Source organism: Castor canadensis, chromosome 4, assembly GCF_047511655.1.
Source record: "Castor canadensis chromosome 4, mCasCan1.hap1v2, whole genome shotgun sequence".
NCBI classification, from domain to species: Eukaryota; Metazoa; Chordata; class Mammalia; order Rodentia; family Castoridae; genus Castor; species Castor canadensis.
The window spans coordinates 28,524,675-28,596,763 of NC_133389.1; the positions used below are offsets into that span (position 1 = coordinate 28,524,675).

A 72,089-nucleotide genomic window follows, 5' to 3' on the forward strand; every position below is an offset into this window, starting at 1 on the left:
TGATCAACACACAAGCTAGCAAGCAAGCTGAAAAACTCTTCTTGACTTTTTGATTTCTCCCAACTGTTCCAACAGCATAGACATTGGCATTTGCAGACAAAGTTCTTATCGAGGGTTAGTCATTATTGGCTTTGAGACCTTGAATACGTCACTTAGTCATTCTAGCCTCAATTTTCCTATCTGTGAAATGGGAATGATAAGGACATCGCAGAAATGTTGTTTGAATCAACAGCAAATATTAAGTTGGAATTCATTTGTTTTTGTTAATCCCTTTAAAAGAAAAAATGGTAGGGGGCACACATGGTTTGCACACTGGTAATTTCAACTATTCTGGAGGGGGAGATCAGAAGATCATAGCTCAAAGCCAGCCAGGGAAAAAAGTTAGACTGACCCTAGCTCAAAAAACAAGTTGGGTGTAATCCCAGTTACTCAAGAGGTGGAGGTAGGAGGATCTTGTTTCATGCTTGCCCTGGGCAAAAATGTGAGACCTTTTTTGAAAAATAAGCTAAAGCAAAAAAGGGCTGGGTGTGTGTGACTCAAGCAGTAGACTACATGCCTAGCAAGCATGAGGCCCTGAGTTCAAACTCTAGTACTGCCAAAAAGAGAAAAATAGAGAACCCAGGTTCTAGAGAGGAGTATGTGAAATACTAGATCCTCAGGAGCCTCGAAAGTATCTAGCATCTACTGTACTAGAGGTACTTCATTCTAGACCGCCCTCCACTCGGTTCCCGTTAGCTCTCGTCTGTACAATGTCTCCTTCTCTCAAGGACCCGCTCTCTTTCAGGGGATAAGATTGACTAATTGTGAGCTAAGGAAGAAGTGGTGATAAAGTGTAGCCCTGCTAAGTAATCTGCTTCTGTTTAAATGTTGTCTTTCCATAGCTTTGTTTCATTTTGTTTTACTTTTTAATTTTGCTCCTGCCCATAACTTTGGATATTATTCTATTTGCTTGTACTAATTTTCATTTATTTTTGCTTTACATAAGCTAAAATTAACTTTGGGGTGTCCAGTTCTATGAGTTTTTTGCAAGTATCTACAGTTAGGTAACCACAGTTAAGACACAGAACAGGGCTGTCACACCTCCAGACGTCTTGGTCTCCTTTGGAGTCACCGTTTCCCCACTTCCACCCCAGCAACCACTCATCTGTTCTCTGTCTCTATGGTTTTGTTTTCTCCAGAATGTCATATAAATGAAATTACAGAATATATAGGCTTCTGAGTCTGTCCTCCCTCACGTGGTGTATATTGCATTTAAGATTTATCCAAGGTGATTCTTGTATTAATAACATCATCCTTTTTATTACTGAGTGCTGTCCCATTGAAAGGATGCTTTACAATTTATCCATTCACTAATTAAAGACTTGTTTCCAGGTTTGAGGATTATGAACAAAGACATTATAAACATTCACATACAAGTTTTTCTGTAAGCCCAAATTTTCATTTCTCTCGAATAATTAACTGACTGATGGGTCATATGGTAAGTGTGTGACTAACTTTATAAGATAAAACTGCCAAATTATGGAAGTGGATGGGCCAGTTCCATTCCTATCGGCAATGAGCGTGAGTTCCAGGTGCTCCACATCTTCACAAACACTAGCATTGTGTCTTTTGTTCAGCCTATTAGTAGGTCTACAGTGGTACCAATATCCTGGATCTGGTTCAGGAACTTCTTTTGTCCAATATTTTTTCTGTATATATTGAGATGACTGTATGCTTTCTTTTTCCTTTGGTCTGCTAATGCGGGTGGGACCAGTACAGAGAGAGGAAAAAAAAAAAAAAAGAAACAGAATTCTCCCCCACACTGTCCAGCTCGTAAGTACCCTGCTTCTGGTCATCCAGCCAGAAAGATAGTCACACTTTTCCCTAAGTTCTACTGTTTACACTGAAGTGTGGTGGCACTGAGACCACCTTCAGATCAGGGCCAGTTCATGAGAGAGGGAAAATGGTATGTGACCCTTGTTTCGTGTCATTCCTCAACATGGCTCCCTTTTCCTAGCCTCCTGGTCTTGTTTTTTCAGCATCACCAGGTAGCAGTTGCTTTTTGTATTTTGTCTAGTGTCTAGTGCTCTTAGTTGTATTTAGTTGGAGAGGTTGACTACAGTGGATTTCTTCCATCTTGGCCAGGTATGTTCAGAAGTATTCCTGCAGTGTTTTAATTTGAAAGTCTGTCTCCAGTGCTGGAAACACCAGTGTTCCAATAGATGCAAATACTTTCACCCTATTACCTTATATGAAATTTGCTCTACCTGTAGCCTAAGCAGACTCTGGAAATAGCCAGAAAGCCAGATTAAGGCATATTTGCCCACTGTTTTACATGGGGTAAACCTCCTTTGGCATCTCACCTTTCCCATGGCAGTATCATTAGTGGAGACAGAAATTAGATATATGTTATTAGATACATGTTATATGATATATTAGATATATGTTATAATTAGTGGAAATTAGATATATGTTATTCCAGTAAACACCTGTTGGGGGTTGAATTATGTCCCCCCTCCAAAAAAAAAGGACATTGAAGTTGCCTATGAATGTGATCTGATTTGGAAGTAGGGTCAATCCCAGCTTTAATGCATCAAGTTACAATGAGGTCATATTGGATGGCATTGTCCCATGATCGATTATGATTGGTATCCTTACAACCAGAGAGAAGTGAAACAGAGGAACAGAGAACAGAGGAAACACAAAAAATTAGCATATAAAGGTGGAGGCAGAGACTGGAGTGAGACTGCCGTGGCCAGGAATACCTGCAGCAACCAGAAGCTGGAAGAGGCAAGGAAAGAGCCATGTCTAGAGGGTTTGGAGGCACCATGGCCTTGTCAATGCCTTGGCTTCAGACTTCCGGCCCTCAAAACTGTGAGGGAGTAAGTTTCTGATGCTTTAAGCCACTCAGTGTCTGGAACCTGTTGCAATGCCCTAGGAAATTAATCCAACATCCCATCTTGGAACTCTGCATACTGCATGTGAATAACTGTACATAGCAAGTGATGGTGGGGAACCCTAGGGACTGGAAGAGCAGGTTTCATTCTCCACAGTTCAGTGCAGCTGTCTGGTGATTGTTGTACAGTGTTGGCCTGTACCCTCGGCTCGCCCCCTACCATGGCTGAGCTTCTGTTGTTGGAAGAGGCTGCCCAACACCAGAACACACCCCATTGCACCCTGCCTTGCCCTCTGACTGCTACAGTGGAGCTGGCTAAGGGACCACATGCAAGTCACGTCATTTGTTTACGCTTCTAAGGGTCTCTCTCACTCAAAAACCTGTGCAGGCCATCCCCTCCCATGACTTCTGACCCAGCATTCAGGGTCTCTGACACCTGGTCCCACCTTCCTGTCCCATCGACTACAGCTCCCTGTTGCTTCACCTTCGTCTCTGATCATTCAGTGAATGGGAGTTCCGTGGAACTTAAGGATCATGTGAAGGTCCTGAGGACGGAAATTCACCAAACCTAGCTCTCATCTGAGTGTCCTAGGAAAATGTTATAAATAAAGATTCCCACAGCACCATAGGACATCTAATTCTTAAGAGGGAAATAGGAATCTATATTCTAAATAATCTCCCTATTTTATTTACTTCTGCCTCGCTGTGACCAAATATCTGACACAAACAATTTAAAGGGAGGAATTACTTATTTTAGCTTGTTTATTTAGTCCATGGTTGCTTGGCTCCAAGGATATCATGGCAGTCAGAGCATGTGACAGCCCTCATGGTGAACAGGAAGTAGAGGGTGAGATAGGAAAAGGCCAAGACAAGATATACTCTTCAAAGGCACGCCCCCAGTGAGCTATTTCCTACACTTTCCATATTCCACCACCTCCCCAGAGTCTGTTCAAATTACGAATCCATCAATGGATTAAACTGTTCATTAAGTCAGAATGCTCATGCCCTAGTTTTCTCAGGAAATGCCCCAACAGATTCACCCCTGGTATGCTTTACTAACCTAGGTGTTTCTCAATCCAGCCAAATTGACAATTAAAGGTCTGACAGTAATGTGGTAGAATGTCTGCACCGCAAGCATGAAGCCCTGTGTTCAAAACCCAGTGTTGCACAAAAAAAAATTGACATCAAGTTAACCATCACCCATAAATGATTCAGATGCAACCTCCAGCATTTACCTATGAATAGCGTAGAGGGATGGACTGCTTCTGGAGGAAGGGCACAAATAAGGGCTGAGGAAAATGGTTTTGCAGAACAAGAGAGACTCATAGAATCCAAGTAAGCAGCTGCCAAGGGAAAGGAAGGAGTGCAGGTGAGAGGAGGAGATTGATGGTCTACATTTGCAGAATATCAAGGGTGTGAGGAGGCTTGTGGGCAAGGGAGGTGGGACTCGCCTGAATCTGAAGGGGAGGCAGGAAGGGAGGAAAGGATCCAGAGGAAACCCAAGGTGAAGATGGAAAACACCCCTGCTTTGATGGCTTCTGTGTCCATCAGAGCAAGTGGAAGGGGCTTTCTTGGGATAGGAAATAGGAAGCTGAATTGATGACTAGAGGAACACAGAAGAGCCCTAGAGTGAGTGTCAAATGAGACCCATTAAAAGGGAAATGCCAATCAGCCTTGAGGGAGGAACTGAAGCCAGTAGAAGGAAGGACTCTATGGTGTGAGGTTGATGGCCTGGGGCCTCGACTGACACAGGCAATGGATGAGCAGAGGCAGAGTTGGGCTGGCAGGGACTAGGAGGGCCAAAGAGAAAAATGTTCCTGGGGTGGGTGTGCCTGGGCTCCAGTGAAGAAACCTATCACCATCTCTTTTTGGTTTTGAGTTAGACATACAACCCAATAGCCTGGACTCCTTATCCTTTAAATGGGGATGCAGCTTTACAGCTCTCCTATAAGGGTCAGATGGGAAAGTGGGTTAAAAAGGTTTTAAAAAATGGCCTACAGATGCCAAGTTTGTAGCTGCTATTTTTTGTTATTAATATTCCAAGCAATCTTATCTCTTAAGGACTTTGACTATGTCAAATGGGCATTTCACATCTCTATGGCAGGAGCTGTCATGCCTATGACCCATCATTACTGGTGACAATTCAGCACATAGTCTTTTTGAGGTGGGGTTATGCTGTGATGGGGTTTAAAGGCATTTTTCAGCGTTGAACAGACCTTCTTATAGGATCATTTGGGAGAAATATGCTATGGAAACACCAGAGATTACTACCTCTGCATCGGGGGTGGGATTTCAGTAACTGACATGTTTCTGGTTATTGTTTTATAATACCTGGCATGCTTCCCCATTACCATTCCATTTTATGATGATGTTAATATACAGATGTTACTTTAATCTGTTTTTTAATTTATCTCTGCTCTCCCACAAGTACATTTTCAAGTGACTCATTTATTTAGTAGCACCTCATTTATTTTAAAAGTATTTTCTTTTATCACTGTGAAAGTGCTAATGACATTTCTACATGGCTTCTCTTTCATTTCTTGTTTTTTCCCTGAGTCCAGGAATATTTGCTGTTCTCAGGGCCAGAATCATATTTTTCCCATTAGCATCCTGCACTGACCATGAGCTACGGGAGTCTCTCCTTTAAGTCCTCCTTTCTGCCATGAATACCAGAACCAGGTTGGGTTCAACATCAAATGAGATCTACCTCCTTGGCTGCCTCCAGACATTTGCCCAGAGAAATTTTCTCTGTCTGAGTGTCCCATTGTGAAGTTGAATATATACTGCAGTGCAGGCCTGGGTATAGGATCATAGTATTTTGAGATACTATTCCTAAGAGGACTTAGAATTGGTTCTGCAAAGGCAGCACAGCCTCTGTTCTAGCCTGCATAACTTCTGCTCAGATCCTTGTTCAGCTCCAGGTCAACATTTTTAGCAGTAGCTGAACATTGCCCCATAGTTCTCAGCCAGCTCAAACTCAGAATCCAAATATAAAGTCATCACATTTATTCCAGACTGGCTTCCCCTCTAATCCCCCAGCCCTCTTAATATCTGTCTTAGTCTATATTGTACTGCTATTACAGAATACCAAATTTAAATGATCAGAAATTGATTGGCTTGTGACCAGGGAGTCAATATTGAGGGTTTACATCCAGTGAGGGCTTTCATACTGTGTCATTCCGTGGTGGAAGTCAGAAAAGCAAGAAAGAGCTAGATGGGGCTCCGCTGAGGGAAACTCTTTGCTTTTCTCTAGCAACTTCACTGGTCACTACTATCAGCCCCAAAAGAAGAGCATCCACAGGGGATCCACCTGCAGAGGTCCTTTTGGGGGCATCCTTGCCATTAGGCTTCAGACTGCGGGCACAGCAACAATGGGAAAGCTTGATGTTCAGTACTTAGACATCTGGGGGATACGCAGCATACCCGAAGGCCACACACAAGGAGGTCAGGTAGTGGAGAAGGGGAAGAGAGAAGAAAGCCTGGCCTGCTGGCCATACATATCAGGGTCACTTCAAGTTCTCAGGTAAAATCTTGAATGGTCTACTTAAAAGAAGTTACAGAAAAGTGGAAAACCCAGTCAGCTATTCAAGGGCAATGTCTTTAAGTTTTTATCTTTGGCCACTGACTTAAGCCATTTGGGTGTGGTATGGGATTGGAAAGTGCACTAGTGGCCTGCTTGCAGTATGAGAAGTTGTATTCAAAACTTGCATTCAAAAATGAATGCCTAGGCAACATGAAATCACAGGCATTCATTAAAGAGCAGAACCCATTCTTTCATATGATGAGTGTCCCAGAGGAGGGATGGCCTCCCACACATGATAAAGCAGAGCTCTCAGGTGGCAGGGATGCACATCAGTGGAAAAACGTGCTCAGCACAGAGCTTGACAGATTTCAGTGGAATGATTGACATCAGGATTTTCTAGTTCCATTGTTGGCCAATCACAGCAGGGGGCATAATCTTTGCAATGGCAGTTTCCCCACAGCCTAGGTCAATGCCCAGTGAGTGACATAGCCATGAGCCATCAGCAGCTGGAATTCCTGGCAGGTGTACAATAGATACGTTCGTCTTGTAAAGAGCATCTTAAGCACAGAGTGCCTGCTACAAACCTGTAAAACGAATGCAGATGATGACCAGGTAGAGTCTCATTTGCAGGAAATCTGAACATGGCAGGCAGTTCCCACTGTGGTGACCTCTCTCTGGAAGCCTAAAGACCCTGCTGAATGGCCTGCCCTCTCCCGCCACTGATAGCTTGGCACCTTGGTGAAGTGGGGAAAGAACTACCCTACAGAAAGGCTTCCAGAAGGACTCAGAGACTGACACTTCCAACCCACTGATACTCTCTTCCTGGAGAGAGTGCAACTTAAGGCTCATTTCTCAGTATGGAAAGAAAGACAGTGCTCCCTGACAAAGGGATTCTAAGCATCATTAAGCTGGTATATGAGGGCTGTGGAGGGAAGGAGGGATGGAGGGCCCTCCCAGAGCTTCTGAGGTCACGCTGTCTGCATCACCCAAGCAGAAAGCAGGTTCAGCAGACTAGGGTGCAAAGAGACCCAGACTGCACTCAGGGTTTGAGGCTCTGGGTGTATAAAAAATGAAAGTATGCCACAAACAAAGTTATAGAAACTGTTCACATTTAGCAAATCATTGCCTTCAGTGCATACACCTACACAGACAAATACAGTGACTTTGTATATGACTGAATCAGGAAATATTGTGAAAAGCCTAAAACTGAGTTTCTGTGAAATATAAGGTCAAGTTAAGTCCTGTCCATATTCAAGGTTAGTTCAACATAGGACACATAGAAGTCCCGTTTAAATGCAATCGTTTCTAGAATGGCTTTCTTCTTGCTGTATATCAGTCCTACTCTTCCTCTTTCATCTTCTGTCCTCTGCCCACCCACCCAACAAACAAAAGATTAGCCCTGTACATTTCTATCAGGGAGGGCTGAATTCAGGCCTGGTGTCCTAATAAAACAAAGCCAGGGGGCCATTTGGTGCCGCCTTCATCTTGCTGTCTCTGAAGTCTTCCAAATGTATTTGCTATTTGTTCCCATGTCCCTGTGAACCCCCGCTGTTCCCAATTGTCCATTGCCTATTAGGAATGGTTCCAGCCAAGGTATTTTTCCCTATTTATTTGCTTCGCCTTTCCCTGGGAACTTTACTATGCATGAGTAACTGGCCTGTGATGCTGCTTTTGTTTGACATTTTGCATTCGTTAAAAACTAGTCATCTGCATGTTTTATAAAGCTGTGGGGGTCTCTCCCCGTGATCAATGCTGGAAGCACTCATTAACATCTGGGGAAAGTGATGGCCTCAGATAGGGGGGATACACGACCCACCGAGTGTGGGTTTAGGGAATATGTCTTTAAAAAAAAACACACCAAAGCACTTTATATTCATTGCCGTGGTTGTTCACTAATAGAAATGAGCCTGCCTGCCTTTAGTACTTTGTATATTCTCTTTCCCCAGCCTGGAATGCATTTTTCCCTTCCACTCGTTTGTATAAGGAGATTTCTCCTATGGGAAGCCCTTCCTGGTCACTTCAGCTGACTCAGATTCCCTCTTTCTCTGGAAATCATGGGTCAATCAATTTTACCAACTTTGAGTGGACACCTGCTTTGTGCCATGTACAGTGCAAGACACTTCTAGGATTTGTTGTAAATTAGAAAAGTCCTTAACTCTCAGGTGATAATGAGGAAAGCAGACACATATTATTAGGACAAATTATAAGGGCATTTGGAGGACATTGCGCAGAAAGATCAGAAGCAGGAGAGGAGTAAGGACCAATGTCTTCCTTTCTTGGTAGGGAGGGTTTCAAAGAGGAATTGGTTTTACATGGCATGAAAGGACACGTGGTTGTGATCATTCTGATGGGGCTTGAATCTGCCTCTGGGCCACCATTTCTGAAGTGTGTTCCACCTGGATCAACCACACCAGAATCACACGAGATGGTTGTTAAAGTGCAGTTTCCCAGGGCCACCTTGGGCTACTCACTTATGAGGTATGCATTTTCTTCAGGATAAGAGGTAATTTCAGTGTACCCCAAAGTCTGAGAAATGCTGCTATGGCAGACATCTATTGAGGGCTTGATTTGACTTGTCACTGGTCTGTGTTTATTGTCAATATGGACACACACTAAATCTCTTTCAACTTCAGTCCCCCAATCCATCAATCCTCCAGCCTCCTTTTATCCCAGAAGAAACCATAATGACTAATTTCTTGGGTGTCTTGCCAGGTAAGCCTGGTGTCCATTCCTTGGTGTACTTGGTCCTAGATTCCCTCCCTGCCATCCTCTGCTTTTCCCAGACTCCCTTGGTCACTGCCTGTCTGTTAAGTTTGGTCAATAAGAGGTACTAGAAAGCTGCTGGAGGGCAGGAGGAGCAGACCGGTCAAGGAATCAGGTTATCCTGTCCTCCCCTGCACTTAGCAGCACCCCTGGGACTCTGTGGTTCCAGCTTCTGCTGGGCAAACCATTGTTCCAGCTCCAGATAGATGGTTTGGCTACTGAGCTCTGATCATTTCACCTCTTGAAATGATGTTCTTGATCTTTAGATCTCTTCATTGCCCCCTACTTGCTCTTTCACCTCATTCAACACACTCAATCTGAGTTTACTGTGTTAAATGTCTTCTATCAAATTGTTTAGCTTAGAAAGTTTTCCCAGCTGATTTGGCCTCTGTTTCCCCATTCCCATGCACACTTCAAAATAAATCTGATGGACAGGCACTATATTTTCAACCAACCCATCCTTTGAGAATAATCAGAAGAGCCAAACAAAAGTTTTTAAAAAATAACAAAAAACAAAAAGTAAAAATATCTTTGGAGGTATTGGAGTATTGTCAAGTCCCTGAGTAATTCCAAAGCCAAGATTTAGGAGAGGAGGGAAGACCAGAGAGGTACACGCAGTAGGTAAAGTGAGTTTCTCCCTAAGGGTAATGATGCTTTCAAAAGTAGTGATAACTAAGAGACCATGGAAGTTGAACAGAGCACTCACTAGACTCATAGGGCTATGAAGTGAAAAATGGAAGTCCAGAGCCCAAGGAAGAAAAGTCCTGGCTAATGCTCAGGCTTTGGGTTGGCACTCCAAAGAGCTGCATCTTTTTTTTTTTAATTTTTAAAATTTCTTTTGTTCATATGTGCATACAATGTTTGGGTCATTTCTCCCCCCTTCCCCCCGCCCCCTGCTTTTCCCCCTGCCCCCTTTCTCTCCATCCCTACCCCCTCGCTACCCGGCAGAAACTATTTTGCCCTTATCTCTGATTTTGTTGAAGAGAGAGTATAAGCAATAATAGGAAGGAATAAGGGTTTTTGCTGGTTGAGATGAGGATAGCTATACAGGGAGTTGACTCGCATTGCTTTCCTGTACATGTGTGTTACCTTCTAAATTAATTCTTCTGGAACTAATCTTTTCTCTAGTTCCTGGTCCCCTTCTCCTATTGGCCTCTGTCACTTTAAAGTATCTGCATTAGTTCCTTTGCATTGAGGACATCAAATGCTATCTTATGGGTTTTTTTTGTTTTTTTGGGGGGGGTTTCTTGCCTATCCTCATACCTCCCTTGTGTGCTCTCGCTTTTATCATGTGCTCAAAGTCCAATCCCCTTGTTGTGTTTGCCCTTGATCTAAAGTCCACATATGAGGGAGAACATACGATTTTTGGTCTTCCAAGCCTGGCTAACCTCGCTCAGGATGATGTTCTCCAGTTCCAGCCATTTACCAGCAAATAATAAGATTTCATTCTTCTTCATGACTGAGTAGTATTCCATTGTATATAAATACCACATTTTCTTAATCCGTTCATCGACAGTGGGACATCTTGGCTGTTTCCATAACTTGGCTAATGTGAATAGTGAAGAGCTGGATCTTAGAAGTAGTGGTAAAATGAGTAGACCAGTTCTCACAGAAACTGAAGTCCAGCTCTGAGTCATTGCACTTCTTGTATAAGATGATTTACAAATGCTAGTGCTTCTTCCCTAGCTACCCTGACTCAGCAAAAGTAAATTCTTTCTGTAACATTATCTGAAGGATCAAACTGCCACCATACATTTTCATACACAAGTCTGGCACTCATGAAACATAACCAGGTATATAAGATGATAAGACAGGACTGAAAACCAAGATAAACAGCAGACATGAGAAATAGATTCAGGGGGTACAATTATCAGACTTGGATTTTTAAATCATTATGAACAATTTCAAAAAATTAAAGATTGATCATTTTAGTAGAGGGCTAAAGAATCAAACGGAAATTCTAAAACTGAAAAAATACATAAACTGAAATTAAGAACTCAAGGAATTATGCTTATAGAAGACAACAATGATTAAACTGGAAAATAGATTACATGTAAATATCTGCATTGAAGCATAGAGAGAAAAAAATCTTAGGAATATATATATGTATATGTATATATATATTCACAATCAAATTACAGAACTCTAATGTGGCTTGGTTTCTTCATCTGTAGAATGGGAATAATATTATTTTCTATGTTATAGGGTTATTATAGTAATTAATGAGTTAAGTGTATAGAAATATGCTAAAAGCATAAAATCATATGTAAATATATAAAGCTTCTAGATCAATCCCTGACATATAGCAGATGCTATGTAAGACTTTTATTTGTTTGTTTGATTTTGTTTTGTGGTGCTGGGGATTGAACAGAGGATTTTTCACATGCTAGGTAAGCACTCTACCACTGAACAATATCCCCCAACTAAGTAATTCTTCAGTTGTCACTATTTTATCTTGGAGATTGTTCTATCCTAAGCATATAACATTGTCTCATTCTTTTCCCCTTTCAGTCTTTTTAATCGTGCATACCTATATAGCATTCTGTATTCTATTTACATATGAATGATTAAGAAGTTTTCTGTAAGACATTTAAGATATTTTAAGTAACTATTCTTATACATAGCTTTGTGCTTATGTACAAATGTAATATAGCTGAATTTACAGAATAATTTTATAGATACATAATTTCAAAGAATCTAGTCTTTGAATACATTCTTCTAAGAGTACACTAGATATAGTATTGAAATTGATAGACATTTACAGTTCCCAAATGATCGTACATATCCACCAATATATTTGAGACTGCCTGTTTCCCAAAAATTATCAGTTCAGTGTATTATCAAAAAAGACTATGACTTTTTGGCATAGTCAATCTGGTGATACCTAATATTAGAGAAATTGGCATTTTTCTTACTGAGTTAGAGTTCCTTTTCTATATTTCATATTCTGTTCATGTTTCCTTGACAATTTGTGTATTGGATAGTTAGGATTTTCCCTCATTGATTTGTAGACACCATTTATATATTTAGGCTATTAGTGCCTTATTATTTATATTGTAAATATTTTTTCTTATTTTTTTGTTTGTCTTTTGATTTTGTTTATGGCATTTTTACAAGCAGAAAATTTTAATTTTATGTATTCAAATTTATCATTCCTTTCTTTTATGGATTGGTTGTTTTATGTCTTGATTAGTAAGGCCTTCCACACTCCTGGACTTAAAATGCTCTCTTTGTGTTTTACAGAATTGTTTCAAGTTGAGTAGTGCTAAGATCTGATTAAAGTTATAGAGGTCATTCTCTGGCTGTCATTTAAAGAGCAGCTGGGAGGGGAATTAGACTAGGCAGGGGCTGGTTCAGGGGTTTTGTACTAATTCAAATGAAGAATAAGAGCAGCCTGCGCTTAAAAGCAGGAGGGAATGTAGAATCAAAAAGTGCTTAGAAGATAAAAATCAAAAGAATTTAGCAATCCCTAGGTATGAAAGTAAGAGACAAGGAGATATCATATCACACTCAGGTTTCTGATTTGCCAGATTGGCTACTTCTTTGCCACTTAGATTATTACATTTCTCTTGACTTGTATATCCTGGCTTCCCAGAGACAGTCTTGCATACAGGAGCACCTCAGAGATCTCTTTGGTTTCCTACAGAACTAAGCCAGTGAACACATGCAAGGCTTCAGTGAAATGTTTGTTGATGAGTCATACAATGGTGGCCTAGTGAAGAATGCACATGTGGTTTTGCCTGTGATGATATGGTGGGAAATGGTGCATTCTTGCCTGGGTAGGAAGGCTTTCTTAGTATCTACAATGCCTATGTGCAGTGGGCATGACCTGCCTATGAGACCTTTCCACCAATATGTCTCAGTGACATCTGAAACTCTATACAGTGTTATATCCATGACCAATGAGTGTCCATCTCAGTTAAGTGAACCACAATGTATCCAGTCATCTAAGCTAGACACCTCAGCCATCATTGTCCCCTTCCCGTTCCTTATGCTCCACATGCTGGCAATCTTCAAATCCTAGCTTCACACTCATCCCCTTCATTCGTGCCCATGGCATTGCCTTAGTTCAGACTGCCTGCAACTATGTGGAAGGCTCCAGCAATTCCTAACCATCTCTGCACCTCACTTTGCTGGTTTCCATTCCATCCCATTGTGAGTGGTTGTTCAGAGCAAGGTCACATCCTACTTAAAAGGTACAGTGGTATACAAGGACCTGTGTAACCTGGTTCTTCCCATGTTAAACACTTCACAATGAGCTCTGAACCCTCCACTGTCTCCAGGTCCTTGTATTTCTGAACCCTCCACTGTCTCCAGGTCCTTGTATTTCTCTATGCCTTGCTGTGGTAGATAGAATAATAACTCCCCAAAGATATTCACGTTCCCAGAACCTTTGAACCTGTTGCTTTGTATGGTAGCTTCATCTGAAGCTACACTAGGGAGATTATTCTGGATTATGCAGGTGGGCCAATGTAATCACAAGTTACCTAGCATTGGAAGGGGAGGTGGAAGAGGAAGTTAGAGTGATGCAGGCTGAGAAGGATTCAACCCATTATTGCTAAATTTAAAGGTGGAGGAGAGGAGAGCCAAGAAATGTGGGTAGTCTCTGAAATCTGGAAAAATTAAGGGAATGCCTCCACTCCTAGAGCCTTCAATGGAGTACAGCCCTGTGAACACCTTGGTAGTAGCCCAGTGAGATCTTTTCACTTACAGAACTGTTAAATAATAAATTTATCTTTTCTTAAGCCAATGAATTCATAGTGTAGATGCTCCCTGACTTATGTTCCAGTTACTCCATCATAAGTTGAAAATACCATAAAGTAAAAATGCACTTAATATATTACACATCACTAGCCTGGGAAGAGACCAAAATTCAAGATATGGTTTCTATTGAATGTGCATTGCTTTGAACCATCATAAAGTTGAAAAATAGGTTGAACCATCATAAATTGAGGACCCTTTGTTTTCCTGCTGTCCTCTGCCTGGAATGCCCTTTCTTCAATTGCTTTGTCTAATTCAATGTCAATATTTTTGGAAACTCCTTCCTTCCATTTATTTATTGATCAATTGATTGATTTAGTGGTGCTGAGGATTGAAGCCAGGGCCTTATGTATCCTGGACAAGTGCTCTACCACTGAGCTACACCCTAGCTCCCGTTTTGGAAATCTTTAATTCCTTCCAGTAGCTGGAGTAGTTGTGTTGTTCAAGGGTTCCCATATCATATCGTATTAATTTCATGTGCTTTTTTGCTTATCTTGTTTACAGCAGCCAGAATACTAGAATTTATATTATTCTTTATTTATCCCTCACATTAACTAGAAACTTGTTTATTAGGATTGAGATTATCTTTGATTTAATTTTGTTTCCCAAGGAACTAAGACAGGATCTAGCCCTTAATGTGAAAATTGGCTAAGTGAGATTATTACTCGCCCAAGGAGCCACAGTTGTGAGAGGCAGTACTAGGGTTAGACCCAAGGCCAGGCTTTGCCATTAAAGGCCGATTCAGGGAAAACAAGAGGTAGGGGGAGAAATAAACCAAGGCTTGTATGCACATATGAATAATAAAGGAAAAATGAAAAAATAAAAAAAAAAGACGCTTCATAGAGTCAAGAGCTTTGCAGTAAGATCGTCCTGCATTTCTTCTGAATGCTTCCTGGGTCCCAGAGCCCTTTTTCTTTGGGCAACTGGAGAAAAGTCTCACCTCAGTTCCAAATCATTAGTCACTGCCCATCTGTTGCTTAGGTGTTTAGACCCAATAATGAGCTCCAGGATGGTGGATCCATTGGTGTGTATGTATTACCATCAAGCCTCAGCACAACTTTAGTCTCTGAGGGAGACAGCAAGCTAAACTCTTGCCTTTTAGTAATTGTGGCTTCATTCTCCATCTAGACAGACCAGAGGATAGTGTATGTCTGAGGAGGAGATAAATGACATTAGAGGTCAGTCAATAAGACAGAAGTAAGAGTCCAATAAGAATCCCAGCTACAGGGGAGGGCTTCTGAGGGCTGGGACCCTGAGGAACAGGTCTACCTGGAGCAGGTCCTAGTCAGGTTTCTCTGGGGGCTCCTTGGGCACGGCCATTGCTAGAGATAGGGCCCTAGAGATACCATTTACATGGTGGCAGGGAAGATAAGGTGTCTGATTTGGCAACTAAGTGCATTCATTCATTCCATAAATATTTCAAGAACCCCTACTACGTCTAGGAATGGGGGTTCTACCACTCTACCGCTGGCAGAGTGGCTCAAGCGGTAAAATGGGAACACAAAGTTAAAACAAAGCAGAGAGATACTGAGTAGCCAGTCTTGTGGAGCTTACATTATCACCCAATCTGGCTATTAACCAAATCAAATCTTACCCTAGGTGTTTGATAGATAAATGTTTATGGCTGCAAGATCATTACCAATCAGGAAGGATGGAGGGAGGCTTCTTGGAATAAGAGGCCTCCTAATTTGCTCTTGAAGTATAGTGGGGCAAGTGACAGGCAGAGATGGGAGGGGCAACTGAGTTTCTCTGCAGAGTGGGTTGAGAACTCAGCTCTTTCAGGTGCATATATTTTAATGGGGATTTATTTTCTGCATTGTTAAAGCTTAATGGTTCTCTCAAATCATACTGACACAAAGGGAAGGCAGACCAGCTCAACAAACAGCAGATTTTGCCCTGAGCAAAGACACTTCTCCATGCATGGAGTGGTCCCCCACTGTTTCCCATAAGAGCCTGTGCTGGCTTTGCAAATCAAACAGGAGCCTTTAAACAAAGCACTGCCTTCCCAGCAAAGGAGTAACTAAGGCCTGAGTTACCCCAAGACAACACCTGCAGGAATGTTATACTAATGGCAGCTGTTGCCAGCCAGCCAGCGTCTTGGCCCCACTCAGGGTGAGCACCCAAGGCCCAGTTGGGTCTTAATTACCTTTATGTTTGAGGTTGCTTGCTCAATACCCTGTAAGTCAAATGCATGCTTCTTTCTGGTGAGATGGAATGAAGAGATTGACTCAATGGAAAGATGGAAAGAAAGCTGGATGAATACCTTTCTTTCCATGTGTTGTGCTGAGTGATTGACATATTACAGGCTTCTTGGGATGTCCAATTCATCTGCTGATGGAGGCATGGCTGACACAGGCTTCATCATGTGACACATTGATGTGTATGTAGGTCATCAGTTTATGAGTCTCCTGGAGAATACTTAGGAGGCCATGGAAGACTGAGATGCTAGAGTGGTCTGAAGCTTGGGATCCTATGTTCAACTCCTTTAGTTTATGAATGGGAGCACACACATCGGGTATGAGCCCAAGGTGGCATGTGGCCTCTCTCCCAGAGATTTATTTCACAGAGGGGTACTGACTGTCTTCCAGAACCTGTGGTTGTTGACGTGCAACCTCTGCATTGTAAAACAGGGCAGCCTGGCAGTCATCAGTTAATGAGAACTTATAATGAAACAATAATGTATGAACTCTAGAGCTCAAGTATTGTCACTGTCAAATATCACTGGCAAGAGCGTGAGGGTGTAGCAACCCAAGTTCTCCTGGCCTCAGTAGGAACATTCTCTTTCCTAGGCTGCTTGGGTACACCTGGGGAGAGTTAGGGCACAGGGAGAGGCAAAAGGAGGCAGTCTTTATGTTCTGAAGAATCCTCCAGCATTTCCCCACCAGGCAATGAGGTCCTGGCCCTGTTCCAATTTGGGTAATTACATTTTCCCTATGCAAATTGCTCCCCAGTATTTGCATAGGCATAGGGGCCCAGTCTCCTTGGCAGGCTCTGCAGGTTCCCACCAAGCCTGGATGCATTCACCGTCTTGGATCTGTTGCGGAAAGCCTGGCTCCCACCTAGCAGCACCAGCTACCTTGCCCATCAAGGTTGTCCTGCCCACCTGGGAGGTTTTAAGCTGTCTAAGGACCTTTGATCAGGGCTGAGATGGTGCATAGGAAAGATAAGATGTGTCGGCAATGAGGCCTAGACTGCAGTCCTGCATGGAGTGTGCCACCCTGCGGCGGGGCGGGGGGCGGGTTCACTCCCCATTGCTCAACCTGTCTCCTCATCCCTGAAGTGTGGGATCCTCTCAGATCAAAGCTGCTTACACCCTTTCTAGCAGCACTTTCAAATTTCTTCAATAAATGCACTAAGTTTTTAATTTAAAAGGCCAATATTAAACCAGAGTTCTTAAATAGTGGCACCTATGCCCTGTGACAACTACAGATGTGCATGGCTACGTGAGAACTTAGTGAGGCCTTGAAGGCAGACTTCCTGGGTCCAAATCATAGTTCCCCCATTTACCAACTGTGTGGTCTTGGAAAACTCTTTAATCTCTCTCCCTGCTTTCCTATCTGTGAAATGGATATATGATATATGTACCTCAAAAGTTAGGGTGAGGATTGAATGAATTCATACATCTTAAGCACTTAGAACAATAATAAAAGCCAACATTATGTCAAAAAAACCAATAAAAAAGAAATAATACAAATGCAATAATAAACAAAATAATAATAAAAATTATTATTAAAATATATTGTTATCTTACTAACATTTTAATTAAACTAAATTGTTATTTATTATATTATATAATATAATTTATTATTTAAATATATTTTAATTATTATTTATTAAAATAGTAAAATTATATTGTAATAATAAACAATAAAAGCCAACCCCATGCCAGGTGCTATTTTATGTGCTTTAGTTACATTCACTCATTTAAGCCTCACAACAATCCTAATAGGGACAATTGCTGTTCTTAGGGCCAGAGAGGTTAAGACACTTTTAAGTCACACAGCTAACAAGGGGCAGAATGGTGCCAGAACTCAGGATCTTAATTGCAGTGCTGGTCTGTCTGGCCCTCGCCCGTAGAAATCACTCAGGAATTATTATTAGAAGTCCTTTTCAGCATTGCCTTCCTAGAATTCTATACCATTTAAATGTGATTATAAGTGTATAGCTCTCGGAGAGCTGTCACAACTTAGAGGATGAAAGAATTGAAATTGTGTATCCCCTTCCCATCTATGGCTCCTTCCTGCTTGTTTTAGTCTCAGTGTGTGTTCACTTCTGTCAAAGACAATCATACCATACCTTTTTCAAAAATATACATTAATAACTTAAAAGATGTTGTCTCAAGGTATAATTGCCTGGGGGCCATGTTTATCTCTCCTCTCCTCTTGAGAATTTAAAAGGTCACATTATGTCTTTTTTTGTTTTTGGTGGTACTGGGGTTTGAACTCAGGGCCTCTTGCTTGCTAGGCAGGTGCTCTACCACTTGAGCCACTCCACCAGCCCCACATAATGTCTTAATAATTGATCTTTCAGTTTGTCTCCTTCAAAGAACATACTCACCTTGCTAACAGATTAGGTCTCCTCCATCTACATATCCCTGTAGATAGGCACAGGGCTAGCACATAGTAAGTGCTCAATAAATGTTTATGAGTGATTGAAGGAAGGGATATAATTTATTAAGTAGGTGGTTAGTTTTAGGTCTAGTGTAAATAAATTGTGAGAGAGGATTACCGAGACCCTTAAGAATCACCAGAAAGCCAGGCATGGTGGTACAAGTCCCTAATTCCAGCTACTCAGGAGTCAGAGGTAGGAAGATCTTGGTTTGAGGTCATCCTGGGTAAATTTATCATGAGACTCTGTCTGAAAATTGAACTAAAAGCAAAAGTACTGAGACATAGCTCAAAGGATACAGCACTTGCCTAGTAAACACAAAGGCCTGAGTTCAAACCCCAGTACTACAATTTAAAAAAATCATACAGAGGCTCCATCTGGATATGATTACCCAGGGAGCCACGTGGACTCTCTAGAGGAAGGACAGGTGGCCAAAGCTGCACCTGGCTTGGATGACAGAGGTGGAGTTTGAGCCAGGAGCCTTTTGGAAGGTGGTGGGACAGAACTCCAGGCTTTCCAGTCTCTAACCCTGGAAATGTAGGGAGGGGTGGGAGCAGTTCTGAATTAGAGTAAGAGTTGAAATGTGGAAAGGGCAAGAAAGTTCTGCCATGTGCAGTGTATGCCGTTTAAAGAGACAAAAGATGCCCACTGCGGGGTATGCACAGAAGAGGAGCGAGGGGGAACAGAAATATCCTGAGGAGGGGGACACCCCCAGATGTAAGCAGAAAATACTCAGGGTTCGGTCTCAGGACAGCTTCTATTTGTCTCATGTTTAGGTTTAGGGATCTTTGTCATGAGCTTGAGAAGGGATTTGTATCAGGTTTCCAGGCTAGCTTAACACTTCCCACAGCCAGGTGCTCACCTGGCATCCACTGGACTGACAAGCACCAAGCCCCACCTGGCAGGTGCCTGCTGTGGTGTCTGTAAAACCCAAAGTCCACAACTTGGACCAGGTACAGGCTACTGTCTTTCCTGATCAGCAGCTGGCTGTGTGGTGCTCTCTTGTTACCCAGGTATGGGAGCCAAGTGGGCAGGTGACACTTGTCCTCCAGGGTGGGGCTGGCAGCCTCTGCTCCAGTCTCAGTGTCCTCCATGTTTCATGATACTGCTGACCTCGGGGAGACCTCTGTGTCCTGGGTGTGGCCCTCCCCTGTTTTGCACTGCAGTGGCTTGACTCTTGGGACATCGCTTCTTCAATCCAGGCTCTTGGCCCTAACTCCCAGACCCAGTTCTCTCCAACTGCCCCCTCCTCCGCCCCAATCACAAAACTCCCAGGGAGCCAACTGAGGCTATAGGGGATTGGGCAGCACTAGCCCAGGGCCCCACTCCCAGCAGAGTTTGTACCAGTGCTGCCAGGAAGTTCTACGTGTGAAATATTCCTCGTTATCCCGGCTCTCCCCTCAGCCTCACAAATGACCCCTCCACTGATCAGCTGTGGAGGAAAAAGATGGGAAGATGACAGGAGTTCTCCTCACTGAGGCCCTCGTAGGAGGGCTACGGCGGCTGTTGAATGTTCCCATGTGTGGTTTGTGTGCGTGTGATGTGTTGCTGTGCGTGCGTGCGCCTCTGCTTCTGCAGGAGCCCAGCGTTCCGTCTGTTTATTTCCCTTTTACGATCACTTTCTCTCCCCGTATAAAGCACCAGGACAAGCCTGGCATTCCAGGAACTGCTTGCAAGTGGTCCTCCAAGCCTCAGAGCCGGCCTCTGCTGTCCTCATGCAGTGCGAGTAATGGGTCCTCCCAGGGACAATTTGCATAAAGGATAAATAAGAGCAACACAATGTGAAGTTTATTCATTTTTAAATCCTGCAGCGTTTGTGATTGAAGGCCCAAGCTCAGATGTTTGCCGGATGCGTCCCATTAAGACTCGGGGCTTGTCTAATGCCTGCTCTGCTCCTGCAGGGGGGGGTAATGTGCACTCCTCCTCCACACTGGAGGGCCGTTTCCACAGCCTCCTGCGTGACAAGGGACGGGAACAGCGGGCTGTGTTCCCTTCCACCAGGCCCCCTCACTTTAATTTGCTGTAACACAGCCAGCACATTAAATACACAACATATTGATGTTCTTGAGAACCCTGGAGGGTCTTTACCCTTCCTTGTCAGAGGAGCCTGGCATGCCGGGAGGGAGAGGAGATAGGCTTGGCACACATGCAGAGTGGCGCCTCTGGCAGGTCACAACCAATTGTCTGCCAGGAGCTGTGCCCTCCCAAAGGATGGAGGGTGGGCAAAGGGGCAGAGGTGCCTTTGGGCATGCCTCAGAGTGAGAGGGGACATGTAGACAGGAAGAGTACCCTCAGCTCTAGGGGCCTTGTGGACAAAGCAGTGGTTTATGGACTAAAGACAAAGAAGGGGATGGAAGGAAGGAAGGTGGGGAGGGAGGGAGGGAAGTAGGAAGGAAGGAAGAAAGAAGGAAGGAAGGAGAAGGGAAGGAAGAAGGGGAAGGGAAGAAAGGAGGGGAAGGGAAAGGGAGGGAGAGAGGAAGAAAGAATGCCATTCAGCAACAGTACTTGTCTGGGCCTGACCATTGCAGGTCAATGTCAAGCAGCACATTCCCAAGACAGTGCAAGAGTTACAGGAAGCTGAACTTTCTAACTTTTGGCATCTCTCTATTCAAACTGCCCCAGGCTCCAGGAACCTGACAGGGTAGATCTGGCTGTCATATCATGCCTATTTGCTACAACAAGTGATACAAGAGTAGAGGCCTCTCGTACAGCAAATTCCTAGCTTTCCTAACAACATGTCTCCCAGGCCAGAGAGAAGAAACAAGCTATTGTCAAGTCTGTAAGGACAAGACCATCTGAAGAGCAAGATTGCACTAGACGCTAACATTAAACTCTTTTCTCAAGATGGCAAAGCACTCCACATTCTAGGGTAAGGATCACTGAAATCATTAACTATTCAGAGCATTTAATTTCTCTTGACAAATGTGCCCTTCTAATAGTAGTTAGCATGTGTGGTAGCTATCCTGTCCTATCATATATGGATCTCTTCTGTATCTCACAACTCTAGCAGCTGTTGTAATCAACAGTCTGAGACTTGGAGAGTTTAAGTAAATTTCAGAAGATCACAGTGCTAATAACTGCTTGGACTCAAATGTGAACCCCATCCTGGGTCTGGTGGTGGTTATTGTGTTGTTGGTGGCCATAATGAGGGTGGTGGTGATGGTGGTTAGTGGTAATTTTTGTTGCGGTGTTGGTGTTGGTAGTGGCAGTAATTGTGTTGTTGGTGGTGACAGTAATGGTGGTGGTAGTTTTGGTGGTTGTGATGGTGTTGATAGTGGAGGTGATTGGGTTGTTGGTGGCCCTAATAAAGGTGGTGGTAGAGGTGGTAGTTATGATGGTGTTGATAGTCGTTACAGTGGTTATGGTGATGGTGGTGATCATGGTAGTTGTGATGTGGTGATCATGGTAGTTGTGGTAGAGGTGACAGAGGTAGTGGTAGTGGTAGTGGTGGTGATAGTGTTTTGGGGCTGTTACTGACAGTGGTTGTAAAAACTACATGAATCCTCTCAGAGAACACATTACAAGGATTTTGAACTAATTCATTTTAAGTTTACCAGTTGATCCTCCCTTGCACCTGGCCTCTCAAGGGGGAGCAGGGAACTCACCATGAACTGGAAGACAGTCAGGATGTCTGAGCTGGTCTTGGAGACCAAGAGAACTGGGTAGGTAGGACACATGGGATATAATCTTATTCAGTGCCACTAGGGGCTAATAGACCTTTGCGAACAAGGTTTGCCCAAATAGGGAATTTGAGAACGGACAGGAGGGACTGCTACCTCCTGTATCTGACCCATTTATGACTCCAATGTCATCTGTCAACTAATGCTTCCTGGAAATTCCACCACTGGCTTCTCTTTTTAGGTGGTCAAGCATTTCATTTTCCCTGTTTGAAATGTAACTTTCCTACCCTTGTAATTTCTTGAGAAGAATGGATGACACTGGGAGGATCCTAGCAAATGCTCTATTTCTGATCAAAATCTGAGTCATTGCTGGTTAGGAAGGAGGCCTCAGGCTCCTGGCTTTAGAAATCCCAATCCAGAACTCAAGGTAAAGAATACAGATCAAGTCCTGCCCACCTTTACAAGGATGCATTCCTCACTCTCAGTGAGATCAGGGAGATGGGCTGGGGACAGAGAAAGAAAGACAAACTGAAGACAGTACTCAGGGTTGTGGGAGTGGTTCTTAGGGATACATGTCACCTGCTGAGGTGAGCCAAGTAGGAGACTATTGGATCACATGACACATACCTGGATCGTTAGCTTGGTTTCCTTTTCCTATTGCCGTACAGGCCAAGGTCATTGGCATCAAATCTGTGACCAGAAGAGCAGACCACTGCCCTGAAACCAGTGATGTATAATAATAATTTTGTTAAAAATAAAATTCAGCTGCACTCTGCAGTCAACAGCACTTTCATAGCAATACTTTGATTTGATTGGTTACATCTTTACAGGAATCCTAACAATGCGGTGTTATGTTATTTCTATTTTGCAGATTTGAAACTCAAGGCTTGCCCAAGATGAAGCAACTAGTAAGCAATGAAACCAGAATTCGTAATTAAGTCATTTTTATTCATCAAATAATTATTAATCTCCCCTTCTGTCCCAAGCACTATGGTAGGTACTGAATAAACCCTGGTGAGCAAGAAAAATATTGTCTGGGTTCACAGTTTATGGATTCCTCAGGATTTCTATCCTTTTTTTCAGGGCACTATACCTCTTTATAACAGCAAAAGGCAATAGGCAAAAGTCTGACAGTAAGTTAAGGTATAGCATTGTTCAGCCTTATGGACTCAACATAATTTTTTCTGAGCCAGCACACTCATGCATGGTCACATTGGTGATAAGTATAGCAAGAAAGGGTTAAATTGGGCATGACAAATGTTACTTGCAGGACAAAGAAATATGTAATAAATTTTGAAAAGATTTTGATCAATGATTATCAAAAAGTATATTAGAGTCTTTGAGCAAATTTATTTGTGGGGGAGTCACTCTGTCCTTAAAAATACTAATATGTGGGGCATTGCTGTGTGATTAGGATCTCAGCCCTGTGTACAGTCCAGACACTTTTACTTTGGAAAATGACCAGTTGGGCTGGCTGGTGTATACAGGTGACCCACCATTGCCTTTCTGTGATACTATTCTGCCCATCCCTCCAGAGCCAGAGGCTGGAGTCACAAAGGTCACCCAGGGGAGAGGAGTCTGAAGTTTCCTTCCTCCTGTCTCTAAGCCTCCACAGCCTAAGATGACCTGTGTTGGAAATGAAGGAAGAAATCTGATGAAGGATCAAGGGAGACCATTTATTTTCCATTGGTTAAAAGGTATCTTTAACTCCCTATCAAGAGTGACTTATTAATTCTTACATAGGAGGTGAATTTTATTATAAATACAGCTCCAATTGCTTCTGTATGTATGCTTTTCTGAGTGAGAACAGGACTTATTGGGGCTTTTCCTGCTCAGGGTGATCCTAGGAATGGTCACTCACTAATAGTCCTACTAATTGCTGGTCTACTGTCTTGAGTAAGTTGTTCAACACAGTGTGTGCACTCCACAGGTGGACTTAAAAGTTGACTAAAAGATCAAGAAAATGAGAGAACTTGCTCAAGATAGGTATTGGTATCTTCCTAAGGTGAATTTCAAGTGATTTCTTACTGACTCCCTAAGCTTCCCCAAACTATTTTCCTCTTTGGAGGTTTTAGGGTTTCCTGCAGACAGATAGAGAGGTGCCAGCTCAGAATGTGTGAACTGGAAATCATAGGAAGGTTCTTTCTTTATCTGTTGACTTTTCCAGGCATGAATTTCTCTGGATTCCCTCAAGGAGTATGAGCAGGTATTCAGCCAATGATGCCTTACGCTGCCACATTCTGGGGGTTCTGTATCCTCAAAATTTAGCCCGTGATGACTTAAATTGATACTTCCTGGGGACTTTGCATCTCCATCGAAGTTCCAGGAAAAGGAAACCTGTCAGAGTGGAGATGTAGCATGGGAAAGATTGGTGTAAAACTCACACAAAACCTTTTGTGAGAGACATATTGATGTCTTGGGCAGTGCTTCTCAAATGCTTGCACTGCAATGAGAGCTCCATCACAAAAGGTATCCAGGAAGGTGGAATGCTCAGGGAGATTTCTATGTCAGATGGTTGATTGAATAGATGACCTCCAATATGTGCATGTGTATCTATCAGATAGAAAGGCAGAGACTGGGTCAATAACTAAAGCCCTCTGAACACTCAATAGCTATGATTTAACAACCAGTATTGGCGGCTATCCAATTCTAGATTGCTTTCCGGGAGCCAAGATTCCTGGCTTCTAGTCTTAGTTCTAGCTCTAATTAGCCATTTCTAAACAAATGTCTTCACTCCCTCCCCATCCTTGGTTTTCTCATCTTTAAAATGGGAATAACAATGGTTTCTTTAGTGTTTAAAGGGTTCAGAGTCCTCTCCAGGAGTCTTGGCGACTCAGGTCACTTGCTTCTCCAGCTCTCTGGTGTTGTCCTTCAAAGGTGTAGGAACCACATAGATATTTGAGAGTGAGCTAAAACATGATCATAAACCAGAGTGTGCTCAAGAGAGGACAATGAGCAAAGTTTCTATATGAAGAAGTATCAGTAAGGTGTCTCACAATTGTCTAGATTGAAAAGGCCTAGAGTGAAAGATCTATGATGCTGTCTGTAGGAGAGGGTGGAGGCATTGCACGGCTCAGAGTTCATTGCCACCTGGGCTGTTGCTGAGCAACCTTTGTTGAATCATTGCACTTCTCGGGGCAAGATTCTGGGTTCTGCCTACCTCACAGAATGAATTAAAGAGGCAAATGGAATTGGGTATTTGAAATACCTTGAAAAGTATGTGATATAAATGCAAACATTATCATTCGATCAATGGTCTGAGTTTAATCTCTGGAGTAATTTTTTGGTTGACTGAAAAAGATTTAACAGTTACCAAAGCTCTTTATTCTCAGCTACCTTTGCCCTCCCTGCAAGTTACAGTCTGTATTTGTTAGGTCAGAAGTTCTCAAACCTGAGCATGCCTCAGAATCTAGTGTGCTCTTAGAACAGACTGGTGGTCCTCAGTCTCAGAGTTTCTCAGCTTTTTTTTTTTTTTTGGTGGTGCTGTAGTTTGAACTCAGGGCCTCATGCTTGCTAGACAGGCACTCTATCACTTGAGCCACTCCACCAGCCTCGGAGTTTCTAATGCAGTAGGTCTGTGATGGAGCTGAGAATTTGCATGACTAAGTTCCAGGTGATATTACTTCTACTGGTCCCAAGACTATCCTTTGAGAACTACCGGTCTAATTCCTTGACACATTTAATGTTTATGTAGATTTTTTATAGCTTGATTACTTATAGGATGTCTTTTTTTTTTTAGTACTGGGGTTTGAACTCAAGGCCTACACCTTGAGCCACAGTAGCTCTGTGAGACTGACATAAGACTAGGAAGTATTAGGATGTTTTATAAATATTACAGGCTCCGGCCTAGGAGCAGGAAGTGGTGATTTACTGAGGGCCTCGAAGCCAATCCTGGGCCAAGAAGGAATTAAAGAAGGATTTCCCTAGACCTCCACTTCAGTGTCCTTCCCATTGGGCTGGACTGCCCCCTACTGGTCAGTGAATCATGGCCACTAGCCCCCAGCATTCAGGTGAGTGCAAGCTGCCAAGGCTGCCCTCCTAGTTCAGTGTGGGAGCATCTTCTGGTGGCTGGTGCTTTTAAGGCTTCTGTGTGTTTGGTGGAAAGTCTAGGAATGGCTTCTCCCTATGTCAGATTACTCTGGTAGAAACTCCTCATCCCAGCACTGTATAGGAAAGACCAACTCCCCTCAACCCATGGCTTCCTTAGACCACACTTCAGTTAGGCTCTTCTAAGCCTCCTCCCCTGAACTTGACCTTGGCTTCAGAAGCCAGTTTTAGCTTAGACCCCTGCTAAAGCCAGTTTGTTTTCTCTTCCCACCCTTGATATCCAATCACGTTCCTCCTCCTTCTACCTTGAACACCTAGCCAAGTTTGTCTTGGTGATTTTTCTTCCTCACCTATCCTCCCCCCTAACTATACATCTCCACTGGTTTCTATTGTGCGCGCTTGAGTTCAGTCTCCTTCCTACTGTAGGAGTCTTGAATAAAACCTGTATTGCCACTAACAAGTGTCCAGTGAACTATTTTTCTTTGATAACAGAAATGTACTTGATGTTCCTTCATCTGTGCCCAACCTGGGCACCAAGGGACAGGTTTGTTGGGCTCCTCGAAACTGTCCTTAAAGTGGAATGGCTTGTGGATGCAGCCTGTGAGCCCTTAGTTCTCTGGAGGTAATCATAACCCATACCCTTCTAAAGCTGCTTTTGCCAGCATCCTTTTCTGCAGATCCTGCTGCCCTGGAAAAAGCCAGCAAGACTTTCACCTTTGATCCACTTAACCCCTTCCCTCCATGTAGGGAGGTCCCCCCAACTCTTTCCCATCTACTGAGACTGAGGTCCAGGGGTCTTGTAGGTCCTGGATGAGGCCAGATCTGGTCCTAGAGAGGGACTCTGGCAGTGCTGAGGCCCTGAAGGAGGTGAGGGAGAAGATGTCCAACCCTTCTAAGCTGCTCATCAAGAAGGGTAGGAGGTGTCAGGAACGAAAACCAACGAGCGAGGTAGAAAACCCAGCTACAAGCACTTTGTTTTCTCTGCAAAGCCACAGAAAAGGGCTCGTGCTCTGCTCTCTCCCTGCATTGTGTGCTCCGTCTTCCCCTGTCCAGGTCCACAGCCGTCTTCTTGGTGCTGGAGCAGGTTTGTCTGCTGTGGTTATGATGGCGGCGGCTGCTCTTGGATGTCTGCGTATGCATGGTGTGTGTGTGCGCGCGTGTGTATGAGAGCGTGTGTGCGTGTTCTCTCCAGAGTGACTGGTTTGTGCTGTCATCAGCCGTTGTTTTGGTAAATGGCGAGTTAAACAGATATATCCAAGCGTAAAATCTAAAAAATGTTCCCTCTGGGCGCCCGGGGGGTGTTGTTTGAAATCAACTACATATCAATTGAGCGGCGGCGAGCGGATCCGATGATAAATTCCAGTCCACAGACGCCTTATAAATTACATTTTTTTGTTCGCGATCTAGCCTCATCTCAGCTCCCCAGAGGCCCTTAGACTGAGAACTATGATTGTGTTGGAGGAACGTTTGCTCAGCTTGAGCGAGGCCATTAGCATCGCATGTGCCGGTCCGTCCCCCACCTCCCCCGTCGCCCCCCCACCCGCCCCTTTAACAAAATACAATATGTGCCTGGTAATTTTTCTGTTCATTATCTCATTGTTTTCTGTAAGTACAAGGTTAGATTGAATTACTGCGGGCTCCGCTGTCTATTTGTAATTCTCCTTCCATGCCGAGCTGCTAATGAATGGGCAATTTAGTCAATTCTTTGTAACGGCTTCTTCTGTGCGCCAGTCACTTAATTACTCTGAACCTTTCTCACTGCTGCTTTATTGCACGGAAAGTCGGGACTGCTTGGAGGGCTTGGCACAGGATCTCCAGCCTCCAAAAAGGAAAAAAAAAAAAAAAAAGGAAATATTGTCAGAGGCAACCAGGATTCTGCGTCCTCTTTCTGTTCTTTCTGCAGCGGCTGGAAAAACGGCTCTGTGGCCTCCTTCTGCACACAGGGGTTTCTCTCTCTCCGTTGCTGACAGTTTGCCTTAATCCTGGCTGTGGCAGTCACTGTCAGGATGGCAGGAGGGTGTGGGTTCCTGCTCAGAGCACAGTCTTCTAGGGGGTAGTCCAGGAGTTTTAGAACATTATTTTCTTAGCCTGATTAGTTTGCTACTTTTCCTGTTTCAGTATCTCCAAGCCCTAGCCATTGGTCCTCTTTCTTTGCCTGTGTTCAGAGCAGCTTGCCCTTGTAGCATAGTGGCTGGGGGACCCGATTATGATCCTCATTCAGCAGAGGGAAACGCCAAGTCTAGGCACATGAAGGGACTTGCCTGGGGTCAATGGGCCAGGTATGGCAGAACCACAACTAGCACCCAGATCACCCAAGACCACTATCTTCTTCCCATTTCACCCTGTGCCCAAGGGGGCACTTCCAAATATTGTTTCCTACTGAGCTGAAGTGTTCCAAGGCGGAAATAAGAGAAGGCTGCCTTTAAATGACCAGAATAAGTGGGAAAGGAATGATTTTCTGGCAGTTACAAGGAGGCTGAAAGACCTCAAGGATGAGGAACTCATTAAACAGAGCATCAGTCTATCAAGTGACACATTTGGATAGATCTGCCATGCTACCAAGATAGTTCTTTGCACACCAGTGTTAAAATGCAAGTATAATTTCTTGTCCAAACTAGGACACCATTCAAAGGGGGCACGTGGGGCTTCATTCTGGGATCATGGGAGTAAACTGGGGCTGTCTGGAGAAAACTATGTCGTATGGACACCCACGACATAGTAGGTAGGAATGCTGTGCCCAGGACATGTCTTTGGTGTCACCCACCTTGATGGCATTACTGACAGAGGCATCTCACCAGCCCTACCCACCCCTATACTTACAAATATTCCCCATTGCAGCCCCTTGCTGCAATTCCCATCTCTGCCCGCGTCGGAAAGTGATGGATTCAACCAACGCTGAGTGAGCACTGGCTGGATAATAGAGACATAAGGATGGGAGACAAGATTTTCTGGTATTTCAATCTGACTTCTCTAGCAGAAGGGAGGTAAATGGTTTTGGAATGTTGCTACTTTTCCAAAACAGGCTCCTGAAAGTGCCACATCCTTGTGTAGAAAGCTCTGCCCTCCTTTGGGGTCTGGCTTACTTCTACTCTTTCTTTGGATGTCAGTTTAAATGTTGCCTTCCCTGATCACTGAAATTATATTAGAGTTCCTTAGAGCTTCTTAGTCTATTTCATGACATTCTTTATTTTTCTTCTTTATTACTTAGCACAGTTATAATTAAATTATTTGTGTAGCTATGTGTTCAATGTTTCTCTCCCCCTTCTCCTACCCAGCCCTAACCCTCTGTATGTGGCCCTCAATAAATACTTGTTCAATACCAGATCACATTTTCATAGCACTATGGGCACTTCTCATAAGTTTACTTATGAAACCTCATTACTGTGATGGGGGAGGCAGGATTTGAATCCATGCAGTCTGGAAAGAGCATAGACTTTTGAGCCAGGAGATGTACCCTTCAGGTCTGGCTCAGTTTCATATCAGCAGTGTGCCTTTAGCAAAGTCACTGGACCCCCAGGCTCTGTTTTATTTACCTATTCAATAGATGTACAATAAACTCACATCTCACCATTTTGTCAGGAATGGCAAATGAAATGGTGTTATGTGCAAGTGTTTAAAATTCCTCAGGTCTGTGCAAATGACAGGTGTGATTGTTGGAAGCAGCCTTACCACTCACCTTCCTTTCAGCCCTGCTGGCATCTCCACAGTCCCCAGAGACACTGCATCATTCCTGGCTCCACACTTGCACTCACAAGCCTCGGGATGCAGTGCCCACCCTCTTAACCCTCTGTTGGTACCCCAGAGCCAGGCATGAAGCCTGGCACATGGAGATCTAGGAAAGCTCATTAAACAGCAGAACCAGCCGCCCTCCTGGGTCTAGCTTTAGCTCTAGCTCAGCTCTGCCAGTGTCTTCCTGGGTTGCTCCAGCGTTTCTGATCCCTCTCTCCTCTGTGCTCTGCACAGCTCACACTATCTGCAACGCATCGCATAGCACTTGATTCCACCCTGGCTGCACCTGTTTTCTGTCAAACTGCAGGGTTGTGAAATCAATTTAGTGATCTTCAAGGAGGAGGAGAAGGAGGAGGAGGAGCACACAGTAGAAAATCCTGGGATACACCACGCTTAGAAAGGTGAGGCATGTATCAGGATGCTTGAGTTGCACACAAACACATGCACACATAGACACATGTGTTCAGTCACAGCTATGAGACCTGTGTCTTCATCTGAACCCAAAAAGGTTTGCCAATCCTGCTTTCATGTCCCACTTGTGCAAGCTTGTCAGGGCCAGCCTGTCTTAAAACAGCGATCACTCACCTCTACCAGCGGTTTCTGACCTCCACCAGCAGGTTTGGGTTGAGCAAGGTGTTGTCTCTAGCCCACCTGCCTGTGTCTCTGGAGGGATGGAGGGCTTCAAGGGCCATTGCTCCCCAGGGATGACTCTGGTTGCTTACTTCTCCAGTGCTTGCTCATGCCAGGGCTGCCAGGGAGGGTGCTGCTGCCACACGCTCTCCTGTGGGTGTCTTGGGTGGCTGTGGGATCTCTGCTGCATCTCTGCTGTAGGTTCTCTTCCAGCAATGTTGTCACCTCTCTCTTGGGTCCTGGGTGTCCTGCTGAGAGCACAGCTTCTTGCAGGGCAGGACAAGCCCTTTCTCTTTTCTCTCCTCTCCCACCCGCCACATGGGAGCATGGCCCCATGTTTTAAGGCTTGCTATGTTTTGCCACCCTGAGCTCAGTTCCCTCACCTTCCTAGGATCTTGGAGAAAATTCAATGACAGAAAACATATGTGACAAGCCTGGCACAAAGAAAGCACTCAGGGAGCCCTCCATTTCTCCTTTCCAGCCATAGTTGGGATGGGGCAGGGAGCTGAATGGAAAATCCAGGAAGTTGGCTGTGTGGAAACAGTCAACTTCCACATGTGCCCAGACCCCTCCTAGAGATGGGTCCAGGTGCTCTGCACGCTACTGTAGTAGCAACCTGCAGGATGGGTGTGACTTGGATGCCCCAGGAAGCAGCTCTAAGTATTCTCCAAAGCCAGGGGTAGATGTGGCCTGTCATTGAGCTGTTTGTCATCTAAGCAGACTCCAGGGCCATGGAGGAGGGAGGGGCAGAAACCCTTGTCTTTTTGGAGCTCTCCTATGGCAGGGCTTCATTCTGAGCACTTTTTGTAAATTAACTCATTCCATCTTCCTGATGACTCTGTAAGATAGATACTATTTAATCCCCATTTTATAAATGAGGAAAACTGATCAAGTTCGGAGCTCCTATAACTTTCTCAAGGCCACCTAGGTAATCATCAGGGGCATTCACATTCAAACCTGGGTACTCTGGCTCTAGCCCAGAGCCCAAAGGGAAGGCCTGGCCACCTTTAATCAGCTTTCAGACAGAAATGCAACAAGCTTTGTGAAACACTCCAGCAAAAAAAGCATATATTGTGGCTTTTAAAAACTTCATTCCTTTTGACATGCTTTTGGGACTCAAAGAAGCAATTCCAAACAAAAATCACAGATGATGAAGATTTTCTTCACAGTGTCATTTCAATAAAAGGAGAAAGAGAAAATTTACCTGCCAGCAAAAAGATGTCAATGTGTGATCTTGAACACCTATCAGCCTTAGATGGTACTTCTCATAGATGCCCCACCCCCCACCCCACCACTGCCTTGTGTACAGTTCCTTTGTGACAGTGAGTACCAGCGGCTGTTTGTCTGTCTGTCTCTCCACTAGACACTGATACTGAGGACAGGGACTCTATTTTATCTACTTTTAGACCTCTACATTAAACAAAGGACAAATATCTGACTGAGTCTAGATAGTGGATATGTGTTGTCTGCATAATTCTTTTACTTTTGCTGTGTGTTTGAAAATTTCATAGTAAAGTGTTGGAGGGGAAAAAAGAGTAGGTAAAGGAAAGGTATAAACAGATTATAATAATAAGGGAAATCTTTACGCACATGAAAAAAGTCAGGAAGCAAACTAAGATTACACCTATACACAGGTATATGGAAAAATTTACAGAAAGAAATACATAAAATGTTAGCAGAGTTTGGAGACAGTGACACTACGCATGATTTAAACTTTTCTTTTTTTCCATATATTTTCCATATCCTTTGCAATTGACAGGTTTTAGTTTTCTAATGAAATAAAATTCTTTTTCTTTGCTATGAGTCCTCAGCCCAGGTTTCTATAAGAGAAACAATGGTTCCCATCTTTAGGAAAGACAGTGAATAAAAACAAAGGCAAACTTTGATTCCATGAAAGAAGTCTTTGCTTTACAAAAGGATTTTCAGAAGTTCCGCTTTCAAAGGTCAGCCCCCTTCAGACATGACAGAGAGAAGAAATACTCTGATTTCAGGGGGTATTGGAGCCCCCTCCTTGGCTTAGAAGGAGCTGGTCTTCTCAAAATGAGTCACCCTTCCCTGCTTATCCCTCCCCCTGCAGGTTTGGATCTTGGCCTAGGTACAATCTCTTGCTGTCTCTCAGGCAAGAGCAGAGGGAGTGACCTGAGCCAGTGGGTGATGGATGGTCCATCTCATGCTCCATAAAGCTTGGCCCTCGTAGCCCCTCGGAGTGGGGGGTGGATGACATGAGACCCGTCCACACTAATCCAGCACATGAAACACCCCTGACCCACATCCAAGACACCGTCTGGCCACCCTGATCTTCCCAGCCTGGCCATAGTGATGGGGACTGCTACTTACTGAAATCCCCAGAGAAGTGATTTCCTATAATGCAATTCTTGTGGCCACCAGTCCCCAAGCACCCTGCCTCCCAGCCTCTTCTCACTGACTGTGTTCCCAGTGTTTGACTGCCTACCACGGGCATGTGCCCTGGATGAGGCCAATGCTGATGTCCTGCAAGCACAGGGCTTTGCAGTTCTACCAGAAAGTGCTGAGCTCCTGGTTCTGACCTGATTCTCCCCGAGGCAATGCTCTTGAGCAAGTCCTGAAGTCACCATAGCTGGCTGGCAAGTTCCATCTTTCAGAGCAACCAACATCTATTAAGCATCTATAATGAGTCCAAGGCTATGCTTGGGCCCTGTTAATTTTCACCTGATATTTTAGGGTCTAATGATAATCCTTATTTTCCCAGTGAGGTAACAGGCTCAGGAAGGTTAAATAACTTGAATAAGACTAAAACTCCTAAGTGACTAACCTCAGATTTGAGCAAAACTTCTGAAGTGTAACTGTCAAGCAAATGAAAAGGATTATGGATGTTTATGGGTGTTTTTGCCTCGAGGCACTCTTTGATAACACAAGTACAATTGGAAAAGTGGTTGTTAGTCATTCACAACTTCCTGGGAATTGATCAGCAAGATTTCTTCCCTAATAGCTTCCCAGGACCCAGGAAACTAGAGAAGGAGATTTGACTTAATGAGGGGGTGACTGGGTTCATTGGGTTAATGGGAAGAATAATTTGGGGAGGGGGGTAATCAAGTGAGGAAGGTAGGCCCTCAGGTCCTGAGGGTGGAGAGGATGATGAATTGAAACAAAACTCACTTCTGCCACCTCCTATTGATGGTTAAAGAGTGATCTCAAGCCACGTGTGGTGGTTCATGCCTGTAATCTCAGCTACTCAGAAAGTGGAGACAGGGAGGATCGTGGTTTGAGGCTAACCAGAGCAGTAAGGCAGGTATGGTGGCACACCCCTGTGGTTCCAGCCATGTGGGAGGCCTCAGATAGGAGAATCACTATCTAAGGCTGGCCCTGGGCAAAAAAACCCAAGCTCTTAGAAAATAGCTAAAGCAAAAAAGGGCTTAGGTGTGACTGAAGAGGTAGAGCACCTGCCTAGCAAGCCTAAGGCTCTGAGTTCAAACTCCAGTTCCACACAAAAAGAAAAAAAGAAAAGGAAGAGTGAGTTCAGATCATTAGGAGAATCAGGAGCACTGGCTTCCTACCCAGTGGAACTGGGACAGGGAATTCGCCTGGAATCTAGCTTTGAAATCCAGTGGGGAACACAGAGAGCAGCTATGGCTCATTGCCTAAGAGCCCTGGGCTGTGATCTGGGACAGGTCTTTCCCCATCCCTCAACTTCAGGGTCCTCTCAAATGCACCCTGGGGAGCCTCCAGGGCTGGCACTGGGCTCACTTCCGAGACTGGGACCTCCACCAGAATTTCAGATACTGTGCAGATGGTATTGGGGGCAGATGGGTGGATCTCCTCCTCACCCTACACTTAGGAAGGACCCTGAAGGAGAGACTGGGAGGTACTGTCTCACTTGGCCTTGATCTTGAGTAGAGTCTACCTCCAGCTCTGAAATCAGCTCTCCTGACTGTTCCATGTGAGACCTCAAGTAGAGACTGCATGTTGTCACCTCTAGATCCTTAGCGCCATCCATTGTGCCTGGTACTGTGGTAAGTAGTTGCTCATGGCAACGTGTTGTATAAATGAACAAAAGATTAGAATTTGCACCTATTAGAATTCAGATCATAAAGCTTAAGAATGAGGAGATACTGTTCTGAGAGTGCAAAGACTTGAAACTTACATCTAACCCAAGTTCTCATTGCCTATCCTTCCTCTTCAACTATTCACAAGAGACATCTCTCACTTAACAGATGGAAAAACTGGGACCCAGAGAAGAGATATAACTTAAAAGCTTACATATGCGAAGACTTCTCACAAATGAGGAAACTGAGGCTAAGGAGTGAGGATGATGTCATATGGCCCTACAGCTCAGCAGTAGTGGGGTGGAGACAAAAATCCATCTTCCAAACCATAGTCCAGTGCAGCTTAACAATCACAGAGCTCAAGCAGCTCTGGTAACCAGCCCCAGGTTCCCATGGCAACTGTGGAACAAACCATCTTCTTTGGGTAGCATTGACTCATTCTTCATGTTGTTTTTCTTTTTCTTTTAGGGGAAATACATTCTTTACCCTCCCAAAATGGATTCATTCATGAAAGGAAGAAACTAGGACACCTTTCAGAAAACAGGTATCCAGGAAGAAAATGAAGACCCTGGCCGATGAAGGCTTAGAGCGGCATCTGGATTGAAATGTGTAGCTAAATAGAATTCATGATGTGGAGAAACCCAATCAAGGACCTCAGTTTGGGATTCCTTGGCTTACCTTTGCTGTCCTTTTCTGCATATTTCTTCCTAAGTTATAATAGCCTTTAAATGGGTATCAAAAACGTTACCTGTACCCTGCAGCTCATGGTTCCTAAAGGTTTCTACCATGTTTATTTCACTTAATCTTATGGAGTAGACAGAGCAGACATTACCATTTTACAGATGGGGAAACTGAGGCCCAAGGAGATGGAGGTCACAGGGCTAGTGAGGAAGTCCTCAGCAGGTGGAATTCTCCTTCTCTGAAGAGATCAAGGATGGACACCTGGTATGTGTTGGACACTTGCTAGACACTAGGAAACCTCAGTGAGGGCTCAGCACCCAGGGTTAGAGCCAGCAAACAAGGAGCTAGATGGAAACTGAAATTCATCCATGTGCCATGGAGGGACCCCTCCAGAATGACCAGGGATGTATTGCTAAGGGACTGGCATTTAACTTGAGAGCCAAATGGTGGAGAAGAGCCAGAACAGGAAGGGCAGGAAGAATAGCCACTTGGAGGGAACAGCCTGTGTGGCTGCAGCTGTGCTATGCAGTATGAATGGGACATGAGGGGGAAGGTGAGGCTGGGAGCAGAGTCTTGGGCTGGATGATTTCAGCCCTACAGGCCATGTAAGAGGTGTGTCAGCCATCAAAAGCACCTTCATTCCTGTATACCCAACATGTGGGCATTTGCACCCACAGTCATGCATGTGCGCACACACAGGCACACATGTGCACTGACATGTATACACATGGACATGAGCCTACACACAAAACAGTTCTCTTACAACACATTGTCATCTGCATTCAATTGCGTACCTGTGCACACGCAAATGCACACTTACTCCCATTTAACCAAACATTTGGTATACACACAAACATCCATGCATTTGCATGCCCTCACTTGAACACAGGAGCTTGACATATCCACGTGCACTGATGCATCTATGTAAACACACATGGACATGCATATATACACAAAAACACAGATGCACAGTTCTCTTCACACCACATTGTCATCAGCAGCTGAATATACTTGCATGCCTATGGATGCACAAGTGCACACTTACATCCACCCACGTGCCCGTTCATAACTGCACAAAAGCACTCTTGTGCACATGCATGCTATATCTCACAAATGCATGCATGCATAAATGTGTATGTAGGTACTGACATGTGCACTGACATAGGTTCTCACAGGTGCTTGTGAACAGCCTACACCAAGCCCTGCTCAGATGAGCTCCAGCCTCAGATAAACTTCTCTGCTGGTTGGTTATAATCTTTCATTGGAACTGACACGTTGATAGCCCCAGTTTTTCTAGGAAGTGACCTTCATGCCGGCTATTGATTTCTAGTGGCTATCAGGCACCTGCCACTGGAGTGACAGGCCTGGTCGGAGGTCAGCCCTTAAATAAAGCTTCTGGATTACTAAGCACCAGCCACTACAGTGAAAATGGAAATTGGCAGCCCTGTGTCTTTTATGGGGTGGACTCTGCTGATGGGTTTCAGCCCTGAGTGACCCTCTTGTGTGTATACCACAGACCCCAGGTGTTGTAGGTGCCCACAGGTGTCTGTCTTGCAGGGAAGCTGGCTGAAGGCTGTGGGCGGTGGCAGAGCTTCCAGGGCCTGAAGTCCCCTACATGCTGCTTTCCAGCAGAGCCCAGCATTCAGGTAACAGACAATTGCACAGGACCCAAGACCCACAGGTGACTCACTTGATGGTCTTGGGCAGGTAGGTGGTGTCACTTTTCTGAGCTTTGGTTACTTCCCCTCATCCTGTCACCTCTACACCACCACCACACTCTCTATATCCCATCCTGTCTCAGGAGGCTGTGAACACATGGACATAAGTCGAGGAGCAGACGACATTGGACATGCATGAGTTGTGTACAGCCTGGATGACGGGGCTGCTGGAACCCGTGTTCTAAAACAGTACCACTACTAACCACAGGCTGCACTTACTGACCAAATGCTGATTTGATGGCCCACCAGCCCCTCAGGCTGGAGTTACAGGGCAAGGCGTGGGAGTTGGTGAGGGGCAGAAGGAACTTTCTGGACCTCAAAAGCTTTGCCTTTGCCACTCTTGACAGGTGGAATTCACACTGGTTTTCAGGGCCCGTGCAGCAGATTTTGAACTTCCAGCTAGACAGCAATCAAATCTAACAACCCAACACCATCCGAAAAGGCTTCTGCCCTGCCCTGAAATGCACCTCTGTTCCCACCATCTGGGTAAATGCCATCCCCATCCTGAGGGCTGTCCAGATCCCCCAGCCCACAGGAGCCAGGGAGCACTGAACACTCCTTTCCGTTCAGCCTTTGAAGATGCATTCAGCTTTCCTTCTGAACATGGGTGTGAGTCATTTCCACCTCAAATCTGAATTTACAACAACAAAACTTGGAAATCATCTGGCTTGGAAAAAGTCAAAATGGCCTCCATTTCCCAGGTTCTAGTACCTGTTAGTACATCTGCCCTTCCTTGGCTCAACCTGTGTGTCTGATGACCTTTCTATCCTGTGTGTTGCTCTAGTACAGGGGTGTTGATTGAGGTTTGTATGTCCTGAAGGGAGGATGAGCAGAAATTAGAAAGAGCTACAAGTTAATTATTTGGCAAAGAAAGTAACACATTTAACAAAATGAGAGAAGCAAGAGTGACTGGTATACCCAGAAACTCAGATAAGCCCCTCGTGTTGAAAGGAAGACACTCAACCCATCTGGGTGGGATCATAATCCAGGCCTTTAGCCACAACTTGCAGATGGAGCAGGCCCACCTGCTAGACAGCATGTGGCCACAGGGTTCAGGAAGACTCAGGGTCACACGATTTCTGTGTGTGGTTGGGCTGTTTTATTTGGTTTATGTATATATAACCTAATACTTACTCCTTAATCTGCAAAATGCATTGTAAAGTAGACACTCCAGGAACCAGCTTGTTTTACAAACAAGCACAAAAGATGTGCAGAAAATTGCCATTTTTTTTTCCACAGAGGGCCTGGGATGACTTATAATTAAAACCTATGTGCAATTGTTAAAACAGCAATAATAAACATTGGACAACATCTCATGGTTTTTTAAAAATGTTTTTTTGAGGCAGGGTTTTGCTATGCAGCCAAAGCTGGCTTAAGAACTTGCTGTGTAGCCCAGGCTGGCTTCAAACTTTCAATCCTCCTGCGTCAGCCTCCCAAGTGCTGGGATTACAGGCATGAGTTACCATGCCTGGCTCTATTTTTTAAAATTTAAATATTTAACTTTTACAGAGACTAAATCTCCTAGCTGATGTCGGCTAAGAAATACTGCACTCACAAAGTTCTATACCAACCTGATAAAGTGACTGAAATGTCACAGAGTGGCACCTAGGGATCTTTTTATAATGTAAGCATCACTAGCAGAGGCACTGGAGTTCCACCCACCACCCTGGGGCCAGGGCGTCAGATACTGCCTGGTGAAGGGGTTGCTATGGTGCAAACAGGCTGCTGAGATAGAGGCCAGCAGGTGTGGAGCTCTGCAAACAATGGAAAACATATAAACATCTCTTGACCCAGGTCAAGTATGCAATCAGAAAATATTCAGGAGCCAACAAGCATGGCTGACCAAGTCCTTATCTTGGGAGCCAGAGCACAAAACCACAGCAAGACCCAACACCAGAGTTCAGGAAAATTGAATTTCATACCCAGCTCTGTCACTTGCCAGCTGAGCACCCTGGAGCAAACCATCTCTCTCCTTTAGACTGCAGTCTCCTCACCTGCAAACTGGGGCCGGGAGTTTCAACCATTCAATAAATGGTTGCAATGGTTGAGCAACACATAAGCGGGTTCGTAACATGCCTGCCATCTATTTATGCTGCTCAGTAAATGGCTAGTGTTAGGGAAGTGTAGGTCAGTCATGGTCATAGCTTATGGTACCCACTGCCCAATTTTTCTCACAATTAGAGCTAGCCAGTGGTTCACAAAGGGGTGATTTTTGTTCCTCTCCCCAGAGAACAATTCAGCAATGTCTGGAATAATGTTTGGTTGCCATATCTGGGACAAGGGTGGCACAGGAAGCTGGGATGGTAAACATCCTACCATGCACAGGACAGCACAAGACAAAGGACCATCTGGCCCCAAACAGCAAGAGTACTGAGGATGAGAAACCCCAAGCTAGGCCTCTCTCTCTAAGACATTAGCTTTTGGTTCTGCTTTGCCCTCCGTGGCTTAGCACAACAGCTCTGAAACCCTTCTATTTCCCCAACACTGCAGACTTGGGGCTGCAGAAGATGCTGCTGCCTGCCTCCCCTTACCCCGAGGCCACTCAGCCAGATGGCAGAGGGGTCAGTGGCAACCAAACATCTAATGACGTGTGACAAGTATGGCCAGACAGCAGGCCCAGGCTGGGCCCCTTCGAGGCCACTCATTGGGCAAGGGGGACTCATAAATAACAGCACAGTGACAGCCCAAGTCTTGCTCAGTGGGAGGAATGGAGCTCCACCCGCCTCCCAACCCCTGGGGCAGGACTTTATGGACAGGGTTCCAGCAGGAGGGCCGGGACTAGGGACAGAGATAGGACTGAGGACCCCATGTGCAGAGAATGTGCTGGTGAGACATCATCGAAGAGCCTGTCTCTGTAACATCTGGCCAACAGCGACTGGCTTTGCTGCATTAGCTTTCTCCTGGACGTTGAATTTTTCCTAATATCTGACCCAGTGCAATGTGGGCCTCTAAAGCAGTCACCCAGCCAACACTTGCCTTGGGAGGCAGAGTGATGTGGTGGCAAGCTTGCTGATCACGTGACTGAGTGCCAAGCCCCCCCAATTTGTTCTATGCTCTTGGGCCTCCATCTCCTCATCTGTTAAATGGGGATATTTGAGGAGCAAATATGCTAATTCTTGGGAAATTATGTACCAAGCAACAGATTAATGGATGGGATGATGGTGGTGATAATGGTTATGATTATGATCACTCGACCACTTGGGAGAGAAAAATTTATATACCTTCTAATGCTCTAAAAATATTAGTTTTTAGGCAGTTTCAAATAGGCTCTTTGCAATAATAATAGTAATAATGATTCCTATATTAAATAGCATTTTTATTTTCACGTTAATTTTTCTCAAGCCTCTTGTGGCTTAAAATGGAACCTGTTTCAAATGATGCGTATTTTTCTAAAATAAAAGTGAGGGGGAAAAATAAGCAGTTGCATGCAGACCAACTTTGCTTTGTTGTTCAAATGGTGAGCTAGGGCCACAGAACTGAGGCTGGCACCTCGAAGCCCAGCACTTGGGTCTCAGTTTTGTCATTTACAAGATGGGGACAATAATTTCTTTCCAAGTATCTCAAGGCTTCTGTGTCAGAGGGACCACACACCTGGAAGTTGAAAGATAAGGTTGAAGCATCATCCCACAGGGGACTCTTAGCATCACAATCATTATCTTCATCATCATTATTAATTATTATTCATAATGATATTTGTAAGACTGAGTTACTCCAAAGCACTGTTTCCGTGAATGGGTTTTGCAGACTTTCACAAAAGTCTCTGCATGCATCTGATGAAGAGCCTGACCTTCTAGAATCTAGGCTGGTGCTTTAAGATTCTAAACCAGTCTCTCTCCCCAACACACCTTTTATTTCAGGCTGAAAAGCTGGACTCAAGATGGAGAGCGCCCCCGCCCCCCCGGACCCGGCCTTGCACGTTTTCTGCAGAAATGGCTCTCTTGGTTCAAGACCTCAGAGGCCAGTTTTCAGCCAGGAGCACATTTTTGCAGGGAGGGTTATAAATCAAATCCTGGGTCCTAATGAAACCACTGACACGACGCTAACTGTAACAGAGCGCACCCAGGCGCCACTTGGGAGAAATGAGAGGCACAAGTGAGAGTTTGTGGTGCCAGGGCACCAAAGGGGCGACCTCAGCCCTCCCCTTCTTCATCTCCTTCTGTCTTTCCTCTGCCTCCCACCCTAGCCTTTTTTTTCCTTCATCATTTTGTAGGATCTCTCACTACTACCTCCCTTTGCAGCTCCTCTGGGAACCAGCCCCATGGTAGAAATACAGACTCTGCCTGGTGACTCCCAAGGCAGACCCTTCCCTGGCTCTGCCTAGGTCTGCTGGGGTGGTGGGGGTGAGGAGGAGAGACAATGTGGCAAGGACCTGCACTGCTGCAGGCAGCAGAGAATGGTGACTGCAAAGCCCTGGATTCAGACAGAACATTGTCCCTGTCCTGATTTGCCATTTCCACTTTCTGACTATCTTGGACAAGATATGCAACCTCCCAAAGCCTCAGTGCTTAGCTTGTGAAAAGGGAACAGCAGCTCCTCCCCTGAAAGGCTGTTGAGAAGATTCAATGAGGTGGATAATGCCAGGATAGCTGTGCTATTCCGGGGAGGGGATAGGAATAGGACAGCTGTGGCCTGAGCTGCTGAGAACCTTGCTAGCCACAGCCAGTGCTTATCCAGGCTTATCCAATTGGATTTCAGAGAGGTACAAAAGGGCACATCTCTCCCAAATATCTTCATCACTGATGTCATCAAACCAGCCTTAGCAAGTTGTCTACATGGAAGTTCTCCCAGGCCTGACATGAGAGCCGAGGTTCCCAGTAGGCCTGGACTTCCACAGCTGGGTGAAGTTTCTGAGACTTTGGATAAGTGTCACACTGAATGTGTGAGTTAATCCCCAGCCACTGGCCAGGTGGGAGCAATCCCCACTTTCTCTAAGGCTTTCCCCAAGACACCTGGCTCAACCTCACTTCCTCTTCTGAGTTCCTGCAGTTTTGCTATTTATTTGGCACTGGACAGAGAGCACTCTCTTCGTCAAGGCTATAAACCTCCTAAGGGTGTTTAACACACACAACATTTCTCCAGATTTCCTTGTTTTGTCACTTCAGCCCAGTTCTGATGATCTGGGTGTCTTCTGATAATTAGGATGACTTGCTGGCTTATGTTAGATGTCCACAGAAGGACAGCTGTTGTCTTCTTCCATGCCCCTTCTGCTGGCATTTCACTGGCCAGAGTAGGTCACATGGTCTCCAGGGCAGGGTAATATATTCCTCTTCCCTAAGGCAGATTCACAGGGCAAGGGGCTGTGTTTGCAGAACAGGGATGCTCAGGTGCCCATCACCCCCGTCTCTCCTCCCTGGCAGAGGAAAAAAACACAGTCTGCACATGATCAAAAGGGGTCATCAACACCTCTCAGAGACTTTCCCCATTCAAGTTTGCATCTCATTTTCTTGCAAACTTTTTTCTTCCTTTTTCCATTTGTGCTTTCGTTGTTATAACCTATTTTCTTGCTGCCTTTCAAAGCCTTTATTCCACAAATGGAAGGAAGGAACTTTTTGTGTCACACAAGGTCCTTTGCCAGGCTGGTTGTCTTTCCAAATCAGCCAGGGTCTGGGGCAGTCAGGGAGGGGAGGAGGCTGGGCAGAGGCGGGTGAGTCAATAGCAAGGAGAAAGAGCAAGTGCAACTGATGAAGGTCCCCGAAGTGATTTGCAAATCTGCTGAAATCCTGAGCAAGCTTTGATTTAACCCAAGCTTGAAATGGCTTTTATTTACTGTCTATTGTGGAATAAATGACATCTCATAAACAGGCTTTATCCATTACCCAGAATGGAGAGCTCCGTGTTAGGGACATTTTATCCTCTTGATATCAAAGGAGATATGCCGGGGTGTGTTATTACAAATAGAAAAATCAATGCTGAGACACACACATCTAAAATTTCATTTTCATCCAGCCACATTTTCAAAGGTGGCAGTGGGCAGGGTGGGGGGGAGGCAATTGCTAATAAAAATGACTCCAGAACCAGAGGATTTACCAAGGCTGAGCAAAGGACCAGCTGGGACCAAGCCGGACAGTGAATAAATCTGGCTCTGCCTTGCAGACCACCCAGTCCCGCCCAGGGGTAACCTCCTAGGTCCCCGCCCAGTCCTGCCCAGATGCTTCCCATGCACCCAGAAGCTACCTCTCTTGCTGTTTCCAGTTCCTCCACTCCAACCTCGGGACACACTTAGCCAAAGACCAGTAAGAAAATACCAGAAATATCCAGAGACCTTTACTACCTTTGGGGCAGAGTATCTGAAGTGAAAGTAAAGAGTTGGCATGGACCCGAGAAGGAAGTTTGTTCAGACTCCAAGGAAAGGCCAACTGCTTCTCCTTGACCTTGGAGCCCTTTTCTCCTGCCATCTCTCCTCTTTCAGATGTAGGGGATAAAGAATTGTGGCTCTTTACAGAAATTTTTTAAAGTCACCAGCCTGGTGTTTCATTACCCTGTGTAACCTTGTATTGTGGTGATTCCCTGGGTTAAGGGTCTTCTCTCCTCATGAGGTCTTCTGACACAATGGAGCCTAAGATCAGGCTGTATATTTCCAGGCTGAGCCAGTGCTTGGTGCAAAATAGCTGTTCTATAAACACTGGCTGACAACGTACTGTGAGACATGCAGGCCTGCAGTGAGATGGAGAATGACTGTTTGACAACATGGTTGGGCTCAAAACCAACCCCAGCTGACTGGAAAGAAATACTGCACTTCTGATCAGCAGCTTCCACCTTGCAGTCTAAGCTAGATGGAATTGTGGGTTTCAAATATTCACGTTTATTTCATGAACAGCTAAGTCCATCAAGCCGAAGAAAACAAGTCTGTATATTTTGCTTGTTTTTAAGGTCTCATATGCAAAATCTTTACCTGCCTTTTGAAAAAAAAAAATCCAAAAACCTGAAACTCCCCAAAAAACAAACACTAGTCAGACTGTGAGCAAGAATGGACAGCCAGCCAGACACACACCCATGCCCACGCCCAGGGAAAGAACATAGAATCTCTGTTTTGGAACTGCCAGGGTGTCAAGGACTATTTAATCTAACATTGTCTCTAATAACTATGGAGAAACAGACTCAGGAAGGAGTGCTAATTTATCCCAAGTCCCATAGAATATTGTGACCAAGTGTGGACCAGCATTTGAAACCCTTGATCCCATTCCTAAGCCCTTTGCTATGCCTGAAAAGAATCCTGGGATAGAAGATAGCAATGAAGAAGGACCAAGTCTGACCATCATTACCAAGGTGATCACAATGCCAGCCACTTCTACTGAGGTAGCTGTCTTGGAGCCAATGAGTAAGGATGGAGGCTCAGAGAGCATCAGTCATACCATACAAATGACATTTCTGCTGTCTTAAAGCACAGCTCGTTTTCTCTGCAGACTTGACTTGGTTGAAGGCCACTAATCAGAACTGGGAAAGACTGACTCCTGATGCATTTGGGGGAGAGAAATTCCTGTGAGATGTGCCCCTTGCTCCCACACAGACACAGGCTAGCTATTTCTTTCCTGAGTGTTTCATAAAGGCTTGAGAGAGCAGCCTAAGCCAGCCAATACAACAGTGATGTTGCCTAAAACAGGCTGCAGTATTTAAATAAGCTTCAATAGGAAGACAGAGTCTCTTTGGACTTGGTCTGTGATGTAGTTATCAGGAGGAGAAATTTTCAGAATCCATTACCTACCGCTCCTTCCCCCAGGAAATCCCTAGTTTGTGGAATGTGAATCTCTCTGGCTTTGGCTGGCTTTTTCTCTCTGGATTGTCCTGGGTAAACATCTGCCTCACGCTGTGTGTTTATAAGAAGAGGCATTTGTGCCATTGATTGTTCTGAGGTTTTGCAGATCACGTGGGCTTTTTCTGCTGTACCTTCCCCCTTACATGCTGCCTGCTCCTCCTGAGCAAGCAGCCCCTAGCTTGCTGTTTTTGGTCCTTTTGTCATTATAGTGCATCACTCTGTCTAGAACAGAGAAGATATATACTGCAACCCACCTGTGCTGCTTTGGGATGGAGAGGTTTTTTGTAACAAGGGCAGTATATCTTAATTGTATTGTTGTCATTGTTATTTATTTCACAAAAAAATTTCAAACACCTTCTGCTTACAGAATGCTGAATTAGATACAGTTAACTATAAAAGAGGCATAAGTACTATTTCCAGGAGCCTATGGACTTAGTGAAGAGACAGATCTTGCAATTTTCAGACCTAGGGCCTCAGACTTAGCAGGGAAGAATTAGTCACCAGCCTGATTACTTAGCCAAATGGCCCTCATCTTGAGCTCTCACCTAGTTTAACCCACTCATGGACCAAGTCTGTCAGTTTTCTGCCCCCGGAAAAAAATGTAGTATCCTGTTTCTTTGTACTGCCACATGTTTCTTTATAAGGTCTCCTTGCATCACAGCTACTGGTAAGGATCATCACAGTGTGCCCATTATTACTTACCAGAACTCAACAAAATTCCTGGTAGGCAGAAAAAAATTTGTATCATTCCAAGTTAGATCAGAAACACAAAAGGAATGTCATCAAATGGCAAGAATTACAAAGAAGAATAAAGATAAAATTCTTTTTTAAGTTCTAATTTTTCACTGTGTGTAGCAAATTGTATTAAGGGGTTTCATCATGACATTTCCATATAATTACTTTGATTATATTCACCTTCTATTTTGGGGCCTTTGTCTCCTTTACCTCCAGCTACAGCTTGGACTGTGAGCACACACACCTGTCTTCTGAGAAAGGACCAGAAGGCCCTTTGACAGGCAAGAATCGTTGAGTGATCCGAAGCAGTAGGGAATTCCAGTCAGGAGAAGTGGATCTTGGTATTTAAGAAATGTTTCTCACCAAATGGATAGAGCCTCACTTTCTGCTTTATTTCCAGCTCCTAGGAAGCCAGCCGGGCTCTACTGCCCATCCTGGGTGGTCTAGTGTGAAAAAGGTCATGACTCAGATGATCCTCCAGGTGACAGCAAAACCTGTCCTGAATTCAGTACTGGAGGGAAGATCCATGTGCCAGTCTAGGCTAGTGACCTTGGATTCTCTCACTCAGCCTCTCTGGCTTCCATCGGGACTGATTTCTCATGGCATTTTCATGGCAAAGACTCCATGCAACAATTAGGTTATGCTTTTATGATCTGTAATTTCTTCCTTGAATGTGAGAATGACCTGTGAGAATCTCTGCAGAGTGCACTGCACCCAGTGCCAGTTGAGTGGCTGGTCTTACTGTTGTCACTTGAGGTTACACTAAAGCCTCACTGCAGAAATACAGCCCGACACCTGGGAGAGAAGTGAGCTTGTCCACAGCGGGGGGGAAAAACGAAACCCAGCTCCAGCTTAATCTGTAATGTCTTTTCTATTTTATTTAGGGGGAAGGAAATAATATGACTTGTTACCAATGATCAGTGCCTGGGTGGTCATATAGAAGTGTTTATTAGATGATTACAGCACTTTCTAAAAAAATAATGAATCAAAATGAAAATAATAGTTTGATAAGATCAGTGCAAATTCACATGGCAATAGTTTCTTTCTGATCAGGGCCAGAGAGAGGTGTGGTCAGAAAGCGAAACACTGTTCCTTCAAATAGGATGGATATTTTTACTAGATGGTAGAAGGTAATCGTTTCACTTCTTTTTAAACTACATGATCTATTACATATACTTTTTGCATGTATGTATATGTATTTCATTGTAAACACTATTTTGAAATGACAAGGTAACGATATTGTTGTTAGCTTGCTAAGTGTTCCTCCTGAATAATGAAAAGGCCATATGATATTGTGGTGTCTGATAGAAATATAATTTGAGCTGCATGTCTAATTTTAAATTTTCTGACAGTCACATATTAAAAGATAAAATAGGTGCAATTTATGTAAATCTTGAATGTTATTTAACCCAAAATATCCAACTTATTATTATTTTAATATGTAATCAACATAAAAAATTATTAATGTCTTACTTTTTTTGCACTAAATCTTGGAAATCCAATGCATATTTTATATCTGCTACACATCTCAATTCTGACTAGCTGGTGAGCCAGAGCAAGCAAGCCCCAGGCTCCAAGGTCCCCTTCCTGGCAGGCCCCATAGGCTGAGAATGCTAGCTTCTCCCATTGGACAAGCCTGCAAGATGTCCCCTGAAAAATGCCACACCACCCCCTCTGGCTTCTTCTTCCTACTCTGGAATACAGACTATCACTCATAGGGAAGGGTCACCCACCCCAAAGAGACTCAGGAAAAATGACATGGGACTGCCTTTCCCCCCAAATTCCAGGCAGTGCAGTACTTTCTGCAGGGAGAGAAGTGGCCTTTGCTCACAGGCTCCTTTGCCCTGCCTACTACAGAAAGAAAACCTGAAGCCAGTTTGCTATTAAGGGGATGAGGTGTCAATGGTTTTGTAGAAAATGACAAGCAATAAGACACAGCGCTTGTGGTGTGAAAAGGCCAGCTTCATAAAGCCCCTCACTGGCTGTTTGGTTCTGAGATGCCTCATAAAACACTCACAGACAGGTGATGGATGTCCTGAGGGCTTCTGGCCCAAGGTAACCCTGGGCAGCATGATGGAGCCCTGGCCTGGGAGCAGAAGGTGGAACCCAAATCCCACCTGGAAAGTGCTTACTCCCTTGTCACATGCTGACCAAGCCATACCCCTGCTAGTGAAATCAAGTCCCCTGGGTTATTCTGGGTATTATAACCCCAGAAAAAATAATCCTAATCAGATTTGAAATATGACATCGCTCCTGGAGAAGGACTGGGAATCTGCAGACCCTGGGGAGGCCCAAGCCTGGGTGCAGGGAGCAGAATCTGAGAAGCACCCCTCCCTGCCCCAGAGCCCACCCCACTCCAGCTGTTTATGAGGGCTGATGTGTGCGCAGGGTACCTGTGCCTTAAACCAAAAGACCAGTAAAACCAGGATCAGAGATGCACCTCAAGGCTTATAGATAGACACTTTTCCTTTTTCCGTGTATACAATATGAAACAGGACATGCAGGATATGAGTAGGATAGATATCTCTTAGAAAAAGAGGCTGGGCTACATTTGCAACCAGCAGAGTTTCTCCTCCACATAAGCATGAAGCCCTGCTTGTAGGCTGGTGGGAGACATGCAATTTACCTTCAGCTGGGAAGGCTGGGATTCCCATTTAAAAGTCTAAGCTCGATTATGTATTGATGCCTTTTCTCCATAGCTATCTGACTCTTACTGGTTGGAAGAAGCTCCTGTGTGCCTAAAGGAATTTTTGAATTAAGTTCTTTTCAGTCATTTTCCTCTCAAGTGTTAACCAATGAGATTGTACTTTGACAAAAGTCAGCTTTCCCCACCTCTACCTTCCCCTTCATTTTATGTCATGAAATAAAATTAAGTGCCAGGAGAGGCCATCAAACAACTGGGTCTGACATGGTTATTTGGCATTTATTTTTTATTTACAGAAAAAGTGAGAATAATGCATTAGAGCCACTCATATTTTACAGTGAATATTCCTCCAAATCCTATTGGGACACGAATGTGGGCAGTTTAAAGAATAAACAGGACTCACTCTCAGTGACTCTGGTCAGTGCTCTTGCTGCCAGCCCAGAAGTGGCCCCTGCAACTGCACATTTTCTTCAATTGCCAGAAGTGGGGATGGTTCGGCCTCCTTACTACGTCAGTTGCCTCATCCCTCACTCGCCACAGGGGAGGGGAGTGAGGTCCCCTCCCAGTTGTAATGCTCTTACTTCCATGGGCTGGAATCTTCTTTTCCTACATTGTTTCCTTTTTTCGTCCTACAATGTTTGCCTGAGGAGCCAAGTTGGCTCCTTGTTTTGGCAAGAATTCCTCCACCCTCACACCTGTCCTTACCTCCAGTCACCCTATCTCACTCCATTATCTAAGGGGAAAGAACAGCTAAACGAATCTTCTGGAAGTGATGGGTTGATGAATGGAGAATGCATGCTGAAGCTAGTGGAGAAGTGGGAACCAGTGAGAATTGGCATGGGGTGAACTGAAGATTGGCATGGGGGACCCTGCCGAACAGCACTGTGGGGAACCCAAAACTGTGTAGCCAACCCAGGTGATCTGTTCCAGATGAATATCCCCAGGCAAGTTTGCACAGGACTTGCTTCAGTATGGAGAAAGGATTTAGGGTAACTGGAGAATTGTGTGTTGTTAGAAAGCACAACTTGGTGACATGTCCTCACCCAGCTATGTTAGGGCCTTAGGGAGGCTTTTACATTTGACACAACTGTTCAAGATCCAGCACCTTGGGGAGCTACTTAATCCCTCTGAGCCTCAGTTTCCTCATTTGAAAAATGAGTAACAGTACTACCTGTCTCAAGCAGTGGTGAAGATTAAAAGGAGCTGATTCACGGAGAACCAGCACCTGGTCTACAATGGAGCCAGAGAAAAGTAGTTTAGCTTATGAAACCAGCCCCTGCTCTCAAAAACCTGTTGAAGATAAAGCACAGCCTCCGAAAACTGAATAGTGACAGAAATATGTGACTCAAAGTCACCCAAGGAGGCATTTAATTTATGTTTTAGGGATTGAATTGCATGGAGTTGTTCTTGTCTAAGGTAGCCACCCTTCAGATGTCCTGGTTTTAGCTTTTGGTCACCCTAGTCCTGCCTTCTGGAGTATCCTTGAACCCCTGCCATCAGCCAGGCACAGTGCTGTACCCCAGGCACTCCCCTCTTCCTAGGCTTTCTCCTCCTCCTTTGTATCTCCTCCATCCTCCAACTAACTACCCCCCCCCCCATTCAAATGAGTGCTCTGGGGGCACAGTGACAACCTCATACAACTTTTAGTCCACCAGAGAGACAGACACTGTCACTGTCAACAATCACACACAGGCACTGCCCTGCTGGTAGCTGGGGAGGGAGGCTTGTGGAAAGAGTGTGAGTCTAACCCCTCTTGGGAAGGAAGCACAGTGGCTCTCACCGTGCAGCCACGGGCCAACCTCAGGTGGGCTTCTTCTCAGAGCAGGTGTTGATGGGGGGTAATAAGGACCCTGAGCAGACGGAGGAGGAGAATGGGAATTACAGGAGGGGGATGTCCAAATCTCAGCATCTCAGGCAAGCTCCTTTTTTTTTTTCATTTTTCTTTTATTATTCATATGTGCATACAAGGCTTGGTTCATTTCTCCCCCCTGCCCCCACCCCCTCCCTTACCACCCACTCCGCCTCCTCCCTCTCCCCCCACTCAATACCCAGCAGAAACTATTTTGCCCTTATTTCTAATTTTGTTGTAGAGAGAGTATAAGCAATAATAGGAAGGAACAAGGGTTTTTGCTGTTTGAGATAAGGATAGCTATACAGGGCATGGACTCACATTGATTTCCTGTGCGTGGGTGTTACCTTCTAGGTTAATTCTTTTTGATCTAACCTTTTCTCTAGTACCTGGTCCCCTTCTCCTATTGGCCTCAGTTGCTTTAAGGTATCTGCTTTAGTTTCTCTGCATTAAGGGCAACAAATGCTAGCTAGTTCTTTAGGTGTCTTACCTATCCTCACCCCTCCCTTGTGTGCTCTCGCTTTTATCATGTGCTCATAGTCCAATCCCCTTGTTGTGTTTGCCCTTGATCTAATGTCCACATATGAGGGAGAACATACGATTTTTGGTTTTTTGAGCCAGACTAACCTCACTCAGAATGATGTTCTCCAATTCCATCCATTTACCAGCGAATGATAACATTTCGTTCTTCTTCATGGCTGCATAAAATTCCATTGTGTATAGATACCACATTTTCTTAATCCATTCGTCAGTGCTGGGGCATCTTGGCTGTTTCCATAACTTGGCTATTGTGAATAGTGTCAGGCAAGCTCCTTGACCCCATTGTGCCTTATTTACTCATCTGAAAAATGGAGGAACAAATGACTGGTCACCTTTTGTCTCACTTTCTAAGATGGCCAATCAGTTTGTCTGAGACCCACATGACCAAGTCCAGGGTTTAGAAGGGTCTGGGAACAGAAATACTATGTTTTCAGAGACTTGGAACTATAAATTTCCAAGCCTGAGCCTGAAGACTACATGCTCTCAGGGTCCATCCCCACATGCAGAACCCTACTGTACCTAGAGGGCAGAGGGGCTTCTCCTTCTCCTCTTCCTCCTTCTTCTTCATCTCTCTCTCTCTCTCTCACCAGTACTTATGATGTCAAGGGCAGAGTCAACTCCAGTTGAAGTTGAAGAAGGTGCTGTAGCCATTTTTGTAGGCAGGGAAGTAAAATATAAACTTGTGGACCACTTTTGATCGTTGTTTCACATATCATCTCTTCTTAAGAATCCTCCAAGGAGTCTCCCATGATTTTTTCTTGCTGAAACAATTTGCCCTTTCTTTGAACACTCCATTGCCTACTGTGGACACTGCTCATAGGACACCTAACATGATATCCCTATGTGTTATGACTGTGTTCTTGCCCAACTAGACTTGTAGATGGAGCTATATTATCTACTTTTTTTTATCCTTGCTCAATTCCTAGAAATGGGATAAAACATCCTAAGGGTCAAATAAATGATGCTGAATGAATGAGTGATGTGAGCCTAAATGAATGCCTGTCATAAATGCAGGGACTTTTCTAAGATCCCACTTTTGACCCCCAACTTTTTTCTCATTCTCTGTCCTCTTCTGATTCTAACAGGTCCCTACTTCTCACATCTGATTGGGTTACTTTATGATTTGAGCAATAGTGATATTGTCATTGAAATAGCTCAGATGAATCTTAGTCACCTTGTATTGGTGACATTATTAATAGTGGCAGGTTCCAGGGTCATTTTATATGCTGGGGAGGGCTGTTTGGTTGCCAGAATGGAAGGTTAATAGGTAGACATCTCCCCAATCTGACCTTGTGACTGACCCCATACTGACACTGACTCTTTAAGCCCCATGAGATTAATACCTCTGCTGAAAGGCAGTGGGATGTGTGACTGCACTTAGAGAAATACAACCAATAATTGAATTGGTGATTCCATCAGAATATTCAATGTTGATTGTCACAATGTGCATCTACCAAAGCAGTCATCTGTGTCCATTGAAAAACTAAGACACATATTTGGTGTACTCCCAACACTGAGGAAACTGTCTGCCCACCAGTGAGTATGCTGGACACAGGGGCCACTGTGACTTGGGTTCCAGCCAGGGCAAAAAGCTAGAAAACTAGCTCTAGGCTGAAATTATGCATGCCCTTGGCCACAGGTGAAGACAACCAGAGAAGCAAACGAAGAGAAGTTCATTCCCAGGAGCTCAGAAACTTCATTGGTCCACAGCCTGGAGTTCCCCACTGCAGTACAACTCCATGCTAATACATCTCACAAATAGAAGTTGCTGGTCTCAGTGAAGAGAGATGAATAGTGAGAATGGGTTCATGAAAATATAACTTCATTATTGAAAAATTCATCGGAAACTACCCAATATTTTGAGACTATCTCCCTGCCAGCAAAGTACCATGTCTCTATCCATAGACAAGGTGGGCAGTGTTGGTAAGAAAGAGTTGGACAAACCAGTGTTTGTAAGATGTTCACATTCGGGAGAACTGAAACTGAACACGGGACATTTTACTTATGGTTGTGGCTCAGAAGCATCATAGCTACATAGGCAGAACACGATCCTCTAGTCACTATCTTAAAACATAAAATGTCTGTTTATGCCCGGAATGTGACATCAAGGAACCTCAAGGACTAAAAATTTACCACAAAGAGTTGGACTCTGGAGTCAGAGTAGCTTGGTTTCAAATACTAGCTCCACTGCTTCCTCCTTCTGGAATCTGTTCTTGGTCAGATTTCTTACTCTCTCAAAAGTTTGCCTCATCTATTAAATGGAGCTAATAATACTACCAAGTAAAGTAACCAGTATCTAGATGATCCTCAGTGAGTCTGTTTACCTTCTCAGCTTTCATTTGCTAGAACAGAATTAGTTACTAAATACAAACTGTTCAATTAATTGGCCCAACTAGAAACAATCAGAGCTGCCCTAGTACAGAGTCAGAGAGGAGAAAAGGATATATCCCAGGAGATAAGAAGAGAACTATTGGATGACAGAGACTGTCATTCACCTTTAAATGCTTCATATCTAGATCTGAGCTTGGCAGAATTTGTTGGATGATGGGTTGGTGGGTAGATGGATAGATGAATGAACAGGTGGGTGAAATGGATGGATGGATATGTGGGTAATTGGATGGATGGATGGATAGATGGGTGGATGGATGTGTGGATGGATGAATGGATGGATGGATGAATGGATGGATGACTGGATGGGTGATACATGGATGGATGGATGGATGGATGGATGGAATGGATGGATGGGTAGGTGACTGGATGGATGGGTAGGTGATTGGATGGATGGATGGTTGGATGAATGGATGGATGGATGGATGGATGGATAGATGGGTAGATGGATGGGTGGAGGAAATGATGGATGAGTGGATGGATGATTGGGTGGATGGATGGATGAATGGATGGATGACTGGATGGGTGATACATGGATGGATGGGTAGGTGATTGGATGGACAGATGGATGAATAGTTGGATGAATAGATAGATGGGTGGGTGTTTGGATGGATAGATGGACAGGTGAGTGGGTAGATAAATGGATATTAATGGGTGGATAAGTGGATGGGTAGGTAAACAGATGGACTGATGGATGAATGAATGAATAGGTGGTTAGATAATAAGGTAGATGTTCCACTATTAGGACAGTCTTTTGCATCCCTATTTTACAATTAAGAGGCTAAAAATGATAAACACTCTTACAAATTGTCTTTCTGTTCCCAGGAACTTGTTAGTTCATCCATGCCTCTAATTTTCCTCAGGTTAGTTTTGTTACTCAGAAGTCCTGCCTCTTTCCTCTTGTCTATCCTATTCCTTTAAGATCATAGTCAAATTATACTTTTTCTGTAAAACCTTCTCTTGTCCAATTGGCTCACACTTCTCTCTTCTTTTCCTGAACCTCAATACCGGGCCTTTCTTATAGCACTTGACTTCTGTCTCAAATTGTCCTATATCTGCATTTGTCTTCAAATCTGATAGCAGCAATGTGCTCCAGAAATCCCTCACAGCACCCACTACAAGTCTGGGCACATGTACCTACAGTGTGAAGACTGCAGAAAAGTCATGGTGACTGCTCACTTCACTATTGTTACTCATAATGGTAAAAGCTGACACTTACTGAGTAGTGCCAGGCACTGCACTGAGCACTTTAAATATATTGTCTAATTTAAGCCTTAAAACAATCTTATAAGACAGTCACTATTATTCATTTTACATTTTACTGAGTTTGAGAGAAGTTGTGCTGCTTTAAAAACATGGAACCTAAATTCTTTGATGTTCTTCTCATTGACAGGTGAGACTTTGTAACCTCTCCCCTTGAATCTAGGTGGGTTTATGACTAAGTCCAGTAATAGAGTGTGGCACTAGTAACGCTGTGTGAATTTCAAGGCTGGGTCAGTAATGACCAGGCAGCTTCCCTTAGTTCACTGGAAGTCACATACTTGGAGAACTAACCTTAATATAAGAAGTTCCACTACTCTGAGGCTATAATTCTGTGACAGAGGCATCCCACATGGAGAGGGCATAGGTGAAATCTAGGTTTTGAGTCACTCCATGTGAGTGAAAGAGCCTTTAGATAATTCCAGCTTCAGTTTTTTGAGGTAGCCCCAGCTTTCAAATCTTTCCAGTGAGCTCACAAAGATCACGGAGTAGACATAAGCCATCTATTCTATACCCTGTCCAAAGTCCTAACTCAGAATTCATGAGCATAACCCAGTAGCTTTAAGCTGCTGAATTTTGGGAAAATTTGTTGTGCACCAATAATACTTAGAGCAGAAGTTAATTTAACTTGCCCAAAGTGTCTCAACTAATAAGTAGTAAATGTGGGATTCAAACTCAGGTGATCTGAGTTCAGAGCTCATGTTCTAGAATTTCGTACTGTGCCTTGAAATACATGCTTGGGACAGGCTGGCACACAGTGCCCTCGTGTGATGATCTCAGATCCTAGAAGGCAAAAGCTGAACCCTGAAGAAATAAGTTGTTGGTGGGACCCAGCTGGATCTCTGGAGAAAAGAAAGAGACAAGTAGGGGGTGGGCCAGGGGCTCTGACTCACATAGAATGGCTGCCAGCACATAAGTGGGCTGGGGAAGGAAAGATTCATCTTCCATTAGGAAAACCTTCACAAGAAAGGCAGGGATTTGATGTGGATCTCAGGAAGATACTCCATCCTGTGTATCCAATGCCCGACACACGCCTCCATCCTTAAGTGGTGCTCCTTTAGCATTGGCTGACTTACTGGCACAATGTGGAGTGGGAGAAAGCTGGAGAGCAACAACACCTACAGTCAGAACAGGGAACATTCAGGAGATGCTCTTTGTTGAAGCACATTCCTTGCATAGTGAAGAATGAAGTAAAATGAAAGCTGGCTAGAGCCCATCTTTTTCTAAGCGCAGTAGTGACCATCCATTTGGGGACTGCTATATTTTAGAGTTGGCTTCTGTAACTCAAACCCTAGGGAGGCCCCCTCCTCATCCTATCCTCAGTGCTCTATTCTAAAGCGCTGTCCAGGGTTGACAGTGTGGCTCAAGTGGTACAGCGCCTGCCTAGCAAGTGTGAAACCCTAAGTTCAAACCCCAGAATTGCCAAAATAAATAAATAAACAAAGTGCTGCCCAAAGAAGAGTCTGAACTCAATTGCCTTCTCTTGGTTTTGAACTGAGCCAGGCCCCACCTTCCCTGGGACCATATCGCCATGGCATCCATCTGGGGAATGAAGTTTAGGAAAAGTTGGTTCTTTGCAAATGGATCTCTGGCAGGAGCGGGGAGGATTCAAGAAGGCGGGGCTGGTGGCCGACCTCGGAAAGCCAAGACTAATTCTGCAGTCTAGTCACTCGTCAAACATTTAGTGTATCCGGGTGATTGTTCCCTGGTAGGCTGAGCTGGTCTATCTGCTGGGCCTTTTGTCATGTTAACTGCAGCCGATCAATGGATTGAGGTCAGGACTTCTGATGTAGGTGCAAGCTTAGAGGGAAAAAAGTCTCAAAGATTCATTTTTTCTCGTCTGGTAACACTCCGGTCACTTATTTTTTCTCAGTTAGCCTCTGCCGCTCTAAAGTGGATATTGATCAGTGCTTTAATGCAAACCTGTCAAATTAATTTTGCAGACCTGGGATATGACTGGCCTAAAATTGCTTCTGCATCTGTTGTCTGCAGCAAGCCTATGAATTTTAATCACGGCCAGAATGGGTTGGTGGCTTTTTTTGTTAGAAACTTGAATAGGAAAGGTTTAAACTGTAAATGCCAGGGAATGATGCTGTTTTGTTCTTTTCAGAAACTCATGTGGTGGAGGTCAAAGAAATTATTATGTCGGGTGTATTCTGGCAGATGCTGCGGGAGCTCTGAGGCTGGCTTTCCACATAGCCGCTCCCAGGGAGCGCCCAGGGCCTCTGTAAACACGCAGATGCAGGGCTGGGATTCTGTGGAGCAGCACACATTGGATGCCTGCACAATTGGCCACTCTGGCCTGTGGAACCATCCCCAACTCCTGTTTTACTGTTCTCCAAGACAGCTTTACCTCCTGGTGTTGATGGAGCTTTTGGTTTCACTTTGCTTTGGGGATTTGGATTCTAGGCCTGGCCCTGCTTTGCCTGCCCCTGTACTTTAGGCAAGGTGATGTCTTTCTGGAACTCAGGCTCATCCTGGGGAAGGGCTCCCGTGAAATTAGCCATGTCTCCTTTGGCTCCCTGGGCTCAGGATCTGAGTATGGAATTTGGCCAGGGCAGAGAGGACCTGAGCTGCACTGTCAGTCTGTCCTCTGCAGTTACCAACAAGAGTCCTGGCAGTAGCCCCTCCACTCCTAGGAGTCTGAGAATGGAGCCAGAGCAGACATCCTGCTGCTGCCATGGCCACTTATGACCACCAAGGCCCCTGCCACCAGAATATCCTTCGGCTGCTTGTACCCCCCTGGTTCTTTTCTCAATTGGACCATGGAGGCAGACAGGCCCTTTTATGGGGAAAGATGCACCCAGCACCTATGCTTCCTTGGATGGGGCATGGCAATTACCACAACTGTCCAGGGGTACTATGTCCATCCCTCTTGGGACAGCTCCCTCCCTACAGGTAGCCTTGACAAGTTCCCTCTGTACAGAACAGCTGGATGGTGACCCAGCTGTTGGCCTCTGCTGCCCACTAATGGAATGCCTGCATGTGCCAGGCTCTGACCTGGGTGCTTTCATAATCTTAACTTCAGCCACAAAGAAACCACAAGAGGACAGTGACTCACGAGGAGTCATTGAGGCATAGAGTGGTGAGGTCACTTGCTCAGCTCGCACAGCTTGCCATGACAAAACTAGATTTGAGGAATCCATCTTTTAGTCTACACTGAGCTCTGTCTATCCCTCTCTGCCCGTGTGCAGTGGTGCCCCACTCGATGTGGTGCTGTCTTCTCTGCACCTCTGACTGTTTGCTCTGTGCTGGTTTTTCTTCCCTAATAAAACTCCAAGCTTCTCAAGGGTATAATACTCTCTATTTCTTGGGTATTCAAACAGAACATTGAAGGTGGAGAACCACAGGGCCACAGAGAATGGACCAAGAAGGTATCTGGGGACAAGTCTGGTGGGACCTTTGATTTATTCAGCTTTATAGAGTAGAGAGAGGAGCAGAGGACAGAGAAGAGAGATAGAGAGAGAATCATTTCACTGTATGCAGGTAAATCTTGCCTCTCCTACTGTGAGGGGTTCTGGCAGTGGGCCACTCCCTTCCCAGAATAGAGAATTAGAGGGATTAGAAGTCATGAAGCTCAGAGCTGGACAGCCATTAGGTCAGAGAACTACACAGTGAGAGGCTCCTCAGGAACCCCCAGAGACCTCACACAAGGGTCATGAGACAGCAATGTTTGGATACCTGCTACCTAGATAGATACTGCTAGCCTGTGAGGGACTGACAGCAAAGCAGGTAGAACCTACAGGGATAGGCCACCCAGCACATGTTGGATAAAGGGACATTTGTCCCTCTCCCTGTGACCTTCCTTGGAAGAGCTGGTCACTGAAGAGGAAAGAGGACAGGGTTGTTGCAGAGTCTGGCCAGCTCAATACCCCCATTTTAAATTCCCCACTCCTCACTGGTCCAGACAACCCTCAAGGGAGTGAGGGTCCCTCTCAACCCATGCTGGGACAGGCAAAGAGATGCCACTAAGATTGTAACTGAAGTTAGATTTTTAACTAGGAGAGTGTTTATAATTTAAAGAGATCAGAAAGCTATGGATTTTATGCTGTCATTGAGAACTGGAGATGAGAGATTGAAGATGGTAGAATTGAAAGGGATGGTTAGAAAATCAAACATCTCATCAAGTAGAAATTTCTGAGTAACCAGGCGAATGTACACATATCAGGGACACAATCTTCTACCCCTGCTCAGACCCTTCTCCTGGATGAAGCAGAACCGGAAGACCCCTATTCCTTTGTTTTAGGCTAATGGGTTCCCTACCCCCACCTCTGCACCCCTGCACAAAGAAAGCCTTTCCTGATGAAGACCGTCAAGAAGGCCTCAGGGTCTTCATGGCCAAGTAGACACAGTGGGTTTGTTGATTATCACAGAAAACTCAAAGTTCACCAAAAATGTGAGTTATGCACTCACTGTTGGGTCGATAATGACAGAAATGCTCTGGTCCAGGAACTGGGTCACCACTGTGACTCTCCTTTTTCTTGGCTCTGCCTATCGGTGTCATCAGTTCATTGGCTGCCTAAGTGACAGGGATGTAGCTATGGGAAGCCCATGCTCACTCCCCTTCAGTGACCACAGCCCACCCCCTAAAAAAGAGAGAGGTTTCTGTCTCACATATAGCTTTCAAATCCCCAGAAATGACCCTGATTATCCAGGTTTGGATCAGCAGCCCTCCCCTTGGTCTGGTCACCTTGGAGGAGGGTCTGTAGACAGGGAAGTTCATCCCAGGTAGGCCAGGAGCTGGTCACACAGGAAGGGGTTAGAGGAATGGAGGGAGTCAATTCCATTTGACTGTTTTGCAAGTTTGTTGACTGTCTGCGGCTGTGCATAACTGTGTTCAGTCCACCAATTTATCTCTAAGGAACTGAACCTTACCTGCCAGGAATGCTGTCTCCAATCCAGCCCCGTTGTCTCCAGTATGTTAGTGGAGCCTCTGGCATATGAGAATGGGATCCTGCAGCAGGCCCCCACCTACCTTCTTTCCAGCATCCTCCATGTCAAGCAGAAAGTTGAGGATGTGGGAGGCGCTCAAAATGAGTGCATGGTGAATGAGTGTCTGCCTCAGTGAATGAATGACTGTGAATGAAAGGAAAGGAAATGAAAAGCTATTAGACACACACATAAGCAGAGCTCACCTAACCACATGGTTTCCTGCCCTCTGCTCATCTGCTAAAAGCTTTGTGCCCATAATGTCAGGTTTGGGCTCCTTGGTCCCTAAGGGGAGGGGCGAGGGACGGCTCTCTGTGGCCTGCAGGAAAAGGCACAAGGCTAGGGATCAGGGGAGTTGTCCTGCCATTAATTACCTGGGTGACCTTGGGCAAACCACTTAACTTGTCTTCACTTCAGTTTCATCATCTATGGTAAATGGTCTCTGTGTTCACCCCCACAACATGAAGAAGTTGAGAGCACTTAGAGAAATCTAAGAGAAAAGCATACTGTGGGAGGAAGCAGGTCATGATTATGACTGTAAGTCTCCATCATGGTGCCCTGTCATTGCAGAGCTCCATTTGTGGGGTCGAGGTGGTGAATGGCATAGCCATCCATAGGCATCCATGGAGGAGCCTACACTGATGAAGAAAGTCCCCCTTGGTCAGTAATGGCTCATGCCTGTAGTCCCACCTGCGAGGAGGGAAGAGATAGGGAGGATAGAGGCTCAAAGCAGGCCTGGACAAAAAGTTAGTGAGACCTCATCTCAACAAAACAAGTCAAGCCTGTCATCCCAGCTATTTGGGATGGGGTTGGGCTGTAAAGCAAAAATGACTGAAGGTGTGGCTCAAGTGATAGAGTGCTTCAAGTGTGAGGCCTTGAGTTCAAACCCCAGTATGGCGAGAGAGACAGAGAGAGAGAGGAAGGAAGGAAGGAAGGAGGGAAGGAAGGAAGGAAAAAGTCACACATACAAAATAATGAAATAGGATAAAGGGCTCCATGGTATATTACAGAATACAAGTCAGACAATAGGTATTTATTGTCTGGTATGTATAATGTGCCAGATACCATTCTAGAATTGGAGGGGAGGAGGCACAGAGTCCTGCCTGCAGAGCTCCACATGAGGGAGTGAATGAATGCATAAACAGGTAGATCAAAATCATAAATAATGAGCCAGCTTCAGCCTCTGATACGTGCCAAAAGGAAAAGAGAACGGGGATACCTGGAGGGCAAGCGTCTTAGTTTGCCTTAGAAGGCTTCTTGATGGGAATGATCGTGGGAAAAGTGTAGGAGGTGATGGCACAAAGCTGGGGCCTGCACAATGAGAAGGCAGAAGTGTTACCCAGGCAGATGAAATTCCCAGTCTCACATCCTAAACCTTAGTCATACTGGCTCAGTCCCTTCTCCACGTATAGTAGCATATTCACAGGTTCCCAGGGAAGAGAGTGTGGAGATCTTTAGGGGCCATGACTGCCTAACATGAGGTGGAACTGCTAAGATTTGCTAGTGGACTGGATTCAAGTTTGAGGGAAAGAAACTGACCCAGGCCAGCTGCTGGTTTTCTCCCCAGTTGTGGAGTGACGGTAGAGACATCATTCAAGATGGCAAGCTCCCTAGGAAAGAGACTGGGGTGCAGAGGAAAGATATGAAGACACTTGCCATAGCAGTTTATACAAGGCACCACGCTGGCCAAGTGTGGGTGGGTGCCCAGACACTGCAGGTCTGAGAAGTGGGTGGGCACCCTGGCAGCTCAGCCTGACCAGGGAAGACCTAACCAAGACCTGTCCCTTCCTGCCACTTCTAAAGTTTGCAGCTGAAGAAACATTCATGCACTGGGCACAGGGGCTAGGGGAGGTGTAGAATGAAGGGAGACATGTCCTTTTCTCTTTTGGAACTGCCGCTCTTAAATCAAATAATTCAATCCAGGTGGAAGAGGGTTGGCAGCTGGGAGGAAAGAAGAAAGAGAAGCAGACGATAAAAAAACAAAATCAATAACACTGCCCCATAAAATAAATTGAGATTTGTGGAATTCACTTCCACTTGACATCAAAGATGCCGATTTGGTGAATTCGTTTAAGACCAAATTGAAAACGTATCATTTTAATCCAAGTTTCTAAGCTGCCTCCAGCTCCATGGCAAGGGCCCTGGGGGGCTGGGTTTATAGCAGTTCCCCATTGCTCATTTTGGGTCAATGGATCTCCATTGCTCCAAAGAAACTGTGCTTAGGGTTATGCAAGGGAGGTGCGACCTCCACCCTATCACTCAGGCCCAAGGTCCTTCCATCCAGGGGAACCCCCAGGAACCAGTGGTACTGTCATGTTTGGTTACCTGAGAGGTGACTAAGAGGCAGATGCAAGGCTGGCTGGCTAGGATCTTGGGCATCTGGTCGCAGTAACCCAGGCCTGTATGTGTCATCCTATGACTGAACGAGTGATGAAAAAAAAAAAAAAAACACCATTGGCTACGTACAAGCTGTGGTTGTGGATCCTGCCACTCAGAGTTTTAGTATGGTGTACATGGTAGTGAAAGGAGAGGACAGAGGGTTATGAAATCCTGAGAAAATAAGGGAAATACAGGATGAGCTCAACTTGAGTTTCCTTGGGCCAGGCCTCAAAGAGAACAAGACAGGGTCAAAAAATGCTTGGTCAGATGCCAGAATGCATCTTAACCAAGGTTAAGATTCAGCCTGGTTCTGGAGCTTTCCTCAGCCAAGGACATGGTATCTGCAGGCTGGTGGGGTAGGATGGTACCAATCTCAGGCTGTGGAGAAGCCATCCATGACCCAAGAGGGACAGCAAAGGCTGGGACTAGGGTATCTCAGAAGAGTGGCAGGCATATATGCAGCCCAACAGTGCAGAGAGGTGGTTACAATGAAGTGTCTTGAATGTGTGTGTCTAGGTGCAAATCCCAGCCTGGCAATTGAACCTATGTGCCTCAGTTTCCACATCTATTCAGTGGGGAAGGGTACTAGTGATTTTATCACAGAGGACTGCCCAGGCTCTTTCCATGGAAAAATGTAAAGCACCTTGCATGATGCTTGGCAGATAGGTGACTTTCAATAAATGTTACCATTATGATGGCCACTAGGGCCAAATGTGCACTTTGGGCAAGCTATTGAACCTTACTCAGGTTCAGTGTCCTCCCCTGTAAAGCGAAGAGGTCCAACCAGATGCTCTTTACAGTCTGTGCCATATGGACTTTCCAGAGGCTTCGCCCTGGGATCCTTCTTCTCTCCCAAGCAACTGTGTAGATGACCAAGGCTGTCATTCAAGGACCTCCAGTTTCAGCAGCTTTCAGCCCTAAAGCCCCAGAACCTTAGGCAGAAACATTTGTGTATCTAGAAGAGGGAAGGAGTCAGCCCAGAGAGAGGCCCAAGTTTTTCTGCAGCAGTTGGCAAAAGACCAAATCTATGGCCTCCTCCACCTGGAGCCAACTTAGGCTCTGGGCTTCGGATTTGAGTCTGATTTGACCTCTTCAAATTGAATGTTCACTTTAGCCTAGATTTGCAAAATCATTTGTTAGTGCTCCTGTGCACGGGCTGTTTTCTCTAGGGTTTTAAAGAAAAAGCTCATTTCAATGTAAAATTCACAGCCCCAAATTGAAATGTGTTCTGAGCAGAGTGAGCTGTTCAGAATTTCCAGGCCCCTGCGATCAGCAGCACGTCACAATGTAATTACACCTTTCTTTGTGCGTCAGCTGCAGGCCTGGCAAGGAAAATAGAAGATAATGCTGACCCTTTAAAGAAGAGAAGGGACTTTTGTGCTTGCTCCCTTTCAGAGAGCGTGCTGCCAAGATGATGGGGGAGAGGGACACCTGAATCAATCTATCAAGGGAACAAAACCATCAGGCTCCTTAGCCAAGATTGGCTCCACTCAACAGTTTCTGGAGTTTAACTCTTATTTCTTCAAATGCATCGGAGGGAAAAACATGAAGCCTCTGCTTGCTCTAGGACATCTTGGATTCTTTTTGCTCAAAGATAATCCCTGGCATCCCCCGCCTCAACACACACACACACACACATATATGCACGGACATACATATCACAAATATGTATATGCAACACACATACTTACATAACGTGTGCACATGTATTCATGCTTTCACATGCCACACACAAGCACATGTGCACACACCACACATACATATTGTACTTCATAAGCTTAATAACACAAACATATACTTTCCTGCTTTAAAAACAATACTAGCAGACTCTTAATTGGATCATAATTCCAATTAGGGATAAAGTGTCAACATGTCTGTGACTTGCTTTCACATAATTCAGAGAGAGAACAGGAAGGATATAGACTATAAATATGGTAACTTGTTAACAGTCATTGAATCTGGCTGCGGACACACAACCTACATGTAGGCTTAAGTTTCTTAAGTGAGCATCAGAGCGTGTTATAGTGCTGGAAGACAGGGGGTCTTTTTTTAAAGCATGCATCAAGTTCACATGGGGTATCTTTGTGATATGTCCATACATGCATATAATGTACTATTTTTTTACAATTTCAATGGGTTTCATTATACTCTTTTCACACATGCCTCCAATGCACTTCATAGTCACCCCTCATCACCCTCTCCTTTTGTCCTCCTCCCTCCCGCTGGTCCCCCCACCCAAACAATTCCCCTTTTCATTCATCTCATTGTTTTGGGGTCCAGATTCTGCATATGAGAGAAAACATGTGACATTTATCTTTTTAAGTCTGACTTATTTCACTTCACATGATGATCTCCTTTTCCATCAATTTTCCTGCAAGCCACATTAATTTCACTTTTCTTTGTGGCTGAATAACACTCCATTGTGATATATATATCACATTTTCTTTACCCATTCATTGGTGGGTAAACACCTACACAGAATCTGAGTGGGTAGGAAGAAGGAAAGCAGAAGACTTTCTTAGGTCAGGTGGAAATTTTCAACCTGAAATGTTTTTCTCATCTTAATCTTGGTAAGCAGGACTTTCTTCTTCTGTCATAAGTATTCACTGTAGGTGTCATAGCCCCAGTCACCAAAACTCGTGAAAACCTCAATGAATACCAGTAGATTGACAGGCTAGACCTGTAGAGAGGGAACTCACCTTTGTAGGCAAAAGGCAGGCGTGTCAAAGTCTCTTGGCAATTGAGCCAGAGATGATACATGGCTAATTTCGAGGTAGTTGGAGGCTGTGAACACTTTATATTCTATTTAGATGCAATTGTTGGCTACCAAACACACACCATGAAACCTGCCACTTGTTCTCTCATTAGCATTCTCACCATGATGCCGCCCCACTTCTCAGCTTTCGCCAATGATGCGAACGATCAATTATCATTCCCATTTTACAGATGAGGAAACTGAGGCAAGGCAAGTGGCAGAAAGCAAACACAGGCTGCTTGCCCAGGCATTTTGGCCTTGGAGCCCATGCTTTTAACGACCACTTGCAGTCACCAGATTCAATGCCTCTGCCAAGGCTGCTTCTCTGAGGCTGACCACCTCCCCCTGCAAGCTTCCAAGGGTGGATTCTTGGGCGTGGCGTTCTGAAATCTTTATGGGGTCTGGTGTGTGCACAGTATGCCTCTACTCACTGAGTGAGACCCTGCTGCTTACATCTTGCCTCGTCAGTACCTCTGGGTTGGAATGGAGGCTTCTCTTGGCCTATGATCTGGGCCTTCACTCTGACTGCTCAGCATGGTTTATTGATGTTACTCTTCTACTTAGAAATCCTTAGAATTCTCTTCCTAAAGAAAGAAGTCAGAACAGGCCCTCATGAACAATGTCAGATCCGATCGTCCTCCTCTCCTCTGCCTGCCAGGATGAATTCCACACTTCAGCTCCCCCTCTGCAGGCTCATGGGGTTGTTTCTGTTCCCCCTCTAGCATTCCTGTCCCTCTCCTGTCCTCTGTGGGCACGCACTTATTTTGTTCAGGTAGCCGCTCCTTTCCTGTGGAACTCGGTATACTTTGACTGGTCTAAACCAGTTCTAGTAAATACATTCCCTTCAGTTGGGAAGCTGCACAGAGACACCTCAGCAGGCAGCGATGTCCTCCTTCCCTGGAGGCTGTCAGGCAGTGATGCCTAGAGCTGCTGTAGTCAGTCTGCTGCCTGGCTGAGGATAAACCCCTGGCATTCGGAAGTGGGGCCGAAAACAGAGCACGGCAGCAGACTGTGCCAGGAGCTGTCTGGCCTCAGGGGACTATAAATCTCCATTGCCAGTTGAGCTTTCTGTTACTTGCAACCCAAAGTACCCTGATTGATAAGATGCATATCACTCACTACTTACCACATCAGATTACTGTCAGTTGTATAGGGTCTCTCTTCCTGCCTTTATCCTGTCTGGGACAACTGTGTTCCCTCAGGACAGATATTTTGTCAGATTCATCCTTTCTTCTTAGAATCCTGCTCTGTGTCTGGCATGTAGTAAAAGGGAATTTGCCATCTGATCCAGGGTGTTGATGACACCAATTCCTCCTCAGTGGTTTTCTCTGAGCAATTGTTCCAAGGGACATGCCTGTCCCCCATCCTTTTTAGAATGAAGTGGGATGTAAGTGTGTAAGCAGGGAGGAAAGAAGGAACAAACGATAAATTGAATGTTATCTATTAAAATATTGTTTCTGAGGGAAAGGATTCATGTGGAAACTCCCATGGGAGAGGCCCTCACCTCCAAGTGTGGTGGGGGATTGAGATGTGGGCAGAGCCTTCTCTTCATCGTCCTTTAGTACTTTAACCTAATATTTCTCCCAGTTTTTGTAAGGTTCCCCAGGGGGCAGAGGACAACTTCTCTAGCTTGGAAGTTTCCATCTTCAGCAACTTCCTACCATCCAGAAAGATTTTTCTCAAGCTTTTATTTCTATAGTTTATTTTTTAAAAAAGTCTTTAAGAATACTCCCCATATAAAATTACTATATTATAATTTTAACTCCTTATTTTCACCCACCCCACCGCACACACGCTTCTTAAGATTTCAGTGTCACATTTCCTTTAGAGCAGCACTGGTCAGAAGCCCTGTATGGTCTCATGCAAAGACCAGACAAGCCCGGCTGGCCTGTTAATTAGTGGTTTGAAGTAGTGAAATTCCACACTGTGCCTGCTTTCTTTTTATCTTTGGGGCCAAGGTTAATTGTGTTTATACATTGCTTAAATGTCTTTGACAGAGCAGCCCTTACTTAAGGGAGCCAAAGGTTAGGAGAGAGAACAAAAAGTTTCAGGCAGTCTCACCAACCCCTATGAGACTAGCATCTTTCTCCAGTTCCTGAACTCCATGGGAGCTTTTTCCAAGCAGAAAATATGGTGCAAAGCTGGACTAAGAACTCAGACAGAGGTCTGCCTGGAAGATGGAGAGGTGAGCCCTGGTCTGATGGGGATTCTCTTCTTCATGAGTACAGTTCAGAACAAGGGTCCCATCTGAGCCTCTCCTTAGTTCTGCCAATCAGCAGGCCTCTCCAAATACACTCATCACCTCAGTCCTCTGCTTAGGGATCTCCAAAAACTGACTGGACACCTTCTACTATGCACATCAAGTACTATGCAAGGTGTTTGGTGACACAAAGAGGTAGAGACAGTGTTTTCTACTTAAAGAGGAGAGAGATAAGGCATGAACAGGAAGAGCAGGAAAAAGTACATATGTACTGAATAGTTCCCGTATTGTCTACAGCAGCCAGAGCACACAATCTAATGCAATATGAGGCAAGTACATATAAAATAGTAGCAAAGTACTATAACAGGTCCCATGCTTACCAGGAGAGATCAGAAAGTGCCTCATTGTGCCTCAGTTTCCCTATCTGCAAAGTGGAGACAATAAGAGAACTTTCCTTAAAGAGGTAGCATGAGCACCAAAAGCATTAATACACAGAAGGTGCTTTGAACGGAGCCTGGCACATAGAAAGTGTTACAAGAGAGTTTGCTGCTATTATTATTATTACTTCCAGCTAAGACTAGGAACAGTGTGGGGTTTGTGACTAAATGGCGAAAAGGAAGGTGGTTGCCTGTGTTAAAATAATTAAATAGGAGGCCGTTAGACTGAGGTGGCTCTAACACCCTTGGTTCTTACATATCATTTCCTGTAAGGGGCTAATTTAAAAGAAACCCAGCCAATCCCAGGCAGCCAGCAGGGCTTTAGATTGTCTTGATCTTCTCACTGCTATAGGCCAAATAAGGCAATTCCTCCAAAATTAGCCAATCAAATAATTTACTTGCTTTGCTTCCACAGTCACCCTATAACAACCCCTCACTCCCACCCTCTCAAACCACCTCCTGTTTGGAGTTGCCCAATTCATGAGTCACTATCTCCTCAAATAACTCTTGAAAGTTTTTATGCACCAAAGTTTATCTTTCAACACCTAAAACGGTGTTTAGGTGGCTTAGCTGAACCTTCAGGGTTCTGCACTCTGAGTTCATCTTCCTGTCTCCACTTCCTGGCATGGGAATTGGTCCCAGCCAAGCAGATCCACTTCTACACTGTCCCTCAAATTCGCCAGGTGCATCCCACCTGCTGATGCTCTCCCCTCTCCAGAGCATGCAGGGAGTTCCAGAAGCTCCAGAGTTGCTGAGCCTCACCAGGGTCCTGGGGAAGTGCCTACTGCTTCTGGGGTTCAGAGTTCCCACCTTAAGAATAAGCTCAGTGCCTGGACCATCTCTTCCTCTTGGGAAGCCCTCCTTAGGAGGCAGTCCCATATAGCCAGATGGGAGGCACCTTTTCTCAATTTGTGCCTGCCTATAAAGACACACTCCAAAGTAGCAGGCTATACCATCTGGCATCCAACTCCCCATTCCCCACGATCCACCAAGAAAGCAGACTTTTCATTGCCACTTCATGTCTCACTCAAACTCCTCTGCCCCACTCTGCACAACTTCCTCTTCCTCCAGGCTGCCCTCCAAATTCTTCTCTTCTAGCTTTCTACTTCTGTAAGCCATAGTCCCAAACGTAGTCTACACATCCAAATGCATTAAGATCTTAGCAAGACAGAAGGGACTTTCCCTAAGCAGGACCCAGTCTGCTCAGGAGAGAATGGAGGCCTTAAATGGCAACATTGTCGTCTTGTCCTCCTTTGAGATGAATCCTCCAGTTGTTCCAGGTGGTGGCGAGCATCTTTCCCTAGATCTCTCCAGTGGCCTCTTCTCAAGGAAAACCCCCATTCTTATTCTGAGCTTGAAGATAAGATAAACTGGGTTGTCCTAACTCTATGGAGACTACCTTCTCCAGTCCCCCACCTCTGACCCAGCCTTGTCTCTCCAGTTGGCATAAGCTTTCTCTCCCTTTTTGACCTCTTTTTGCTTTTCCTATCTCCACCATTCATTCGTGCTCATCTGAACTGTCACCTAGCTCTGTGGATGTGAGCGACTCTTGTCCTTCCTGCTTGGTCACATGATCCTCTGGTAGCTCTGACCTACATGTGATCTAAATTCGGCCAATCCAATGCCTCCCCCTCAGCCAGGATGTGGGCTCTAGAAAAAGTGGCCTAAGGGTACCAGGACAGTGACAGTTGTTCTCAAAGGTTGTGGTAGAGCTCAGAGTTCAACATCAATGACAATACTGGCCACAGGGTCCTAAGCAGACTGTTTGCTGTGCCTCCCTTTGTTCCATATCCTTTCTTCACGTTTTGAGACCTGTGAGCTTCTTTTTAACCTCTCTTCCTTTTTTTTTTTTTTGTTTATTCATATGTGCATACAATGTTTGGGTCATTTCTTCCCCCACCCCCCTTCTTGTTACCTTTCCAGAAAATTCCTTCTTCCTTTAGTGTATCACAGTGGTAGTTGTCAAAAACCCAGGATCTGGTTACTGCCTACAACACAGGAGGGACTTGCTACATGGCTTTCTGACCCAAGGCCCAAGCTTGGCTGGGCCAGGCTTTTGTGCTTACTCACCTTAGTGCAGGCCTGGCCCAGAGCAGGTGTCCCTTGGGTAGACAATGGATGAATATCAAGCAGGACCAGCAGGTCCATTACTAAGTGGATCTCTTTAGGCTTAAACAGCCCTAAACCAATGTTAAAACTGACAGTGATGCTCAGTTAAGGGTAAAAGCCCTCATGCCTAGGACTCAATGTTAAAGACAGAGGAGAGGGTCAATTTCCCACCAAGTGAGCTAAACCTGAGCATCACAGGATGCTCCTCTCTTTGCCATCTGGGCTGCCTGCTGTGCTCTTGATCCTCCCATGGATGCTCTGCTCCACCTTGCTCCCTCTGCCCCTGACTCCACCACTCCTACTCAGCCATCAAGCCCAGCCTAAATATCAGCTACTCTAGTAGGCCAACCTTGATTAGCTCCACCCCCTCTGAGCCTTCCTCCTTGGTTCTTTACCCATATCATTGTAGTGGGTGGACAAGGGCTACATAAGTGCATGGCTTCTGTTCCATGAAGACAGAATCCGTGCTCTGATTCCTGTGCGCATTGCCAGTTCTTAGTGTAGAGAACAGGTACTCAATGAGAAAGAACAAATAAATGTGCACCGATGCAGTGTGGGCCTCAGAGCACAGCCACATCTTGTTGCTGGGCCATCAGCTTAGTTGAAGTGCACATTTTCTGCTGGAATGTGCTGCTGAGTAGTCATTTGGAGAAGAGGTAGACAATGGAGTGATTAGCATACACATCCTTTGTGATCAGGTAGGTAAGGGATAGACTTTGGGTCGAGTTAGCACAGGATCAGATATCAGATGTTAGTTCAATATAAATCACTTCATGGCAATGAAATACAAGGGAGCATGTTGCCTTGTAAGGTGTGAACTCTCTGTTTGGGAAAAATCTTTCAGCAAAGATTGGCAGAGAGGCTGTGCCTTCCAGTGCTATCTGTGGAGGATCTGCTCCAGAAAGTTCATTAAAAATACAGGTCTCTGAACTTAACCCCAGAAATCTAATCCAAATGGATTGGGGAAGCAGCCTAGAAATCTATGTTATTTTGCACAAATCCTTCCAAGAAATTTCCTAGAACAGTCCAGTTTGGGAAGAGAGAGTGGAGTGGAATATGGGACCAGACGACCCACTACCTCCAGGTTGGGTGAGGACACTATCCTGGTGCCTGAAAATCTCTTCAGCCGCTAATATTTTCTCCAGTAGGATTATTTAGTTACCTGATACTCTCTTTGGACAGATTCAAGAAGGATACTGCTATGGACTTGATGTTTGTAACTGACCAAAACTCATATGTTGAAATCACAACCCCTAGGTTGATGACATTTGGGGTCATTGTGCTGCATTTTAGTTCAATTTCTACTGCTGTAACTAAACACACAGACTAGGTAATTTATAAGAAGTAAAACTTTATTCAACTCATGGTTCTGAGGGTTGAAAGCCCAAGTCTGGGTGGCTGCATCTGGTGAGTCCTTCTTGCTGGTAAGGGCTCTCTGAAGAGTCCTGAGGCAGGCCACAGCATCACACAGCAAGACAGAGAAAGCTGGCTTGCTCAGGTCTCTCTTCCTCTTCTTGTAATCATGAGGGCATCACCTTTTTGACCCCATCTAATCCAAAGACCCTACTTCCAAGTGAACTTGTGGAGATTAACTTTCCAACATAGCAATTCTGGGTAGTGCACCTGAACCCTAGCAGAAGGCAGTCATGAGGGTGGAGCCCCCATAATGAGCTTAGTGCCCTCATAAGAAAGGAAGGGGGCTGAGTTGGCTGCCTAGCAAACGTGAGGCCCTGAGTTCAAACCCCAGTATGAAAAAAGAAAGAAAAGGAGAGAGACACAGAAAGAAATGAAGGAAGGGAGGAAGGAAGGAGAAGAGAAGAGACAAGAGCACTTCTTACCTCCACCATGCAGGGGTTACAGCAACAAGAGCCCATCTGCAAACCAGGAAGAGGACCCTCACCAGACAGTGCATCTGTCAGCAACTTTATCTTGGACTTCTCAACTTCTAGAACTGTGAGAACAAATGTGTGTTATTCAAATCCCACCACCATCTATATTATTTTGCCACAGCTGCCCACACTGACTGGGACACATACTCAAACCCAGGACATTCTCCTAGATGTCTCTGACATCACTGAGGCAGTGATACCTAGGTGTTGGTTTCCATGAGTCTACTATTCCTGTGGTCAGTGAGCTTTGTGATGGCTGAGGCCTGGGCCTACTGTGTTCTCCCCCTTTCTTCTTTAACAAGAACTACGGTTCTTGCTAGAAACCTTGAGTAATGTGGCTGGAGTCCTTGGGCAGCATCACAGTCATTTTGAGGCTCTTGACCCATTAAGATAGTCATGTTCTGTTTCAAAGTGACCTCCTAATTGAATCTAGAGGACAGGACCCACAATGGGTCCTGATATTCTGCCCATACACTATGTCAGCTGGGAGCCTGTTTGCTAAGTGTTTAATGGGAATCAAATGTATTTCCATGCATCTGTCACTACTTCACACCAGTTAGTGTACGTCTGTCACCTGCACAAAAGTGCACGGCAACTGGTTTGGGGTCCTAATCAGGACTGTCCCAGAGCATGGCTCAGTGACTGGGCTCAGTAGAGGTTGTATGCAGGGACACAGGCTTGCCTAGGTGCCAAGCAGCCCACGCAACTCTTGCCTCTTGTTTCTTAAGTTTAGAATTTCACATGGGACCCCAAAACCATGGAGGACAAGCAAATATTCTTTTTTCTTCTCCACATCTGGAAAGTTGGCAGTGGAAAAAAAATGAATTTTTAGTCCCTTGAGCCAGGACCAGAACACTAAGAAAAACCACAGGAAGTATGCAAACCTGGTCTTTACCTCTGCCCCACTCTCCTTTTCAGGATCCTACTCTGCCCTACATTTTCCCTTCTCCACCCTGCACTCCAGGGCCACAGGCTGAGATCCTGCTCTGGGCTACTGATAAGCAGACCTCCACTGATAGAATGTGCTATGGTTTGTTCCCCACAGGCTGAGAGTGTACAGCAGGCCACAAAGAGTATACAGCAGCTCAGTAAGATTAAACTAACGTCCCTAGGGGTTTGGCCTCTCCTGAGATCCCTCAGGTCACCCTAGCGAGGTGGCCACCAGTACTCTCAACCCATCGGAGCCCCAGCACTGGCTCTGCTTGCTATGAAGTGCAATATTGCATATAATAACAATTACCAATG

The 72,089-nt window shown here is 44.9% G+C and overlaps 1 long non-coding RNA gene across 1 annotated transcript; it reads left to right on the top strand.

Moving 5' to 3' along the window:
• The first annotated feature begins 27,002 nt into the window (after positions 1 to 27,002).
• On the top strand, positions 27,003 to 37,926 carry LOC141422335 (uncharacterized). Its single transcript, XR_012446884.1, has 4 exons — positions 27,003 to 27,281; positions 35,047 to 35,523; positions 36,817 to 36,966; positions 37,325 to 37,926. It is a non-coding gene; the product is annotated as an uncharacterized lncRNA (long non-coding RNA).
• The last annotated feature ends 34,163 nt before the right edge of the window (positions 37,927 to 72,089 follow it).